The following is a 57,362-nucleotide window of genomic DNA, read 5'->3' on the forward strand; positions in this document are numbered from 1 at the left end:
CAGCATGCTGGAGGAGGCGTCGTCCGACACCTCGCCCTCGTCCAGCTCGTCCTGCTCCACGAGCTCGTACTCCAGGTGGGGGAAGCGCACTCGGTTCCTGGCGGCGCGCGCGCGCTCGTGCTGCTCCCGGGCCGCCTGGCTGCTGGCCTGGTTCATGGCCTCGAGGCTGCTGATGATGCTCTGCCGCGGCGGCCCCGGCCGCGTCGACACCATGGACAGGCGCGAGCGCGTCAGGGGGCTGTGCTGCGGCGGCGGCGGCGGCAGCGTGCGGGGGTGCGGGTAGCCGCCGAGGGTGTCGCGGCGCCGCCGGTTGGCGAAGTCGTCCCGCAGCGCCCTGGCGCGGCGCGCCACGCTGTCGTCGTCGCTGGCCTCGCTGGAGGAGCCCCGGGGCTGCCACTCGGCCGCCGCCGCGCTGCCCGCCTCGCCCAGGGCGCTCAGGTCCACGCCGCGGCGCGCCGCGATGCGCAGCAGGGAGGGGTCTTCGGCCGCCTGCGCCGCGATCTGGCCGCGCAGCACCGCGATGTTGTGCAGGATGTCGGCCGCCATCAGGAAGTCCGAGATGGCCATCGCGGCGCCCGCCCCCGCCGCGGCAGCCTTGGCGTTTTGCTACTTGTCCGGCGCGGTGACCCCCCCGCCGCCGCGGCTGCGGGCGTTGGCGGTGCCGTTGCCGTGCCCGTTGGCCTCCGTCATCACCACCAGGGGCACCTTCTGGTGGCGCGGCTCGGGCTTGCGGTGCTGGCAGTAGCAGAGGCCGCCCGCCATGAGCACCACGGTGGCGGCCGCCACGGCCATGGCGATCACCCACCAGCTGCGCACCTGCGCCCGGAGCTCCTCTTGCTGCGCGATGACGCAGCGGCCGTGCATCTCCAGGGCCGAGCGCGTCACCTGCGTCGCGTTGCAGGTCGGCAGGTAGGGGTCGTCTGCAAGCAGAGGGTCAGGACGCGGTTAGAGACGTGCTAGACAAGGACCAGCCCACCAGTGGCGGCTAAAAATCGGCCAAATTTAAGCGCTCGAGCCGTGGTCCTTACCCGCGCTGTTGGTCTCATTCTTGCAGGCCACCTTGCTGCCGCGGCCGAGGTCCAGCTCGCGCAGCTTGCTCCAGCGCACGAACGTGGGGCACTGGCAGGCCTCCTCCATGTCGAGGGCCTCGAACAGCGACGGCATGTTGCCCACGTCCAGCACCTGCAGGCGGCACATGCGCGACAGCTCGTGCAGCGGCAGCGTGCTGAGCGCGTTGCCGGACACGTTGAGGTGCAGCAGCTCCGGCATCGGCCCCAGCGGCAGGTCCGGCAGGCTGCACTCGGCCAGCTGCAGCAGCTGCAGCGTGGGGCTGGCGCTGGGGAAAAGGGGCATTACAGGTAGTCGCCAACACCAACACATCGCCAAATACTAAACATGTCAATTTTTGAATATTTTTTAAAATTATTTTTACAGATGTTGAACGCATACAATCATTTCTTTTAATTGTAATTTTGTTTGTTTTGTTTTGGCTCTGACTTGAACTTTTTTTCTTGCGTCCAATGACTTTTTCTGGAGAGCCCTCCCTGTAGCTTGGCTCCCTCTTCCCCGCTACCCACACGGCCAGCCCGACGACTTACAAGATGAAGGTGGGGTCCAGGTTCTGCAGCAGGTTGTCCGCGAAGTACAGCTTGCGCAGCCTGGGCAGCGCCATGAGCCCCGTGGGCACGGACGTGAGGCGGTTGCCGGACAGGTCCAGCACCTCCAGGTACTGCAGCATCACCAGGGCGCCGGCCTCCACCGACTTGATGCGGTTCTCGTTCAGGTACAGGTACCGCAGGTTGGGGATGGTGCTGAACGTGTTGTTGAGCACGATCAGCATTTTGTTCTCCGACATGTCCAGCGCCTGCGTCAAAGAACACGGCCTTAAGCTCTGCGAGCGCCTGCAACCGGCGGGGTAGGCAACCCAACGGGCACTGCCACCCGCCCGGCGGCCTCCGCCGCGGCGGCAGGGGCCACCGAGTGTGGAACTCGGGAAGGCTCCTTCCCAGAGCTCTGGCTCGCACACTGTACTCACCTCGACGCCCTGTCGCAGACGCGGGATGCCCGTCAGCTTCCTGTCGGAGCAGTCCGCCGAGAGGTAGCCGTACACGGGGGCGTACTTGCAGTGGGCCACCTTGGAGGGCGCGCCCAGCTGGAAGGACTCGGGGTTCATGGCGGCCATCAGCTCATCCCGGGCTCGGGGCGCGCGCCGCACCCTGCCCGCCTCGGCCTCGGCCACGGCGCGGACGTCCGGGCGGGGCACGGCCACGGCCACGGCCTCGGCGAGGGCCGCCAGCACCAGCACGGCGAGGCATGACAGGCAGGCCAACAATGGAGAGGGCGCCATCCCTGGAACAGACAGCAGCGCGTTAGAGAGGAGGCAACAAAGGCACGCAGGGCGGGGCGGGGCGGGGCAGACCTATTCGGAGCAACAGTGCCGAACCGAACGGCATCGGGGCGACGCGCCGCGATGGAGCATAGCGCGATGGGAGTACCCGGTACCCGGTACCGCAAGGCGCAAGGTGCAGACGAGAGGCAGTAAACGGCGCGCCGCATTGTCAGACGTTTCATGCGGTTTGATCGGTACGTCGCTACGCCGGGCTTACCAGGGCCGGCCTTATAGGGGCGGCGTGGCGTGGCGTGGCGGCGAGCACTGCAGCGCCAGCGAGCGGGGAATGGAGAGACGAGACGCCGCGCGGGATTCTGTCTCTATCGACGGCCTCCTGCTGCCAGGCGAAAATGTATGGAAATGTGCTTGCCTCCGGTGAAACCGGAACCAGTCACATTGTGGTCAGGACCGCTCGAATTTTGGTTTCATTCGAATTCCGCGGCGGCGGATTGCATGGACCGCGCATCTCAGTCGCCGTCGCCGTCCTGTCCGGCCGCCTCCCCCTGGCGTTGCATCCAGCAGAGCATGCCGCGACTCGCGAGACTCGCGAGAGCGAGAGAGACAGAGCGACGACGCCACTGTGGGGAATCGTGGAACCGCTCTGCTGGATCCGCCGAGTCACCTGCTGCGGTAACCACGGGTAACCAGCACAGGCTGATTCCGAACTGGGGTTTTGTCCTCGGATTCGTCGCTCTGTCTCTCTCGCACGCCGAGCGCGTCCCGTCGGGATGCGAGAGAGACAGCGGCGCAGCACACTGTTCGGAATCCAGCTCCAGCGACACAGTGACACGTCCATAGAAGGCGTTCCCTTGACGGCCCGGCAGCCCCGCCGGACTAGACGGACTACGCGCTCCTTGTCCAGGCCGCCAGCGTCCAGGCGCCGCCGGGCAAACAAACGGCTGTCTCTCTCGCACTCACTGGCCTTCCCGTCGGGGTGCGAGGGAGACAGAGTGAGGGGGTGGCCGCCAATGCCGCAAACCGGCAGCGCAAAGAGAGTCCGTCCCGCCCGTGGGACCTCGTGGGGCGCCACACGTGATGGGAACCGAGTGAATCGGACAGCCATTTCGGACGGAAGACGGAAGCGATGCCTGGCTACTTTTTATCGTCCGACAGGCCGTCCCGTCACGACACCGGGCAATTCACTTTTCCTGGCTTCCCACCGCGCGGCCGCTGCAGTGGCCGCGTTGCAGTGGGCGCCACAATAGCAGTGCACAGCGCACCTGTACTACGCGGCCCAGCGCCACAAAGCCGGCATCCCGAAGGCATCCCGAAGGCGTCCCGAAGGCGTCCCGAAGGCGTCCCGAAGGCGTCCCGAAGGCGTCCCGAAGGCGTCCCGAAGGCGTCCTTATCCGTCACAGCGCTCGTCGCCTTCGATTAGATAGGTAGGACGCGCGGCGCTGCACTGCAAAGGCCTTTAACGCCCGGCGGCGTCGTCCCGGGGAGAACACACAAATCCCCCCCAAAAAATGCGCTCGCCGCGTCCAAAACACAAAACAGACGTCATTTTTCAACGTAAAAACCGCGCGCTCCTTACGACCGGCAGCGTCCAGCCCAGCAAGCAGCGGCTCGAGGACGAGGAGGGTGTCCGTCGACGGGGGCCTCGGGGCGAGGGGCTTCACGCGCCGCCGCGCGCATGGCCAATCGGTAATGCGGCCCGCGAGGCCCACGATGACGCCCCCCTCCCCTCCCTCCGCGTAACTCGCAGTGGTCATAGAAGAGTCCGCCGGAGACTCCGGCCGGCGAGTGGCGGGCGCAAAAAAAGGCGGCATGACTGGCGCCGCTGCCGCCGCGGCTGCAGCCCGATACTGGCCACCAAGGGCACCACGGCGAAGGCAGGCCGGGGTTCGGTTCCCGCGGCCGCGACGACGCCGCGGATTGCTTCCTTCCCGCAAGGCAATCCGATCCAGCCGAGCTTGAGTTTCAGATTTAGCAGAAATAGATCAAATCGCTGCCTCGGCGCGCCTCGGCTCGGCGGGGTAAGTGGAGCAGCATCGCGGGGAAGTGCCAGTCATCTTCGGGGAAGCCGCAACCGTGCGGCCAGAGTTACAACACGACCAGAGCTTTTAATGTCGTTTCAAAGACGTCGAAAATGGATGGGGCTCTGGCTTCTCATTGAGATAACACCACGCGCCACGCGTTTTCCGAGCCACTTTGTCGCTCTTCTCCGCACGGAAAAAAATTACTTAGCTAACCTAGCTAATATTCACTAGCTAGACAGATTTAGCTGCACCGCTAAAAGTTTTATCGTTGCAGCTAATATTTAGCGGTCCCGCTAATTTTATTTAGCTGCTCTGCAAAGCATTTTAGCAAAGCAGTTTGCAGTTTAGCCGAGTAGACTTAGCCATCCTGCTAAATTTCGTTAGCTACCGAGGTGGCTAAGCGGCGAGGATAGTCTCAAGGTAGAAGACCCGACGTCGAGGAGATGGCGTGATGGCGTAGAGGTAACGTGCGCGCCTCTCAATCGGCAGACTCGGGTTCGAGTCCGGCAGATATCCATCGAACAATAACAACATTAGTCATAAGGCTTAGATGTCGGTTGATCGGGTCAGTTGACCCGAGCAGATAAATTTTGTGAATCTCTAGTGCTAACATGCCTTAGCTGCACAGCTAATTCGGTCCAGCTAATAAATTTAGCTGTACAGCGAAGGAATTACTTATCTCTCAGGAAGCGAATGTTTTTAGCTGTACAGCTAACTTTTACCTGTGCAGCTAATTATTTTTTTCCGTGCGGACGGTGTAGGGTACGCGCTCCTGCTTATCGTGGGGGTCGCGGAGCGGAGGCTGCCCGAAGTGCGTGGCGCGCGGACTTTACTCTGGTCGTCGGCCTGGCTCGACCCGCGGGTCAAGGAGGTCAAGGGCGTGGCGGGTGGGCGTGGCGGGGCTGCATTCGACGACCTAGGCGCGCTGCGCGTTCGAACGCCCCGAGATGCTCTCGTTTATCTCTCCCGAAACTAGTCGATACAAGAAACCCGGGGCGAGATAACCGGCGGCGCGAGCACGCGTGTGGTGGAAAAACTCGGCCGCAGTGTCCACAGCCCACTTGTCGGCCGGCATGTCCGGGTGGGCATGCGCGTGTAACGTGTAACGCAGAGAGAAACATGGGAAATGGTGCACTCTCCCGTGAAGCGGTGCAGCGAGGGAAGGCAAGACAAGGCAGCGGAGCCAAGCCGGCTTGAAATCGATGCCTGCGCGCGTTTCGGTCTCCCCGATCTGCCCGATCAAGGGCAGTCGTGCGGCGGCATAACGTGGCGGCCGAGTCCCTCCGTCGACGGCGAGGTGACGCGCCTGACGGCGGCCTCGACGCCGGCCCGCCGTAAATCCAGGGGGTCGTTCGCGCGCCCATCGCCGCGGGAATATATTCTAAAAACAAACAAACAAGCGCGATGCACGCCCGACGGCGAAGTACATCGTTTGTACGACCTCTTTTTGTACGACCTGCCCAATTCTGTCCCGACCTCGGCGGACGAAAATTTTTTGTACGACCTCGTTTTGTCCGACCTCATTTTTTGTCCGACCTCCGTTTTGTCCGACCTGTGTACACCGAGGCCGTGTCCACACACCCGAGTGCACCGTGTACACCCGTGTGCACCGACAACGTGTAAACGCGTGTGCACCGGCGCCGTGTACATCCGTGCGCGTGCGCACAGCAACAGTCTAAGGTCCTGCTGGGCCGGGGGAGGCGATTGCTATGCCAGGCCTAGGCTTTTCAAGCAGACTGCTGCCACGCGGCGGGTTGCCTACCTTACGGGCGCACAGCAAGGGTAGGCCTAGGCCAGGCATAGCAATCGCCTCCCCCGGCCCGCCAGCACCTAAGACCTTTGCTGTGTGCCCGGAAGGTAGGCAACCCGCCGCGTGGCAGCAGTCTGCTTGCCTAGCCTAGGCCTGGCATAGCAATCGCCTCCCCCGGCCCGCCAGCACCTAAGACCTTTGCTGTGCGCCCGTAAGGTAGGCAACCCGCCGCGTGGCAGCAGTCTGCTTGAAAAGCCTAGGCCTGGCATAGCAATCGCCTCCCCCGGCCCGGCAGGACCTTAGACTGTTGCTGTGCGCACGGATGTACACGGCGCCGGTGCACACGCGTTTACACGGTGTCGGTGCACACGGGTGTACACGGTGCACTCGGGTGTGTGGACACGGCCTCGGTGTACACAGGCCGGACAAAACGGAGGTCGGACAAAAAATGAGGTCGGACAAAACGAGGTCGTACAAAAAATTTTCGTCCGCCGAGGTCGGGTCAGAATCGGGCAGGTCGTACAAAAAGAGGTCGTACAAACGATATACACCCCTCGACGGCGCCCCGCCAGGACGGCCAGGCCCGCCGGCAGACCGCGGGGCGGTAGCACGGTGCAGGTGACGCCTAGCCGCGACGTCCGCGACAACGACAAGCACGGCGACCGCCATCGGCGTCACGTTCTGGCCGGGAAGTGCGGCGACGTCGCCGTGGGCGGCGGGGTTTACAGTGTGCCACGGTGCGCCACGGGGTGCGGCAACGACCACGACGGCGACACCGCCGTGACTGCACCATTACGCCCTCCCGAATGTTGTTGACTTTTCCCCGCACGCCTTTCCTTCTCCTTGTTGTTGTCGTTGGTTCCACGTGTTCCTCGCGCTTCGCGTGTACCTGCAATGAGCGGAAACCGGCGCGGCACTTCCATTCAGCGGGGCGGCGACCTTTCCGCGCGCACTGCCTCTCCTTCCATCTCTCGTACGCTCAAGGGGCGTGTCGGAGGGGTGCGAGAGAGACAGAGCGACGACGCAGCGTTCCTGCGCCCCGCGTGGCCAAGGTAGCTTTGCGCTTCGCGCTGCGTGCTATTTTCGCCAGGTTCCACAGGGGGAGGGGTCGCAAAATTTTAGTGTTTTGACAAGCGAGGCGAGCGAGGCGAGGGGAGAGCGCGGCGAGCGGGGCACAGCTCGGTGCACATTCAGGCCTGTCATTACCGCTGTCCCTCCCCGGCCGGTGGCCACCCTAACCTCGCCCGCCCCGTGGTCACCCTATGGTGGGGCCGAGGCAGGCCGCAGGCTGGGGCGTCTCACAGACCAATCATCGCGCCAGGCCCGTGCCAGCGCGACCGGCGCGGCGCACCCTCGCATAACCCTCCGTCACGCGTCATGAAAATTTGGCCGCGAGCGCGGGAGAGCCGCGAGCAGCGCGGGCCAGATCACCATCGCGGAGACCACACCAGCAGACACCTCGGGCCTCTCCCTCGCACACAGGGACACACTGTACTCTCACGCATTCCCCCGACACACACACCAACGCACACACGGCGTCGTCGTCCGTCGTATCGCTATTTAGAACGCGCGTGTCATGTTGTGTTCTCGCGCCTGTAAACCACGCTGGCACGCACACACTGTCACGGGGGCATCTTTTGTGTAAATCGTCTGGGGGACGGCGACGGCGTTGCCGGTGCACGACAACGCCGTACTCGCGGGGCCGCGACGGTCGCGACGGCGGGCGAGGCGCTCGGGCGGAACCGCCGGCAAACGCTCCGTCCCTGTCGCACTCGAGGGGCGCCCCGTCGAGGTGCGGGCGAGACGACGAAACGACGCCTAGAGGAGGCCCTCGCCGTCATCCGTCATCCGCGGGACGTGGACGCGAACCAGTGCAAGGTGCACCAGGACAGACAATCGCGGACTCTAAAAGCACTCGACGCAGCCTAGCCGACGGCCGCCTCTCGCTTCTCGGCCGCGCCACTCGGCCCCGCCGCCACTACTCCCATTTCGCTGCGGGATGACACCTGTCTGTCCGCCTGACATTCCCTGCCGTCTGTCGGCCCGCAGACAGACACCGCCAACCGAATCGAACCGCGGCACCGCGGCGGCCGCCCAGGTTTACGACTCGCCATGAAGACGGCCATCTCGACGGCGATGGTGATCAAGTGCTTCGCGTCGCTCGGCGCGCCGCGCCATTCAGGCAACGAGGCCGGGCCGGCCGGGCCGCGCGAACTCCGTTTACGTCCACTTGATGAACCGCATCATGCCGCTGTTAAAAATAGGGCGAGGTGCAACGCGGGAACACTGACCCGGGACAACACGTGCGTGCGCCTCTCTGGCGTGCGCGGCGTGAGTGGGTGCTGCTCAAGCACGCATGGAAAATGGCGCCACAGCCCCCCCCCCCCACACACACACACGCACACACACCGGCATCCATCATTGACGCTACTCTTTCCGCGACCGCTAATAAGTCAGCCCCGCGGCCCCACGACGTCCCCCCTCCCCTCCTTCCCCTTCGCCGCGGCGGCCCCGGCCGGGGCTCCTAAATAAACGCCTGAGGAACTAGATCAACAGCCTTGCCGGCGCCGCGCCGCCGCCGCTGTCTCTCTCCCTCCCCCGCGGGAGTGTGTGTCACTGGTGTCACCCGGTGCCACTCTGGGCAGATTTATCCCGGCCGATTAAACAGCGCGACACGGCGCGCTTGTCCGCGAGATTGCTCGGAAAATTATGGAGCATCCTTCTTCCATTCTTTCCTTCGACAAGGCCCATTCCCGGCGGCCGAAGTCGCCGCGCGCGTCACGCGGTGAGGCCCGCGACAAAAACAAGACACACGATCGCATCGCGTGCACCACCTCACATACACACACAAATAAAAAAGTGCATAATTCCTTTGTTTTCGCCGCCTCCCGGTGCACCTTGTGCTCCCTGTGCCGCTAGATGCCCGCCGCCTGCCCGACGACTCGCGAGGTACGTGCGGAATCTCCGGCCGACGACCGTGGCAGAAACACTCGGCAGCCAATTTACTCTCGGATGCCTCGCCGACGTGGCGCAACGGCAAGTCGCGTCGGCTTGCATCTTACATCCCTTCCGTATCATCTCCATACCCCACCGGCGGACCAATCAGGGATTCCGAAAATCCCGCGCAAAAACAAACTTATTCCCCGCACAGCCGGCGCGAGCGCGTCGACGGCAGCTCGCGGAGAGGCCGACGACGGCGTCCTCGAGAAGGTCGCCGCGGTCCTCGACGGCGCCAAGCAGCGCGCACTCGAAACCAGGGTCCCTGGGTCCATGAATGTCCCCGTTGTCACCGTCGCCAGGCCCGGGCTCGGGTTCGAATCCCGGCCGGGTCCTCTCAAAAGCACGCAGTATTTCGAGACGTGGCCATTATCGGGGGCGGTGCCTGGCGGTGCCGGTGGCAGGCCTGTCGGCCCGAGTGGCGCGCTGCTCCTATTTCCACGCTAAATTTCCCCGCGCCAACTGACTGATGCCGACGCGCGGCGCGGCGCAGAGCGGCGCTCAGCTGCCGCGGATGAGCAGAGGTCCCGACATATTTGTGGGGCGCTCGGCGGAGGCGGCGAGGGAATCCACACAAACCTCGGGAAAGCGCCGGTCGCTCGGGGACGGCCCCGGCGAGGTGGACGCGCCGCCGAGCTGCACTGCGCCCTGCAGTGCCAGCTGCACTATGGCTGCACCGCGGGGCTGCGGGCGAAAGAGCTGCCGTGTGCATGTCGACAGGGCGGGGCGGGGTGGGGCGGCTGCCGGCTGAGTGAGATCTGACACCGGGTCAAATCGGCGCCGCCGAGCGCGACGGCTGGCTGGCTGGCGGCCGGTGGGGCACAGCGGCACAGCCACGGCACGGCGAAGGGCTGGGCCGCAGGCCGCAGCGCCGGGGGTTTACCGGTTTACCCAGTGCCTTTGATACACTCGCCCCTTTCACGCAACGACGCAAGCCTGACCCATATCGCGGCGGTCTGAGGGCGGGGCGCCCTAGAGGGCGTCGCGTCGCACGGACCACCGTCGGGAACGAGATGAGAATCTCTCGAGACAAGAGCCTCCCTTCATTTCAGCGGAGAACAAATGTTTGCATGCCCCGCCCCGAGCGAGCCCCCTCGAGAACAAGCAAGGGGGCACCGGCCGGGGAGGGAACAAGAGGGCAGGGAGGGAAGCCCCCTTGAGTGACAAACTCGAGCCTCCGCAGAGCCTCCGCGTTGCGACATGCGACTGCGGCGCCTCGGCAGACGACACCACTCCGCCGCGGCACTGCGAAGCACTGCGAGGCACTGCAACTGCACTGCACCGCCGACCGGAAGCTCGTCCGGGAAGCCGACAAGCCGCCATCACGGCGACGGCGCCGCCGGTCCAACGCCCCAAAGTGGCTCCGGGCGGGAGCGCTAAAAGGCCGCCGTGACTGCCGTGACTGCCGTGACGGGGCGGAACGCGCGACGAGACGAAGACGTCGTGGCGGCGCGGCGGCGCGGCGGCGCATCACCGTCCCGGTGCCAATGATGAGCAGCAGCAGCGACGTCGACGTCCCTCCAGTCACGTCGCGACGCCAAAGTGCCCGGACGGCCAGCGTAATGAGCACCCACTCCGTGAGGCCGCCGTCAGCCCGCGCACCGCCACCCAGCCACTTGCACGACTCTAGGGGGCCGCGCCGCCCCGCGTACACAAGAACCAGCGACAACCCGAGAGCAAATACAATTCCCTTCAAAACAATTCCCTTCTTCTTTTCGAACACGCCCCCCGGGCTGCTGCGCGCTGCTGCGCCGCGTCTCCTCGGAGAGATGGTGCGGCCACGACGGCGTGCTAGGTCGCGGACACGGCGCGCGGCGGTGTAGGGATTAGCGGGGCCCTTCTAACGCCGGGGAGCGCGTTAGCGGCGCGGCGGGGAGCAGGGGCGTCCGGAAGGGGGAAGGGGAGGGGCAGCATTGGCGACTCACGGCGCGGCCGGCAGGCGGGCAGGCCGTCAGGCGGGCAGCAGGGCCGCTCAAACGCCGCCGTATTTTAGCCACGGTCCACGGTTCAATTACCGACGCCGTGCTTGGGGCCGGGCGACACGGGCAGTGGCAGCGGTACAGTCCGCACAAAAACCACACGAGCGGGATCGCGGACCGGCGGCCGCGGGGTGTCGCGCGGGCACGGCGGGCACGGCCAAGCCACTGCCAAGGCACGGCCAGAACACGGCCAATGGCCGAGGCGAGACCAAAGGGCGAACGGGACGACGGCACGGGCCTTTCATTTTCCCACGTTGCCTGCACTGCAGGGGGCGCTGGCGCTCGCAGTTTCAGCTTGAGCCGCAGCAGCCGCAGCCGCGACGTTTCGCCAAAGCGCCGCAAAAGCCGAGCAAAACGAAAAGGCGGGCAAATAAAACGTTCCTCGCTGGCGCTGCTGCGCTGCTCAAGGACGAGTACTACGAATTTCCCAACCCGTCCGAGCGCTCCCTTTCTTCGCCGGGCCGGGCGGCGTCGGCGGTCACCCGAGAGGCTGAGAGGCCCCGGCCGGCCCCGCCTCGCAAAAAGGGACGCCACCACTTTTGCCGTCACAGGGATACAGGAAACAAGAATGCCCCACCGGCGCGCTGAGAGCGCTCGCTCCATTAATTAGTTTCCGCCACGATTGCCGTCGCCCCGCCGGCTAGCAGAGAGCCATTCCGAACACCGCCTTCGTCGCTCTGTCTCTCTCCCTCGCTCTCATGGGGCGTTCCGCGAGGGCGCGAGAGAGACAGACTGTGCGGAATCAGTCTGCCGGCGCGGCCTCACAATGCGGCGATGCGGTGGAAAACAATAAAGCTATGTGCAGCGCGGTGCGGCGGCAATGCGGATTCGTTACCTCCCCGCCGCACAGCCGCCCGCTCGCCCTGCCGTGCAAAAAGAGCGCCGCCGCGGCGACACGGCATTCTTCAAGTTCATCAGGGAAGCGGCGCGGCGTCGCGACGCCGATGCAGTGCAGCAGCGGCAGGCAGATTCCGAACAGTGCTCTGTCTCTCTCGCACCCCAGCGGGGCGGTCCAATAAGAGCGAGAGAGACAGAGCAACGCGGCCGCATGCCGCCTCGGCCCGCGCTCGCGTAGCCTCGCGTAGCCTCGCGAAGCGTCGTCCAGTGTTCCTAGAATCGCTCCAGCACTACGCCGCTCCGCGCGCGCTCGCACCGCAACCCCTTGTTACGCCACTGGTTGCTCGCTGGAGTCCGTCTCCGTCGCCGCGTCGCCGTCAACCGAACCCGATACGCGGCCGGCCGGCCGGCCATCCGCGGCGGCCACTCCGGCCGGCATGAAAATTGATCCGGGTCGCCGCCGTCCGTCGCCGGCACCGCCGGTCTCCATCCACAGACGATAATGAAGGACGACGGTCATGTCCTCGGAGGAGACGCCGGCCGCGACCCGTTCGACGCGCACCTTCAAGACTCTTTTGGCGGCGCGACTCGCCCCTGCGTCCAGTCCACGACGGCGACTTGCTTGTCCTCGCTCCAGGATGACCCCCTCCCTCCGCGCTCCGCGGCGAGCCATGGGAAAGGCAGCCCTACATGTGCGACTCGCTGCCCGGCCGCCCTGCCGCCCTGCGCGGTCGTTTCCGGTCACCAAAGGCCGCGCAGTGCGCTGTAAGGCTGTAGTACGCAGGGCGCGGGGCGGCAAGGCGGCGGGGAGCGGAAGGGTTGGCGAATCGTCGGGGAGGGGGAGGGAGAGGGGGCGGATGAGGCAAGCGTGGCGTGGAAGGTGCGACGGCTGGACTTTTAGAGTCCCTCAAGCGTCGTCGGCGGCGCGGCCCTGCGGGCTGATTCCGAACAGTGCTCTGTCTCCGTCGCACCACTGCGAGAAAGAGAGAGGGAGACGGAGAGGGAAGGAAACAGTGTTCGGAACCAGCTTGCTGGCTTGCTGGCGGGGGCGGGGGAGTCACCGCGTCAGGTCGCCTCAGCCCTCTTTGTGCGAACGCGGAATGGACGCGGCGCGGCAGAGGAAAGGGGAAAGGGGGGGGGGGCTCCAAGGGGCCGTGAGAGGCTGTCGAGGGGGCGCAGGAAGGCGCAGGGCTCGAGGAGGAGAGGGGAGGGGAGGAAAGGGCCGAGCGAACGGTCTGCATGCCCAAGAGGTGAGACAAGCGTCCCCCTTCCCCTTCCCCCTTCCTTTCGCAGTGTGCACCACGAGCACCGTGCCGTTTCCAAGGTCAGCCCGCTGCGCGCTGCGCACCGCGCTCTCGCTGCTCTCCCCTTTCTCATTGACATACGAAAGGGCCGTCTGGTCGCCGTCCGGGCGGCCGTTAGGCCGGGCAGTAACAATGCGACGGGCCTGCCTCAGGCCTGCCTACTTGCCTACTTGTAGCGCAGTAGCGACTCTGTCGCCGCACGTGCGCTACGCGGTGCACACCTGTCCCTCTCCTGTGTCGTGTGCAAGCGCGCGTGTGTGTGTGCCGCGCGGGCGTCGCACTCAAACAACTCCGGCACAAGTTCACCTCGTCGACGCGAGCTGCCTTCCAGAAAGCAATCCATCTGACTCGACTTTTTCACCCGGTGGCCGCTGTGCCCCCGGCGCGGTGCCGTGTCGGGGACCGCTGCTGCGACGCACACTGCGCCGCGCTGCTCCTGGAATCAGCACCCTTCGCCCGCCCCGCGAACCCCGCGGGGCCCTTCCATTCCAGTAGCGGCCTTTCCAGGCGACGCCGCAAGGCGGGGGGGGCGGGGCGGGGCGGGGCGGCCAGACACAACAACGCTTAGCGAAGTGTTTGCGATACGAGCGCGGCGGCCGCCGACTGCCATGGGCGGGCTGAGGCTGAGGTAGCACCGCGGTGCCCATGGCGGTGCCCATGGCGGTGCCCGCGGCACGTCCATGCCCATACGCAGCGCGCTCCCATAAACAAGGCAGCAGGTTCGAATTATTGCCTACGCCGGACCTAATAGGCAACGCCGGCTAAAGCATCCCGTACGCGCTGCAGGCCAACAGCACCGTCTCTCTCACACTCGTGGGGCGTCCCGCCGGAGTGTAAGAGAGAGAGTGACGGTTCAGAATCAGCCTGATGCTGCTCCACTAGAGCGCGCCCTGCTGTCCTTTTGCGGACGAAAACGCGGCTCGATGTTCGATGCCTGGCTTCGCCATGTCGGGGAAGTGGCACGCACCTGCCGCGGCCGCGGGTTCGAACCGCCGCGGCGCCGGTCCCGTTTTTAGTGGGGCTAAGTGATGCAGCGCGACAATGGGCCGGTCCCTCGACGTGGCGCACTCGCCGAGGACGCCGACGAGGCCGAGCCGTGCTGCCTCACGTGGCGCGGACGCGTGTCATCTCCAAACACAAAACGGAGGAAACGCGGCCAAAACAGGCGGCCATTCATCCTGGCGCTGTCTCTGTCGCACACGCGAGGCCGTCCCCCAGGGGTGCGACAGAGACAGAGCGACGGAGTGGCACCTCTGCATCGCCCGGCCGGCCGGGTCCTTTGAAAACGTCTTTTCATGTCGTTTTTCCTTATTAGCGTTTCTCGATTCCGCGCTGCTCAGCGTGCACACAGCGTGGGAGCCCGGCCGCTCCATTCACAGCGGATTACCGACACGACGCCCTTTGTGTGCTCCATATCAATTGCATGCTGCACCGCCTTTCATGCGTCCTACCCCCTCCCCCTCGCAGCAACGGCGACGCGCGTGTAAAAATTCAAACGACGTTTATAAAACAGAAAAACGCGCTGAGGAAACTAGCTCGGTGGTTAAGCGCCACAAAAAAGGCGAAATGTGCAAAACATGTTCGGAGCGATCTTATTTCGGAAATCGGTAGATTTTAACCTCCTCTTTCAGATAAGCCTTGGAGCCAAACCCGGAAACCGCGGGAACCATCCGAAAAAGCGGGTTGCATATTTGCCAGGGGTACCGCCGCTTTTACAGTTAAAATCGGTTATAAATCAAAAACTAGGCGACGCATCATCGCGGTTGAAACGGCGGAGCGTCGGGAAGACTTGGAAGAGTAGATTGGCGTTGGTTTCATCTTCCTTGCATCAAAACTGCGACCTACAGAGTCTATAAACTGATTAGACACTGACGTTCAAAATCAGAAATTCACAATTTGCACGAAAATTTTTAGATCGATTGTATGAGTTATTGCGCACCAATAGATGCGCCCTTCTGTCAGCTATCACGTGAGCTCTTAAAAAATGGGGGTCGTCGCTGTGGATTTCGAACGGCAGCGCTTTGAACGCCGCCAGGCGGAGAGCGCGCGGGCCCGCCGGGCGGTACCGCGGGCTGCCTACCCGGCCTCTCCGTAAGGCGCCATGTTAATTTTGCACCTTTTTAACATTTTTCCCAAGGAACAAAAGAAATGCCTCTGCGGGTCAAAAGCTTTCTTTTGGCATCAACTAAAGGTGGGACGAGTGTCATTGCGTTCGAAGGATTTGCACATTCATTTCACTTACACTTGCTACCGGACCCAGCGGCAAGTGTAAGTGAAATGAGTGTGCAAATCCTTCGAACACAATGACACTCGTCCCACTTTTAGTTGATGCCAAAAGAAAGCTTTTGACCCGCAGAGGCATTTCTTTTGTTCCTTGGGAAAAAAGTTTAAAAGGTGCAAAATTAACATGGCGCCTTACGGAGAGGCCGGGTAGGCAGCCCGCGGTACCGCCCGGCGGGCCCGCGCGCTCTCCGCCTGGCGGCGTTCAAAGCGCTGCCGTTCGAAATCCACAGCGACGACCCCCATTTTTAAAGAGCTCACGTGATAGCTGACAGAAGGGCGCATCTATTGGTGCGCAATAACTCATACAATCGATCTGAAAAATTTCGTGCAAATTGCGAATTTCTGATTTTGAACGTCAATGTCCAATCAGATTATAGACTCTGTAGGTCGCAGTTTTGATGCCAGGAAGATGAAACCAACGCCAATCTACTCTTCCAAGTCTTCCCGACGCTCCGCCGTTTCAACCGCGATGATGCGTCGCCTAGTTTTTGATTTATAACCGATTTTAACTGTAAAAGCGGCGGTACCCCTGGCAAATATGCAACCCGCTTTTTCGGATGGTTCCCGCGGTTTCCGGGTTTGGCTCCAAGGCTTATCTGAGAGAGGAGGTTAAAATCTACCGATTTCCGAAATCAGATCGCTCCGAACATGTTTTGCACATTTTTGGTGCTTAACCACCGAGCTAAACCGGGCGCGCAGAAAAACGAGGCAAGTTTCACCTTACAAGACGCGGCCCGCGCCTCCCCTCCTCCGCGGGGCGTGGCGGGGCGCGGCGGGGGTGGGGGCAAAATCTGATCGGAAAATGAGGCCTGCGTCCCCTGCTTGGCGCTGCGCTGCTGGGAGCGTGCCACAAAGACAAGCACGCCGAGCGGGCGATGAACCGCATCGCCGAGGAGGGAAGGGTAGGGCTGAGTCGGCTGGAGAGGGCGGCGATGATGAGGGCGGAGAGGACCTACATCGAGGCAGGCACGGCCGTGGCGGGTACACTGTGCGCCGGCCGCCTGCAGCAGCGGACTCAGCAAATAAGGAACTAAGACGACGGCGTCGACGCACGGCGCCGTCGTCACTGTGGGAACCACGGTACGGGCAGCACTGCCGGGCCGAACAACAAACAGCAGTACGTCGGCGCCTCTGGCAACCGCCATACGACACGCGCACACCGTTCGGCCGTTGGCCTGGGCCGCAGTCGAGGCGGACCACCTGTGCAGAGCAAGCCGATATCCAGGCCGCAGGCAGGCCACCAGGCCACCCACAACCCTTCCCTCTCGCCGGCAGCGCGCGGTTGTCGGATGTACGCGTCCGCGCGCCACACCGGGTGTCGCGAGCATCTGCGCTCCGCACCGGAAACAACGCAAGGGAAAGACAACGAGGAAAATTGCCGCGAAAAATAAATCCGTTGTGACTGAGTGTCAATGGTGAAGGTCGCCATCAAAAATTGACAGTTTCCCATGAGGAATGTCCAGTCCACCGTTTCATTCCATAGTTGTCGCCCAGTCCGGCATCGCGGAAAGAAGACCGCGGGGTTGACGGCGGCTATCGCTGCAACGCATCGGCGACGTGGCACCGCTGCCCGCGAGGCCTCCACTCCACTCTCCGCTCACCGCGTCTTTGACCGGATTCGGCCCGCTGGCCTTGAGCCGCGACGGCGGGGCGGCGGGGCGGCGCGAGGGTGTCGGGGTGTCCGCGCTCCGGGGCGCCCATGGGGTGCTCGCGGGGCCCCGCGCGGGGCCGCGACGCCTCGCGCCCCCAAGACCCAGGCCCGCTGCTCCGCGCCGTGCCCGCCATAAGACCTGCCCCCACGGTGGTTAGCAGCAGCACCAGGGCCCCCGGGACGTTGGCGTAAACATCTTCGCGCAGCAGCAGCACCAGGCTCGTCCCGCACAGCGCCGTCTCTCTCGCACGTGCACGAAACGCCCCAAGAGAGCGACAGAGACAGAGCGAAGAGAAGCCTCTTCGGAACCGGCCGGCAGCACACTCACATTTATCTGCAGGCCGAGATTTGCCCCGCGCGGTCGGCGAGGGGCCGCGGGGCCGGGGGTGTTGTGCAGGTGTTGTGTACGTTACCAGGCCTAACTGCCCGCCACCGCCACGGGCCCCGATGGACTGCCGCGGCTCGGTAAAAATAAAGGTAAATCCCTCGTCCGCCCTCCGCGCCACAGCCTCGGCCACAGCGCACCGCAGCGCACGGCCCTCGGCCTTGGCTCAAGTTGGCAGTGCAGGCCCAAACGCCGAAGCACTCCGCGAGGAATGCCGCTGCTTTGCAGAGCTTTGCAGCGCTTTGCAGTCTCTGAGTGAGGGAGTGAGTCAATCGGTGGAAGTTTTGCAGCGGCGACGACGGCAGGCCGACGGCAAGCAGTGCGGGCCGTGCCACCGGGGCCCCACCCACCCACACTTTCTCCGCCACTGGGAGTAGTTCGGGACACGCTGACGCGCTCACACTGCTGGGTGGATGGGAAATCGGAAAACGGGAAAGCGGGACGGGGGTGCGACGCTGTTCCGTGATCGACGCGCGGCACCACGGCACGCCACGCGCGCGTGCTTATCGCGCACGCGGGGGGTTATTACATGCCGAGCCGAGCGATGCCGGGGAATCGCTCCGTCTCCCTCGCACCCTCCGGGACGCCGCGCGAGTGCGACAGAGAGGCAGAGCGACGAAACGACTCCCCGGAATAGGTCTGCAGGTGCGCCTCGCGGCCAGGTGTGTGTGTGCGTGGAGTGAGAGAGAAAGAGACGGGGTGGGGGTGATGCCCCGGCGAGGGTCCAAGAGACGCTTCATTTCCTTCCAATTCTCGAATCGGCGGCCCTTCCGGCCCTTCCGGCACCCCGAGGCACGCCGGTACACCCTCGTCACGGGGTGGGCGGTGACGTCAAGTGCAGGCACGGCCCGGCACGGCCCGCGTCTGTTTGGAGAGCGCCGACCTTCGCCTCGCGTGCTTTCCTAGACTCAGTCCGTCTACTTCATCACCGGCAGCTAGCGGCAGCGCGCCGAGTGCAGACCGGCGCGTGGGCGGGGAGGGGGAGGGGGAAGCCCGAGAGGGAAGCACGGCCGGGGGAAGTCCGGAAGCACACAGGGCGGTCGCTGAGAGCTGGAGCCTGCAAGCACACACACTGCTCGGGACTGACCAATGAACCGGTGAACCGCACGCGGCGCGTGGTGGCCACACATCTCCGAGCTCGTCTCCGAGGCCTCCAGGCTGCTGCACTGCTGCAATCCTTTCCACACCGGAAGCCCCGGAAACAACAGGACAGTGGAGGCGGTCGAGCGGGCAAGCAGGGCAGAGCGGCAGAGCCACCGGGGAGGAGGGGAGGGGTAGGGGAAGGGAAGTCGACGACCGAGAGAACCAATTACGAACACTACCGGCGCGGGAGTGGTCCGGCCGGCCGGAGCCGCGTCGCCTCAAATTAACGGACGGCAAGTGTACAAATCTGATCCATTATGCATTCAGGGCTGGCTGCGCCGCAGCGCCGCTGCGCCGGGCGGACAGACGGACGCGACGCCGGCACACAGTGCAGTTGCAGTGCCCGCGCCGCGGTGCAGCACTTGACGTGCCCGATTCCGCCACCAAGGCCTGCGCGCGTCCCTCACGCCCTCGACGGCGTCCTTCGTGACGTCCTCCGCGCGGCCTTATCGAACACCACCGACTCCGTCGCTCTGTCTCTCTCGCACTCACGGGCCGCCCGGCAGGGGTGCGAGAGAGACAGAGCCACACAGCGCTGACCCCGGCGTCCGACGACGCCCAGCCAAGAACAAGGGCCGGGCCGATTTCGGCGAGGCTCCGCGATAAACGAGGACCCCGTCAAGGTGACGGCGGAAGGCGTCTTTGCCTTATCTATTACGTCAACGAGGCGGACTTGGACTTTTAAACTTCCGGCGGTGACTGGCCGCTGGACCGCGCGCAAGGTGGCGTCACTCGCGGGGCAAATGGCGAAACGCGGAGCGCCAAACGGCGGAGATAGCGACGTGACGCGGGCATCTTGCATCGCGGCGTGGCGAGCACCGTGTCGCGCGGACTGTCGCGAGAGGAGTGTGGAGGCCCGTGAAGAAAGGGCCGCAATGGATCCAGCCAGCAGAGTGAGAACGACGCCAAGACCGTGCTCCTCGGTGCTCCTGCTGCACTGCTGCACACTGCTGCACACTGCAGGCCGCGGGACGCCACCGCGCTGCGCCACAGCGGCCACAGCGGCCGCAGCCGATACGTTATCGCAGTGGGTCGAGAGGCCACCACCGGAGGCCACTACCGGGCAGCGCGGCCGCACGGCAAAAGACTGAACGGCCGCGCGGCGACGCCAAGCGCCGAGATGCCAGCAGCATAGCATTCGCCACTCTCGCACTCGAGGGGCGTCCCGTAGAGGCGCGAGGGAGACAGCTACTATAAGGAGTGACTGTCTGCAGCTCAGAGGTCCCCGACGACGACGGGCACCCCTAGGCCGACGTGACGGCAATCCCAATGCAGCCACACGGCGGCGCCGAAAACACGCCAATGCCGTGCCGAATGCAACGAGAGCGCGCGCCGACACTGGATGCTCAGGGCGTAATATATATGAAAACGGCGGGAGTGAGTACATATCCCCAGAGGGGGAAACAGAACATAAGGGGAAGCGCCCATTATTTCGCGACTTATTTCTCCGACAAAAAGACAAGTCCGCTCCCCTCACGCACCGCGGCGAGGGGCGGCGGCCGTGGGCGGCGGGGCCGCCTGCCTTTCAATATGGGCCCCGGCGCCCCGCCCCGCCGCCCCGCCACGCCACGCCCCGCCCGCCCCGCCCCGCCCGCTCCGCCCCGCCCGCCACGCCCGGAGCAGCGCTGGGCCACCCTCCCCTTCCGGGGCCACGCTTGGGCTGCGTCCCTCCGTCCACCCGGCCAAGCCAGCCTCCAATCGCCGCGCTGCGCGGCCAGCGCCCTGCCAAGAAAGGCAAGGCGCCCCCGCTACCCCGCGCCACCCACGCCTCGCGCCAGCCGCCCCCAAGGGACCCCGCCGCACCCCACCGCCACCGCGACGCACAGCCTCGCAGCCACAACACACGCGGTGCACGCGGTGCCCACCGAGAAACAACACAAGGTAGTTATCTCGACTGTCTCCGTCCCGGTCGTTATCTCTCTGGATGTGACGACGCGGCACGCGGCAGGAGCAGCGCGGCTTAGGCCGCAGCTTTGCGGTACAGTGCGACTCGCAGTGAATCATCCAGCGGGGGTGCAGGCAGAGACGTCACGCCGGCCCCACCCCCGGCTCCTTGGTCTGTCACGAGTGCGAGAGAGATGTATCAGACGAAACCGCCTGTTCGGAATCAGCCAGCGGCCCCGCTCCCCTACCGAATAACGATACGGCATGATGCTCCCGGTGGACGACAAGTCGGCATATTGGGAAGGTAAAAGTCGTCCCGCGCCCTACAGCCTGGCTGCGTGGCTGCGTGCTCGCTCGGGCCGAGCAGGGCGAGCTGCTGCCGCCGTCGCCGCTCATGTCGTGGGAACGGCGATGGCAGCGGTGCACTGCGGTGCACTGCGGTGCACGCCGCTTCGTGGGGGTTGGATGACAAAGCGCTCGCAACAAAACGCTCCTTTCGACTTGACGTAACGTTCGAGTCGAGGCAGCCGGCACGGCCTGCACGGCCTGCACGCAGGCAACGGCCGCCGAAACCCCCAGCACGGGGACCTCGTCCACCTGACGACCAGCTCCGCCAAGCTCCGCCACTCATTGGCGCGGTAATGAATGGGAGGGGTGGCGCGCTAACGAGATGAAGGGGTGCATCACCTCCACGGGGACGAGACGGCCATGTCAACGACCTCCGCCGCCGTCCGTTACCGAGCAGGTTGGCATTCGGCGACACTCTCTCAGTTTATGGCGACGTCCCTCTCCCTCCCCCAGGACCGCGGACGCCGCGAACCGCGAGGGGAGGCCAGGCTTGTGCCGCGAACGGCGCTCGTCGCTCTGTCTCTCTCGCGCGGTCGCTGGGCGTCCCGTGGGCGCGACAGAGACACCGTGGTGTTCGAAATCGGACTGTCCTGTGAGGCATCCCGGGCCGGGAACGAAGCCCCAGTCCCGCGTGCGCCGAATCGCCGAGCCGCTGATTCATCCAGTTCCGAGTGGAGTGGTTCCGAGGGCCGGCCGCCGTGTCTGGACGGGGTGGCGCAGGGTGGCGGGGCGCAAGTCGCTCGCTGCGGGACTGCGGGATGGAAATGCAGGGGGTGGGGGGGGGGGAGACAATGCCGGCAGCCGGCCGGGTACGCAGGAAGCTACAAGTGTCGCCCTTGCAAGGGCGGGGGGGGGGGGCCTGTGCCGCGCCGCCAACCGTTCACCCGTTCACTGCCATTCACCTGGCCATTGGCCATTGTTGCGACGCATCGCCACGGAGACAGTTCGGCCACAGGCAACTCGATTTCCGAACACCCCTCGCGATGGCAACCACTGTAAGTGTCGCACCTCTATCATCGAGTCACAATCCTAGTCGCGAAGGGCACTTGACCCACTGACAACAGCAGAGGCAAGCTGAAGTAGCAGCAGAAGGCGCGCGCAGCAGACGACGCACAGCAGACGACACTTCGCTCTCGGACTCCAAACCGGCGCTGCCGACGCGCGGGAAGACGGCACCGACGATGACGCTGCTCACCTGTCGGTCCACCGGCGCCTCTGCCACCCCGACCTCGGAGTAGGGAGACGCGCAGATCGCGGTGCGGGGGGCGTGTATCCTTTATTCGCCGACAAACACTGTGTCGCTCAATGACGACTCGGCACCACAACACTCCAGTCACTTCGCTGTCACAAGGCACAGTCGTCACATTGCGGTCGTGGCGCGTCCGAACCGGCATAAGTCTGACTGAACGACGCGACACGCAGACGACGCGAGGGGCGGCACAGCGTGTGCACCGCGCAGCCGCGCGACGAACACTGAGCCGAGCGCCGAGCCAGCCAATGGCGGAGCGAAGGGAAGGGAAGGGGCAGCCGGCCGCCCCGGCACGCTACGCCCCGCCACGCCACGCCGGCGAGCGGAGAGCGGCCGAGGCGGGCGGCAGACAGCACCACCGCGCGGCGCGCTGCCATGCCGCGGCCGCCGGAGCTCGCAATCAACACAACGGGGTGGCCGCGGCCGCGGCACCGCGCGGCACCAACGGACACCAGAACCGCGACCTCGGTGGAGGGGATGCCGACGCGGGGAGACTTGGCGGCAGGGAGCTGCGAGGAGCGCACTTGCGAAATGGTCGAACGCTGGTCCAGCCCGTCGTCCAGCCGAGGCCGGCGTGGTCCGGTCTGACTGCGGGGTGAGGGGGTTGAAACTGTTGAAAGGCACCCCGCTTTGGATTAGGGATAGCCGGGGTAAGGCGGTCCCAAGGTGATCTCCAAAATCATCGCGTACCTTCCAGTGTGCGCTCTTCCTCACACTACGTGCTCTACTCCAGCTTCCGGTCCGCCTGAGCGAGGCACGCGTCGCGAGCCACCACTGCACTGCACCCTCGCGTTGCACCACCGCGACGGGGGAGTGGGGAGGGGGTGCGCGACGCACAGCGACGCACAGCGACGCACGCGTCGGCGCGGCGTGCGGATCGGGGAGGGAAGGGGAGGGAGGGACGGAGGGTGCTCGCCGGCGTGACTTCGCCGACGTGCCACATGGCGTGCGTGCATGGCGTCGAGACGGAGACGGCGGGCAATCAGCTTCCGACAGCGCGACGCGGAGCCGCGGACCGGCGTCCACCGCACCAGCAGCCTGCCCTGGCTGGCCATGACCTAGGCGAGGGAGGACACGCATATCGCCAGCGATTCGCCGCCCCGATGGACGGGACGGAACCAAAGGGCGACCCCTAAACTGGAGCAGTGCGACGCACCCACGCTGCTCCCCTCAGGCCACTGCACTCGGGGGTAGGGGACCTCAAATGGGGATGGGGTAGGAGATAACATATAAACCATCGCAAATTTCGTAAACAATGCCGAATTCCACCAGGCGCTGCCTTTGCCACGGAGCTGCGCGTCCCGGCGGCGGCGGCGGCGGCCCGGCCCACGGCAGGTGGCCGAGGGAACTCCGATCCTTTTGAAGTGCCGCGGCGTTTGGCCGTGCGGCCGCGCGCTGCTCAAAGGACCGCATGTTTACGCAGCGCGGCAGTGACCACACTCTGCACACCGCGTCGTCCTTCCTCTCTCGCACTCGTGGGGCGTGCCGCTGTGGCGCGAGAGAGACAGGACGAGACAGCGTCCGGAATCACGTCTTCAGAGTCTCGCACCGGAATGGCGCGCCAACGACGCGCCGACAGCCGTGTGGCGGTTTACGCCGTTTACGCCCTCTGAACACTTCCACGGTTTACCGCCGCGTTTTGACAAGGAGCAGACGATGATGCAGCCTCGGACAGCGGCAAAGAAAGGCCAGTGCTGCCAGTGCCGAATGGTGCCGAATCGCAAGGGGATTTCCGGGAGACCCACCCTCCCTCCTGGAGATGATTCGCCGCAACGCGTTACTCTGCGATGCGATTGGGATGCGAGGCTCCCGAAGGCCGGGAGCCGCGCCTCCCCAACTCCCCCACTGCTGTTTTTTGTCAGCTTTCCCCAACCCCTCTTCAACGACGAGCAAGTTAGTGCTCCTTGTTGGCGAAGGTATCGCGTAAATTTGCCCTTCCTCCCCCTCACTGTCCCTGCTTCCTCAAGGGCTCCGCCAACGGGCCCCGCCCCGCCCCGCCCCATTAGTCGAAATGTCCCTCCGCGTCGCTCATTTGCATCCGCAGTGGCATTAGGGCGATGAAGGTCGCGTTCTGATTGAAACCCCAGCGACGCCGCGGCGCCAGTGGGCCAGCAGACGAGCGAGGCAGATGACGTCACTTCTTGAGCTCCAGTGGCCTCAAATGTAACTATCAAAGATACGAACAAAGGGCCAAAGGAACCGATGGACAAATACATTGAGAACACTGAATGGGTTTAAGGGAGTGCATGTCAAGTGTCGCGGGCGGGGCGAGCGCGGCCGGCAGATAGGGCTCGCGGTGATAAGGCGAGGCTGAGACGTCCGGGGAAAAGGGAGGGGACCGGGGGAGGGGGAGGGGCGCTGGAGCGAAGGGCCGCCACCGCCAGCAGAGAGGCTGGGCCTGGGCCCTGGGCCTGGGCCCTGGGCCTTGGACCCCTACATGGCCGCTGCCAACGTCTCGCTCGCGTGCCTGGCCGGCAGCACCGCTACGCGCTACGCCCCCTCCCCGTGGCTGACAGAGACTAAGTTACGAAGACGAAGCGCAGTGCACTGCGTGCGGCATCTCTCGCGCCACCACCGCGAGGACTCTCCCGACACGGCGCGTGCTGTGCACTGGCTGTGTGGCCGCGGGCGCGAGAAGCAGGCCGACGGCCTCTAGAAGGCACCCTGTATGCCGTGGACACCAGAAGGGCGCATCGGGGCCACTCACCTGCCGAGGACGTGCTGCTGTGCTGCTGCAGCCTCCGGTCCGCGCGTCCGCTCTCGCACGCCGCGACGCCCGTCAGCCTCGTCAGCGCGACGACAGGAGGCTTTGGAGACACGACTCCGGATTTGTGGGGATCGCGCCGTGTCAACACAAGCGCCCCGCCCTCTCGGCAGCCGCCGTGCTCGCAAAGAAACGCACCTCGATGGCCACGGCCCGCCTAGCCCGGCCGGACGTTGGAGGACCGCGACACCGCCACGTCGCGGGGTTGCTGCGGCGCTGCGGCAGAGGTCGCCCTGTCGCCCACGCACCGCGTAGCACCGCGTCGCACCGCGTCACCGTCGCACGCACCCTTCCCGAACTGGACTGAGGGCGGCAGGGCGGCGGGCGGCACCACGGCGGCACGGAGGCCCGGCCGGGAACGCTCCCGAGGGTTGCCGAGGGTTGCCCGTGGGTGGGTGGGGTATTGACGCGGTCCTCCCCTCCGCCTGGGCGCTGCTATGCGCCGCCCGGCGCCACCCCCTAAGGCGTCTATACCACGTTTTGCCTAACCGTTCGCCGCCCCCAGGAGCCGCCACCCCCTTAGGCTGTCCACAGAACGATTCGCCTACCTCTCTCCCACCCCTGGTCCACGGCGGCACGCGGTCCACCCTCCGGCTGAGCGGCAAGTGCTGGAGGGTGTTGCTTTCCGCGCCCGAAGCGGCGGCCCATGCCCTCTCCAGACACCTCCTTTGATGCTCGACAATGATTATTTATATTAAAAGGTAATAATTATTCCTCATTGAGGGGCAGCCCATTAATTTTTCCACATTATAATTTTGTGGTGCAATCAGCCGGACCAATCTCATCTCGTTTAACCACCAAGGAATTTGAACATCTTCCCTCCGCACCGCAGAAATCCGAAAAAGCCGGAACAGCAGCGTGTCTCCGACAGAGCTGATGCGGGTAGGGAAGTGAGACCCTCCTACAGTCTCTCTCTACCGGGGTATCGCCGCTCGGGCTGCCCACCAGCGCATGCCGACCAACAGCCGCCGCGATTGGCTGACGCTGCCGAGAAGCCTCCCGGCCGGCCAATAGCAGCGCGCCTCACAACGTGCCTCGGCCGGTTTGTCGGCAGAGCGTGTTTGGGTCTTCCCTCCCATGCAACTTTTACGTCCAAAACATAATTATAGTTTCAACAAAATAATTATTAAGTGGTTCTGTCAGCGCACGGCAGGATGTAATTTTAAGGAGTTGCGCTCAGAAAAGCGCATTTTCTTTTCAAGAAAAGCGTGCAGGTCCCTCGCCAAAAAACTCTCGAAACTGCTTTTGGGGTTTGGCTAACCTGTGTCTCGATCTCGCTTTCGTTACGGATCCCTCCTCCCAGCTTTGCTCCGAGCTCATCATTTCCACCGGCTCAGTTCGGTTTTGTCTGTCATGTTCGTGACTTTTGACTGAGCCTCAACGTGATTTTTTAGTTTCTTGACGAAGACTGACATCTTTATCCGTACTGTTACCCTGTAATAACTGTGATAGTGCGTGTGCGAGTGCTTTTAGTGTGCGGGCCAAGCCATCCTAACCATGGCGGGCAGTTTTGATTTCTTTGTGACAAACATTGAAATGGATGGTAATTTCCTGAAATTGTGGGGCCACAAGGACAAGAATAGTGCCCAGAATGTGGAGAGGATCATTCAACAGAAGTTTCAAGACTTCGAGAAGGGGATCGGCGTGCCGGACCCCCACGCCCTTGTCCCCGACCTACTGTGTTGCGCCCGCTACAATGATGGTGGCTACTACCGAGCCCGCATCACGCATGTGGACTGGAGCGCCGGCATGGTGCTCTGCTTTTTCATTGACTACGGCAACAGGGAGCGCGTCGCCATTTGCGACCTGAGGACCGTTGATCCTTATGACGCGCTGCTCAAGCTGGCTCCTCAGGCTTCATGTTACCTCCTCTCGAGGGTGGTGGGCTCCTGGGACCCACCCGCCCTCAACTTCATCAAATCTGCCATCATGTACAGTGAACTGAAAGGTGTCCAGGTGCAGTCCGTCGGCCAGATCAACCTGTTGAATCTGTACGTGGAAGGTGGCCAGGATTTCGGGGAGTACCTGATGCGGTTAGGGCTGGCGTCCCTAGTGCCTGCCGAGAACTTTGAGGTGATGGTGTGGCGGTCGCTGGCAGTGGCAGTGCCTCAGGGCCTCGGCTGTCTTGGCCTCGGCGCCCTCCCTACCGCTACCGCGCCTGCCTACCCTTTTCCGTTGGGCCCGGTGGGTCCGGTGCTGCAGAGGCCTGTGTTACCTTTGCCATCAGTCATCCCTCCCCAGCCACCTGCCGTGTCGTCCATTCCGCATCGTCTCCCTGCTGTGGACATGAAGGAAAGCACAGCAAGCCGTTTCCCGACGTATCCGACGCTCCAACCGAACACTGAACACACAGCGTTTGTGTCTTATTGTGACAAGAGCTCGTCAACAATCTACTGCCAATTATCGAAAGACCAGCCACAACTGGAGGCCCTTTCAGCAGCATTGAATGACCCTGCTGTCACCAAATTGGTTCAATTAACCCCTCCATATATCCCTGGGCGGATTTGTGTTGCGAAGTACACTGAAGATGATCAACTTTATCGGGGAGTCATTACTGGTGTTACAGACAAAGTCAATGTCTACTTTGTGGACTATGGCAACAGTGACACTGTTCCGCCATCTGATGTGTTCGAAATACCCTCAGACTATTCCCATCATCAGGTATAGAGCTTTCCATAGACCTTTTCACAATGTTGCTGTTTTATCTGGTTTAACTGAGTTTAAATTTTGTGTTCAGGTGATGGCGTTGCCTTTTGCACTTGCTAGCTGGAACCAAGCTGATGTCTCTGATGAGATGTTTGAAATTCTCTCTGATCTTATTAATGAGCATAATGTTGTTCTTAAAGTCGCTGCCTCTCAGGATTTAAGTACAAAGCAGCTCTGTGACCTCTTCATTGATGAAACTAATGTTACTCAGCTTGTGAATACAGAGGTAAGTGAAATCCCTTTCTTCATTGCCAGTTACTTAGTTGATATGTTAAACCTGAGTAAATGTCCTCGGGTTGTTTTGTTTCCTATCAAGGCCCTTATCCAATTGTTTTCTTTTTCAGCTTTTAAGAAGGAAACCAAAGTTGACTTTCCGGAACATACATTTTCCAACTCCTGGTGGGAAAGTTGAAGTAGTTGTGGCATATGTGAAATCCTTGAACAACTTTTATGTACAACTTGCTGCACATCAGAAGGATCTTGAAGATAAAATGGCAGAGGTGGACAGCTACTGTAATGGTCCTGCAGCTCTTATGAAAGCCGAAGACATTGTACCAGGCGCACCCTGTTGTGCGTTGTTCCCCGCTGATGGGCAGTGGTACCGAGCGATGATACTCAATGCTAGCATTGAGGATCTAACTGTAAGTAATCTATCATATTAATTCCCTGCTTTGTCTTGTTTTCTTTTTTTCAAAGTGTACCATTTTCAACTTTGTGAAGGTCATGTATGTGGACTATGGCAATGAGGAGAAGGTGACAATAGCTGATTTACGGGCAGCAAATGAGTCAATTGTGAATCCTCTCCGTGCTCAAGCAATACCTTGTCGGCTGACTGGCTTTGATGTCAAAGCTGATCATCAGTTAGTTCAAAGGTACTCAACAATCACTACTGTAACCATCTGTTACAGATTTTGTTACTTAGCTCTCAGTTCACAAAATTAATGACTTTCTGTTTAATTTCTAGGTTTGAAGAACTCGTGCTTGAGAAAACCTTCACTTTACATGTACTTGATCTGAATGAGGATGTCCCATGTCTTTGGGTGAAGCTCTTGGATGAAAATGGCACTGATATAACTACTTCACTGAAGGCCCCAATGCACCAAATCAATGGGCATGCTATGTAAGTGTCTCCTGCGCCAAAGAGCAGAAATACTAATGTTATTTACTCATACACTGTTATTCTGTTAACTTACCTTTTCACCTTCATTTTCTCTATTTGCAGTGCCCCTCCAGCGTCTGTTAAGGTAGCAATATCAGGGCCAGGAGAAAGAGAGGTTGTTCTGTCAAAAGAGAGCTATCGTTCTAGGGAAACGACTGCCAAGCCTGTTAATCACTATCAAGATCGAGACAGAACTAGGAACGCTAGGCCTATTGATCAAGACCTCAGCACACAATGCCCTAAGAAGGACCCAGCGGCTTGGGGGATTGGGGAGAAACGTAGGGAGAAACATAGCGCAATCGGCCATTGTGACAGAGATAATGGAGCTTATGAAACTGAATCTCAGGTACAGGTTTTCTACAAACCCATTTCGTTCAGGAATTTATTTACTCAGACTTGTATCTTTAATTACTGTTTTTCCAGGCCTCAAGGAAGTGGAATGATGCTCCTCAGCATCCCTCCATCAAGTATTCAACCATTGCTACTGGTGATATCAAGCCTGTTGTCATTGTTTTCTCCAATGGTCCTACTGATTTTAATGTCCAGCTTCGTCCAACTGATTCCAAGTTTGAAATGTTGTCAGAACAAATTGAAAAGTTGTTTTCTACTGGTAAGACTTCATCTCTTCACTGACTCTTTGTTTTTGTTCAGTATTCTCAAAATATTATTTTATAGGAGGCAGTACATTGGGCCGCTCGCTTGTAGTTGTTGGCACAGCATGTGTGGCCAGGTATAAAGAGGATGAGAGCTTTTATAGGGCTGAAATTAAGGAAGTCCGCAAGGATGGTGCCCTTGTTCACTTTGTTGACTATGGGAACAATGAAGTGGTATGTACATTTAATGATCTTAAAGCTGTACAATTTGATAGTATTTCTAATCTTGAGTGTGTGCTCTGTTGCAGGTAAACTTTGAAGATCTGAAGGAAATTCCTGATGAATTCCTTGCCCTCCCAGCTCAAGCATTTCATTGTAGTTTGAAAGGTGTTTCTGAGTGCACGCAAGACAGCTTAATCAAAAAGTTCAATGATTTGTTAGACTATCAGAGCCTTGAGGCTGAAATTCTTGACTTCAGAGACCATCTTTATCATGTTATCTTGAGAGTAAGTATGCCTATGCACAATTCTTGTGAGTTAATCCTCTCTTTCAGACTATTTAATTTTTTACAAAATTTGTTACAGGACTCAAATGATTCCCTAACAATCAATGAGCAATATGGCGCAGCACTGACTGATTTGCTCTCACCCAGCAGTATTGTCTTTAGTCTTCCGCAGCTGAGCATTTCAGAAGGTGATTCGGCCGATGTCACTGTAAGTTCATAACACCTCACCCTTTGATTTACTTCATTGGTGTTTTTAAACTTCTTCTGATTTTGCTGTCATATTTTTAGGTCACATGGTTCAAATCGCCTGACAACTTTTACATCATGCAAAAATCTTTTGAAGCTGAATTTAAGAAGATGATGACAGCACTGCAGGAGGACTATAAGAGTAAAGAGCCTGTGGCTACTCCATCTATTGGTCATGTTGTTGTTGCCCGTTACACGGATGGTGCATTTTACAGAGCTGAAATTGTAGTCAAGAAAGATTCCAAGTTTGGTAAGTGTTTCACTTTAACCTGTATTGTTAATTAACAGCATAATTTAGCAGAAGCCTAGTATCATCAGCTGGAGTCTGTGTTAATGACAACATTAAAAGAGTTTTAATACTCTCCAGTTATAAGATCTGTGTTGTCTTTACAGGAGTACAGTTCCTGGATTATGGCAACAGGTGCCTAGTGGCTCCATCCTGTATTTTCGGTCTTGAGCTGCAGCATGCAGCTTTACCACCCCTTGCCATTCAATGCCAGCTCTTTGGGGTGAAGCCGATTGGAAACTCTTGGTCAAATTCTTCAGATATTCTCAATTTGTTTCATGGAAATTTGAAGTGCTCCTTCAAGGAGCGTTCCTCAAAAGGCTTCATAGTCAGTTGTAATAGCAATGGTCAGGATGTGGCAGACCAGTTAATTGTTGACAAACTAGCCAAATCTTCCCTTCAAGAGGTAAGTTTCTAGTAATAATGTTTTTATATCGTGAACTTGTACTTCTTTAAGAAACTCTTCAATCTTGGAGTTTTTGAGTTAATCTGAGTTATGTAATCTGAAAAAATTCATCTAATTTTCAGGACCATCAGACAATTCCTCACATCAAAGGAAAGAAGCGTGAGATGCCTGTAGGCTCTTCTCATCAGGCTATTTTTGCCTACCTTGAAGAGCCTGACAAATTCTTTGTTCATCTGGAGTCTGAATCTTCAGACCTTGAAAGTTTGCAGTCTGAACTTCAGGCAGCTGCTGAAATGATGCCACCACTAGAGGGCCCTGCAATCCCTGGAAGTTTGATTATGGCGATCTTTGAAGATGCCTGGTACAGAGGCCTTGTCACTGCAACCACCAAAGTTTTCTTCCTCGATTATGGAAACACAGAGGACTATCCATCAGATTCAGCAAGTGTCAGGAAATTGCCTAAGCATTTGGAGAGCTGGCCAGGATTTGCTATTCAATGTCGGTTTGACAGGCCGGCATCAAAGGTGTGGTCCCAAAATGCTTCCGAGGAATTGGTGAGGATCTTTGATCAGGAAGAGAAGCTGCAATTGAAGATTATCTCGAAGTCTTTGGATGAAGACTCGTTTGTTGTTAATCTTGATGGTATATCTGAGGGACTGCATGACCTTTGGAGTGATACAGTTGGTGTAGATGACACCAATCAAGATTCGGTGCCAATTCCAGTCCATGTTGAGAAGCGTGAGATGCCTGTAGGCTCTTCTCATCAGGCTATTTTTGCCTACCTTGAAGAGCCTGACAAATTCTTTGTTCATCTGGAGTCTGAATCTTCAGACCTTGAAAGTTTGCAGTCTGAACTTCAGGCAGCTGCTGAAATGATGCCACCACTAGAGGGCCCTGCAATCCCTGGAAGTTTGATTATGGCAATCTTTGAAGATGCCTGGTACAGAGGCCTTGTCACTGCAACCAACAAAGTTTTCTTCCTCGATTATGGAAACACAGAGGACTATCCATCAGATTCAGCAAGTGTCAGGAAATTGCCTAAGCATTTGGAGAGCTGGCCAGGATTTGCTATTCAATGTCGGTTTGACAGGCCGGCATCAAAGGTGTGGTCCCAAAATGCTTCCGAGGAATTGGTGAGGATCTTTGATCAGGAAGAGAAGCTGCAATTGAAGATTATCTCGAAGTCTTTGGATGAAGACTCGTTTGTTGTTAATCTTGATGGTATATCTGAGGGACTGCATGACCTTTGGAGTGATACAGTTGGTGTAGATGACACCAATCAAGATTCGGTGCCAATTCCAGTCCATGTTGAGAAGCGTGAGATGCCTGTAGGCTCTTCTCATCAGGCTATTTTTGCCTACCTTGAAGAGCCTGACAAATTCTTTGTTCATCTGGAGTCTGAATCTTCAGACCTTGAAAGTTTGCAGTCTGAACTTCAGGCAGCTGCTGAAATGATGCCACCACTAGAGGGCCCTGCAATCCCTGGAAGTTTGATTATGGCAATCTTTGAAGATGCCTGGTACAGAGGCCTTGTCACTGCAACCAACAAAGTTTTCTTCCTCGATTATGGAAACACAGAGGACTATCCATCAGATTCAGCAAGTGTCAGGAAATTGCCTAAGCATTTGGAGAGCTGGCCAGGATTTGCTATTCAATGTCGGTTTGACAGGCCGGCATCAAAGGTGTGGTCCCAAAATGCTTCCGAGGAATTGGTGAGGATCTTTGATCAGGAGGAGAAGCTGCAATTGAAGATTATCTCGAAGTCTTTAGATGAAGACGCATTGGTTATTTATCTTGATGGCATATCGGAGAGGCTGCCTGACCTGTGGAGTGATGCTGTTAGTGCAAATGACACCATTGAAGACTCAGTCCCAGTTCCTATTCATATGAAGAAGCGTGAGATGGCAGTTGGATCATCACATGAGGCCACTTTTGCCTTTTTCGATGAACCGGACGTATTTTATGTGAACCTTCAGTCCGAAGCTTCCGATCTCGAAAACGTGCAGAAACAGCTGCAATTGGCTTCTGGAAACATGCCACCTCTTGAGGGACCAGCAACTCCTGGAAGTTTGATAATGGCGATCTTTGAAGATGCTTGGTACAGAGCTCTTGTCACTGCAACCAACAAAGTTTTCTTCCTCGATTATGGAAACACAGAGGACTATCCATCAGATTCAGCAAGTGTCAGGAATCTGCCTAAGCATTTGGAGATCTTTCCTGGATTTGCTATTCGATGTCGGTTTGACAGGCCAGCGTCAAAGGCGTGGTCCCCAAATGCTTCCGAGGCATTGGTGAGGATCTTCGATCAGAAGGAGAAGCTGCAATTGACGATAATCTCAAAGTCTTTAGATGAAGACTCGTTTGTTGTTAATCTTGATGGTATATCTGAGAAACTGCCTCTCCTGTGGAGTGACATCCCAGTGGATGTTGATGTCATTGCCAAGGAAGAAGACTGTTTGATGGATGGTGTTGGGGTGGGATGCAATATTGTTTATTTGACCTCCCCTGATGAGTTTTATGTGCACCTTGACTCGGATGCTGAGAAATTGGAGCACATTGCACAGGAACTGCTCCAAGCGGATGGTTTTGACACCTCTCAAGATTGGTGCGAAGGAGATACATGTGCCGCCTTATTTGATGAAGATGGAGTTTGGTATAGAGCTATGGTTGTTAGTGCGACACCACCATCTTATAAAGTGCGCTTTGTTGACTATGGAAATGAGTCTGAATCTCATGCTTTAAGGAAGCTCCCTGAGAAATTGCTGGAGCTACCACCACTAGCCTACCACTGTGCTCTGCCCAAACCAAAAGATATCTCCTGGTCATGTGATACTGCCAAATCAAAATTGGAGACTTTGGTTGATAGCTGTGATTGCAAGTTTACCATTGAGCTCCTCACCAAAGAAGAGCCATACTTGGTTTCATTATATGGAAATGGAGTCAATTTGAATTTAGACATTGCTGTGTGCTGTGGGTATGATCCTGAAATAATTCGTGCTCACTTGTCTACTCTACAAGTGTCCAGAGGGTAATCACGTTTATTTTATATTATGAATTTATGTGTTTTTATATATGACTGGGTCAATAATTCATCAATAAATTTTGTTTGTCTACTGAGACATCTGACAATTGTATTTGGATTTGAAATCACTTTCCAAACCCCAAATTCTTTTACACGTTTCTGCACAAAGTTGAGACCAATTAACTGCTTCAGAATAATTGCAAATCTATTATTGGACCTGGTCATTAATATAACACAACTTTCAATCCAAACCAGGCCTATTCTAATACTCAATATTTTGTGATTTCAGCAAAACAATTAAACTGACAACTCATCTCGATGACATTGAAACCCAGGTTGATGAACATCAAGATTTGGACTTGAATGTGACCCCTCATCTTCATCCTAATGGAAGTGTAGTAAATGAATGCGTAGACTCGCAAGGAAAAGGGGAGCAGTCAGCTGCAGCTGATGTGGCACAGATAGTTGAGATTGGAATACCTGATGTAGTTCTTCTAAGGAGCCATTGTGATAATGAAGTCAAATCTGGAGAGTCATTGATGGCCTGTGAGTCCGGCAATGGATTAGGGTCAGTAAGTGATGCCTTCACTGAAGAAGCTGAAACACTGGAAAACCTGTCTGCTAACGATAAAATTATTGGAAATGCTGAAGAACTTGCACCTAGTGACTCAGCTGTCTCGTTAATTTTAAACTTGAGTGAGCACTTGGCAGAATCTGTTGAAATTGGATCGGAGGAATATCCGCCAAGAGACATTCGGGATGAGGAAGTGAAATTTGAAGAATCATTGACAGTGTGTGAGGTTGATGATGGGACAGGGGCCTTAAGTGGAGCCTACATCAAAGAAGCTGAAACACTTGACAAGCTGTCTATTAACAACGAATGTGCATCAAGTATACTTGTTGAATCATTAATGTCGGACTTCAGTGAGCGTTTAGAAGCATCTAAGGAGGCAGATGCAACTGAGTTCGGATTGGCTGAAGAGTGTCCGCAAAGTGACACTTGTGATAATGAGGCCAAATCTGAGGAGTTCTGTGAGGTTTTTGGTGTGATGAGGGCATCTAGTGAATCCTGCTCTGATCACGCTGGAACACTAGACAAGCTGCCTACAATCGATGAAGTTGTTGAAAAATCTGAACCTGCACCATCACTCTCAATATTGAGTGAGCATGTTGCAGTTTCTGAAGAGGCAGAGGCAGTTGAGATGAGATCATCTGAGGAATGTGTATCAAGGAACTTGAGTGGTAATGGAGCTGACAATCATTTTGTTAACGATGTAATCGATAAATCGGACTTATGTTTATTAGGAGACTCTGATGAAGTTAAGTCAGATGTGTCATCAACAGTAAATAATAGTGAAGAGCCATGCATTTCTGATGAAGTTGAAATTCTTTTTGAGGCTCTGAAAGTGTCATCCTTGGATGACTCCGTGGTGGAGATAACGGAGACTCAGATTCCTGTCATAACTATTGATGATTCTGATGTTGATGACAATAACTGTCTGCCCACCAATACCCCTGATGAGATGCCAGACTTGATCAATTCTGTGAACTCTTTGTCAGTTAGTAATTCTGGTGATCTGCAGTGTGATATTGAAGAAGACACGAGTACACCTTGTTTTGTTGCATCATTACATACTTACCCAAACGCTCACAATTGTGAGTTAGACATTGATGGTGTACACCATGGATTTTCCAAGGCAAGCCCCTCTGACTTCAACTTATTAGAAATGGCTGCAGGGGCAAAGTTTTATATCTTTGATGACTGTCAAGAACACAACAATCTAGTTGTGACTGTGAAATCATCTTAATTATTCTCATTTCTTACACATCTTTTTTTCCTCTGACTATTTCCTTATGTGTTATTTGAGTGTTTTAATGATATTGATAGCAATTCTTTTATCTTCAGTTTATTATTAGATAAAATTTGTAGGACTGAAGTTTTGTAAGTAAGAGCAGTCAATGAGAACAAATTGTATGTATATTTTGGTTGTTTTAGGTATGTTGCTCAAATAAAGAAAACTATGTAAATAAATAAAAGTATATTGTTCTTAAAAAAATTTGCATACATCTTGTAACAGAAATAAAAGTGAAGGTCATAGTCTCATAACATCTTTCTGAAGAAATGCTTGGGTGGAAATTTATGTACTTTGTAATGAACAGAATAGGGATTTTGAGAAACTTGTTGACCTAAAGGAATAACACCCCTGAAGAAATATTTTATTTTCCTTTGAATAGAATTTGAATCTAATCCATCAATGAGATGTTATTATTGGCTTCTGCCAGTGCTCAGAAAACTTATCCTTGACATGTGCGAATGGAAACTGAAGCTCATTTTATATGGCTTATTAAATGCAGAGTCTTAAGTGGACATCAAATTACATACTGTTACCAAATTTTCACAAATTGAACTGTTTTGGACGAATGTTCAAAAACGGATGAACTGCTTGTACAAAGTGTCTCTCTTATCTCACATACTAGAGTTAATAATGAGTTAAGTGAAGAAAAGGAAGATTAGTTGATGGTGACTTCAATTTCACAAATAATTTTGAGAAGTTTAAATTCATAAATCCATCAGATATAAATGATGAAATTAAGAGAAACAGGGGCTTTCCGTAAAGCAAACTTTGGGGATAGCACTACATGCCTGACTCCTGCCCCTACAAGACTACCTCCTTTCAGAGCCACTGCCAAATCGTTGCAAAAGTTTGAATATTCCTCACTGGCTGGCCTAACTGTAATTATTTTTACAAATATCTCCCTTAGAGCAGTCTGTCTTACCCTTCCTCAGTAGATGCTGCCCTCAGATGAATGTCACAATACCTACACTTCCATTTGAAGACTAAAAAGAAAGAAACCTGGTTGAACTTAAGAAATTCCAAAGACATGTTAAAATAGACTATATTTCCAAATTTGTCATAGAACTGAGGGACAAAAATCAGTCTTCAACAGACATTGTGGAGGTAGGTCAGCAATAAGGCATATTAGAAGTGGTTATCATGTGGATCCTTGCATTATTTGAATTCCAATAATGCGTTCATGCCCTGATGACCTACCTCCAAGTCATTATCTTCTATGTTCATAATTAGTACATGTGACAAAATGAAGACAAAAAAAAACTAACACCAACAAGATGAAAATAATTTAGACAAAATGTATTTGTCTGCAAGATATACAGAAGCTATCATACAAAGAGAGCAATTAGAACCATAGTTGTAGGTCTAGCTTAAAACAAAAAGCTGGTGCAGTCATCTCTCTCCTTGATAATTAAAGGAAGAAATACAAAGTGACAATTGTTAATCCTTCTTGCCAACAAACACCTTTTGAGGGCTTTTTTTCTGCAAAAAGAAATCAATGAAATATGTAATATAAGCCCAATTATCTAAATAAGGATGTTGTCTATGAGCAAAACGATTGTTCTATTCGAATTAGTTCACCTTCACTCATGGTCTTTTTCAAAGCAAAGCAAGTAGTTTGAGAACAACTAAATAAGGTGTACGAATTGATTGAGGGATCAAATTAAAAGTATCTTTAAAACAAATCAGAGTACTCAAGCCAAACACATAAAAAGGAAGCTCACTGCACACAATTGGGGGCACTACCAGTACAACAAACTTTTACATTTTCTGCTCATTGAAGTTTCATCACATGAAATAATTCATTTATTACATTTAATGTTCTGATTTAAGAGGTTTAGTTTCCTTACAAGTCTTACATAAGTACTGTCATATCACAATAACTGCATCAATGACTTCAACAATGACTCCAAACCATGATACCACTTTTAACTGCAAAATCTTGATAAAACATGATTGACTGCTGACAAACACATTAACAAATATAAAGGTAAATTCATAAGACACCCAACAGTAGAGTGAAACTTGACTCAAACAAGTAAATATGTAAATTTATATAAAACAACAACAGTGTCATGACTTCAAGAATCACAATACATTCTTAAAGCAAAAATCCCAAAATAGCTATTTACAAAAGACACGCGCACACACACACACACACGCACACATTCTCTCTTTCTCTCTGGTTTTTCCCTTCACTGATGTCGCACAGCACAAATTGACAACACAGTACGCGATTCTGTGAGTCGACATACAGGTACCAGAGTTGTCACTACGTTCGGAAATTCCTCTAATGCCTTTCGAACTTCTGTAGGTGGTGGAGCTTTGCTTCCAGAGACATGGAGAACTCTAACAGCACAAGTTGTACCTGGATCAACGCCTTTATGTAATTTGCTCAAGGTGTAACGGAATACCTCTCCAAGTTCAGGTGCACTTATTACTGGCAAAGATGCACAATGTCCAGACTCAGTTTCTTCAGTCTCTACAGTGTTGGCATTAATTGTAGTACTTTGGCTGCAATTGGATGAACCTGAAGCAAGAGCATAACTTAAATCTAGAATCCTTCTAAATTAATTTCAGGCTTTTAAGCAAAAATCTTGTAAAAATCTAAATTTTTAGAATTGAGTTGGAAGAAATCCTAAGTTGCAGTAAATCTCAAAGGATTTAATTGACTCACCTGTTGACACATAGCAGACCACAACAGATACAGTGTTTTCATAGTTCCATCGCCTTCGTAGGGACACTCTGTGTACTCCAATGCAACAACCTGTTTCTTCATCTGAAAGAAGACACAAAAACACATTTTATCAATTAGTATCTATTTTTTTAAATACCCAGTACAGAACACTGTGCAAGCATAATTATAACTCTGATTAAATATTTTCAAAAAGCTCAGGAAGACAAAAAAAAACCTGAACAAAAACAAAAAGAAACATTGTTGGAAGAACTTACATTCAAATCTACTGTTTCCAATGTGTGCCCAAACTTGCCATTCAAGCAATGCACCCCGTGGCAGTTGTGGCACAACCACATAGTCTACAATTGCATTATTGGTCCTTTTTTCCCATTCTCGGCGGGCCTCAGGAATGTAGGAGGGGTGAGTAACATAGCAAACTCCCTATAAAAACAGAGGGGAAGGGGAGGGAGGTTTTTGTTATAAATTGTAACCACTTTTTTAAAAAAAAGAACACGAGGTACACATAAGACCAATATAATATTCATTCAATATTGACCTGCACTACGTCTCTGAGCTGGGTATTGGGGTCCATAGCCCGAACAATACGGGCCACATGGCGAAGAGCCAGACGGCATTGTTTGCGCACTCCACCTTCTACCATCTGCATAGTGCCAGGCACAAGTGCAATTTGGCCAGCAACATAGACCAAGTCTCCAACCTGTAAATTACAATAATTAAAAAGGAAGAGAATTTACAAGAGGGGTCAAATGAGTACAGAATAAGAAACATACCCTCACTGCTTGGCTATAGGGTCCAATATTGGCAGGTGCCCAGTGAGAAACCCCTTGCACATGCATGGTATGGACTCTATTTACACGCATTTCTTCTGAGGAAGAATCTTGTGAACTATCAATAGATTGCGGCCTATAAAAGAAACATTTTAAGGAATAATGCAACCCTTCAAAGGCATTAAATAAAACATTGCTTTGAGGAAGTACATACTTGAAAGCAACAGCTTCCATCACAATTGGACATTGCTGAGCAAGTGGTGCTTGAACACAGACCCTGATTGGTGGATTAATGAAGTTAAAAACCTTCTTGTACTGTAGGTTTATCACAGCATAATTTTCCATGTCACGAATATATAGAGAAACAGCAACAACATTGTGCAAAGATAATGACTCACTAGCCAATAATTCTGAAATGTAAATTCAAAAAATAAAATCATGACATTTTGCTTGAAGAATCACGCAGAAAATGTTAGAAGCCATACCCTTTAACTTAACAAGTGCCTGATACGTTGCTTCCCCTTGTGCTTCATCTCCTTGGCCAACAATACTACCAAGCCAATACCATCCAGCATCATTGCAACGTGCTGCAGCTTTGTCAGTTGCTACAACTATCTCAGTTAAATCAGTCAGCAGAGAGTGCTCAAGAGTGGGGGTAACAGCACTTGAATGACCTGGTGTTGTGTTAGCATGAGCGTCACCCGAAGCTTTGTTGTTTACCATCTGCTGACAAATAATAAAATTCTTTACTCCAATCACTTACAATCAAATTATACAAGCAATTCCTAACAGTGGAAATATGAGCTCACCTCATGGGCACAATGGCCAACCTCAGTTCGAAGTAAAGCAGCAGCAGCTTCACAAGAGTCTGTTGTGGAGTTCTCAGGCTCCTCCTCGTCCTCCTCGCCTGCACCAACACTACGGTCTGGTTCTTGAAGATCTTGAAGAAGATCAAGCCAGGTCTTGACTGGGAACTGTGCAATTCGCTCTTGTTGACTCCATTTTTCTAGTATTGGCTGAAATTGAGTCATTGTGATGTAGTTACTGCATAATCCAAACTCGTGCAGGTACAAAAATTGAGAACTTACATCTTTGTTTTCCAAATGAAACTGCTTGAAGTTTAAGTAACCAACAGCAGCAACACTGTTTTCTGAAGGAAGCACCATTTCAAATTCATCACTGAATAAAACAAAGGGGTCAATTCACAAAACATGGTTAGCAATGTTTGACAGACAGGGAATGAAAACACTTACATTACAATCGATTTAGTAAATAAAGGGCAGTCGAGAGTGAAAGTCTCATATTCACCACCTTCGCCACAAATATTCAATCCATATTTCTCTTTCTGAAATAACCAACAAAGTCAAGGGTTTAACAACTGAAGCACTGTTGACATACCAACTCATAATGAAATGCGAAAAGCTGACCATTTTGACAAGGTGAGGTTTCATATCCTCAATTTTCATGCCTAAATGTTTGGCTGGTTCCAATCCCATAGCTGCTACCTTGATAATAATGGCATTAATATGGCAGTCAATCATTTCCTGGAGAAGTTCTCCTTGATCTCTTCTCCATAAATAGGCAAGTGAAACAAGTCCTAGGCGGACACACCTGAAAACAGTTGTCAATTTAATTGTTAACTTGACATTGCTGCGAAGATGCCATCAAGCAAAAATAATTTGGGACACAAATTTGGCTTACACATTTTCAACCCTTATTCTTTGATAGTCAGAGAAAATAGCACCAACTGCAACAGCCTCTATGTCAACTTCATTCTGTAAAGTACCACAACATATGTAAAAATGTATGTGAATTCAAACAAGACCTTCAAACATTTAGCACAATTCTACCTTCACTTTAACAAGTAATTTGTAAAGGTCTTCTACTTCATCCTCAGGAGTTGGACAGTAATCTCGATCTTGGATGATTGCACGCCCTTCAGTGGCTTGGCGGAAGAGCGGTAGGCCCATAGCTTCTGCATAAAGTTCAACTCCCATGTGACCTACAGTCTGATACATATAGCTATCCAGCTCATCTGAAATTCAAACAATGATGATATGAGGTGAAACAAATATGCTTTAACTGATTTACAATTTTCAAAACAATGGGATTAAAACCTTTAGATGTTGGATTCAAATTGGCAAGGGCTACAATGTCATGTCCAGCTGCTACACACTGCACCATGTTGTAACAGCTATCCTTGCCCCCACTAACTAAAGCTACCACCCGCATTTTGATGTTGAGCCAGTCTCTTGTGGACGGAAGAACAGAAGGCGGCTTAACTGTACTGCCGCCTTTACCTCACAATTTGTTTTATTCTCCACATTATCAAACCTGAAAATAAGAGACATATTTAGAACAAACCGCAGGAAAATTGTTCAAATAATGAAAAAAGACAAACACAAAATAAATTATTTACAAGGAGAGAAAATAACTGAAAAATTTGATTTAACTCTAAATAAATGCCATTTTACATTGACTACAAAATATCTTATAGCTGCATACAACTTGAGTATGAGGCAGATAGTGACTTAAATACAACATCATGAACTGGCTGCAATTTGACAAAACCAGAGTTTAAGAACAGATTTTGCTAGAATAGTTAATCAAATAGGTTATTATGGGCTATCATAACATCGGTCAAGTAAGAGCAGCACTGGAGTACAGTGACGAAGAAAAGCCACACAGGATGGAACATAGCAGACGTCATCTGCCAGTGCAATGTGACATAGTTCTGGTGGGATAATGTAGAAAATAAACAACTGGATCTTGTTTTCCTTTACATTGCCTGGCAAGGGCATGGGGTGTAATAGGAGATTTTCAAGCAAGCAAATACTGCTGATGATTGATTCCAACAAGTATTCTTATAGGTTGAAACGTGCTATTCGCTCTTTTTTGAATACCATCACCAAACTGGGGTTTATTGAAGTTCGGCATGGAGAACGAAAATGTAAATAATTTCGAACAGATTGGACGAACCTGATATCAACGCGCGAATACGGGCCTAACTTAAGCCTATGGTTTATATTTCAGCTCATACAATAAAGTATGTCAACCAGCGTAGAGAGTGCCATTATGCGGAGAAATAAAGCTAAGTCAAATTTCTTAAGCGTTTTCCTCTCTTTCATTGTATTCGGACATAAATTTGAATCAGAAAAGCACTTAGCATACAGGATCAACCCGTACCTAGAGTGGTGTGCACTCCTCGGCGTTTCGCGACAGACTGATTGCAACGCGCTCTCGTGGCGGTTTCTGTAATCTGTAGCCACGATAATTCAATCACATTCTTGCACCTTTCTCCTAATTTAAAGCGTGTAGGTCAAATTTCAAATAAAATTAATCATAATCATTTGATTAGAGAAGGGCACAATGCCCGCTGGCAGCACAGAAAATAAGTTACATTCAAGACCCCGGCCAAAGTGGTTGGGATGTTCGTAGCACCGTACATTTGAGTACGGCCAAAATCGTCAAATTTTAAAAGGCTTCTAAATGTTGTGTCTGTTAGTATAGGGCACTAAGTGCTGCTAGCTTTGAAAATGGACTTGGTCAAGTTTTTATCGCGCATGATTTTGTTTTTTTGCAGGCATTGAAAATTGCAGTGAATTTTTTTTTGCTGCGCGCTTGAGACACAGCTTTCTTGATCTTTCAGAACCACTTCCTAAATCGGGTGCGCCGCTTCTCCAAACTACGGTGCTACGAAGCTTTAATCTTAGTTTGGACTTCGGAAGCCAGGGTGTCTTATCGGCAGTACAATAACCGTTCTTTCTTTCCTGTTGAACAAAATAGACTCAAAAACTCCGTTTTCGATAGTTTGAAGTTTTAGATTGAAAATGGTTTTGGCTGAAAGGAACCCGGATAATGTTCGAAATGGAAAAAGATCTCGCGGCCCAAGTCCCAATGGTCATGCATCAGAGGGCTCCAGCATTGAAGAGGAAGCTGGTATGTATTATTCCTTTGTAAATTATGCGAGTAGGTCTGAGCGTCACTTCAATTGTCCATTTATCTTCCCCTGCAATTAACATATTGCTCAACGGATTCAAAATTACTGAATAAATGAAGCTTATAAGGTTATGATTGTTGTATCTGTCTGGGTTCAGTTACCAAATTGACTCACCATGGTTGCTTCATTAATTTTTTAACAGTATTTTCGTGTTAAATCTGGTAATTTTATATTTCACTTAAACATTTTATGAGAGTGTCTCTTGACTTGACGATTACTGTAATATTGTCATAAATGCAAGGGCTTCAATAATTAAAAATTTTTTTTTTTTTCCTTAAATTTGATTTATATTTCTATAATTTATTGTTATTACTTGTTTAAGTACTATTGAGCTATAGTAGGCCTTCAAGAAATTTGAATATGGAATGTGCCTTCACCTCGTCTTCACTGTGAGATTTATTGTCCACTGCAGATGAACGTATTAGAGTTGGACGAGATTACCAAGCTATTGTGCCAGATCTAGTTCCTATTCAAGGTGGGTTCAATGTGTGCTTTATGTTTTCTCTTCTACATGACAACTTTAACTTTGCTTTCTCTATTCCTCTAAATGTTTCTTGCACTTCTCTTTTGGATAGATCGGAAAGCAGAGTTGTCAGCTTTGCAAGATAGAGCCCTCCTTGTCTGGTCCCCCACACTAGACATACCCGATAGTAAATGTAAGTGCATTTTAAATATTTTTGTTAAATTTAACATGAAATATTTTTTTAATTTTCTACATGATTGGTATTTTTTAGTGGATGATTATATTTCTCTTACCAAAGAGAGATATGGTTATAATGGTGAGCAAGCTTTGGGCATGCTATTTTGGCACAAACATGATTTAGAACGTGCTATTCTCGACCTCTCAAACTTCACACCTTTCCCTGATGAATGGACTGTTGAGGATAAGGTTCTTTTTGAGCAAGCTTTTCAGTTCCATGGGAAAAGCTTTCACCGCATTCGACAGATGGTAATAAAGTTAACTGTTGAAAGTTTATGATCCTTATCTTGTTTACACCTCATACTATACTAATCTCAATTGTAATTTATAGCTGCCGGATAAATCAATTGCAAGTTTAGTTAAATACTATTACTCATGGAAGAAAACCCGCACTCGCATCAGTCTAATGGACCGTCAAGCTCGTAAAATGGCTTCTCACCGTGAGGATGGCAGTGAGGTTGGCTCTGAGGTTGGGTCCAACACTGATTCTGACTCTGAAGATAAGGTATGTATTCAGCCTTTACACATTTATTTACGTGTATCTATTTGAGCAGTGCTTTTTGGAAATGTTATTGTTTTTATATTGGTTTGACAAGTTTCGCAGTGGGTAATTTGTGCATTTTAACTTGGGAACTGGGTTGTAGTTAGCCTCATCTGCCTCAACACTTGTACCTCCTCTACTTGTAACTTAAGACGTAGTCATAAGTATTTATGTGTTTTTTGCATTTTCTAAGGTGTTAGTGGTTGTCAGTGAGGTAGTTCATGGTTTTTTTGTTTTTTTTTCCCTCGTTTTCTTTTGGACATGTAACTGCTGTGATTAGACAATTGACAGCATTGTCTTCGATAGAAGGTAATCAAATTTGCTATGTGTGTGTTATATGTTTATATGTTGGGTTGTTTTGCGCCCCAGAAATGGACAATCCATCGCGGCATTCGCCGTAAGAGTGGTTCACCGCCAAGAACAACCCAAACGGAAGAAGCTGGGAGCATGGTATGTTTGGTTACTGTCTGATTGCTTTCCATGTGGAGTCCTAATTTGGCAAAAGGGAATTAGGGCTTCAACTAATTAATTTTTAACATTTCTAGCTTTATGTATTTTTTATGATTGCTTCTCAGAGAGGTTTGCTTAAAATTAGCTGACAACACCATTGTAGAGCTGGTACACTTGTTCTTATGCTGCTTATGCTTTCTTACTTCCTTGATCAGACTATCTTATCCAAATTAAAGACTATCCACTGCTGTTTTCTCTCTGTAATTTGCTTGCAGTTCTTTTTATTCATATGTATATGTTCATAATTTTTTCAATGGAGATATCCTGTTTTGTGCTGAATTCGCCAATGTGTTCCTGATTTCTGAAATATGTATCCCTCTATTTCAGATTTTGCTCTATTAGAGATTCTTTTTCTAGGTTCTTGTGCCCAAGTTCAGAGTTGTGCCCCTTCTGTTTTTAAATGACAGCAAAATAATGTGAATGTTCTTCCACCCATCTAATTGAATTCCTTTGACACACACACACTAACTATTTCTTATTCCTGGACCCCAGCACTTGCATGCTGCTGCAGTAAAATTCTTGGAGCAAGCCAATCAATCTGTCTCACTGTTTTCTATAACTTAGCCATAAAGTAAGGATAGTAGAGAATGGTGAGTTCAAAGAGAGAGATGTACTTTCCATCTGCGGCAAAATACTTTGAGCCTACATGTTTAAAAAGTTCTTTTATTGGTCTGTGATAGTAATAATAATTATTATTGTGTAAATTTATTTTTTTATATTTGTAGTCTCTTTCAATACTCTCTCTTCACTTTTTGCGGCAGATATTTTTCATTGCTTTTCAGAATTATCTCAAACTTTCAATAATCTCTTATGTGCATGGTGCACTTATTTAACTTCAGCCTAAGTAAAGTAAATCTTGTCAAAATGTTAAAGGATACGCAGAATCCAGTTCTAATTTTATTTGATGCTCTTAATTTTGTTGTAGAAAAAGGACAGCGAATCTGGGGGAAAGGGATCCTGTTCTAATTGTAACGTCACCTGCTCCCAAACTCACAGTACCCCTAAAGGAGTCATGTGCGCCACATGTCACGCCCACTGGACGTAAGTTTCATACTAGTCCCTGCTCTAAAAAGGTGTGGGACGTGATTTTTAACTTCTTTGTTCTTTCTTACCCATTCAGGCGAACTGGAAGCGTCAGACCGACAATGGGTCCTGCAAAGCCCCGCGATAGACAGTTTCATGTCTTGCTTCGTCACAAACGTAAGCCACCTCGTGGCATGTTCATTAATCATGATGATCTCACGGCTATGGCTAGTGGACCTGCCGGACAGGGTGAGCAAATGCTGAGGACAATGGATAGGGAGATTGTTTCATTGAAAAGACAGGTTGGTAGACAAAGTTAGTATCAATGTGTTACATAGTTATGAAATGGTAACTGTTCAATTTTTGTGGTAGGTGCAAAATAACAAACAAGCAATAAGTGCAATGCGGGCTCGTACATCAAATGGTATTGATGATCTTCGTCCATCAGATTCTACAAATAGAATTAATGCTCGGTGGACCAATGATGAAATGCTGCTAGCTGTTCAAGGTACATTTGATAACTTTTCACCCTTCTTTGGTAATAAATATTTAAAAAAATAAAAATTTTAAAAAATGAATAAAAATTACTTTTTAGGAATGCGGAAGTATGGCAAAGATTTTCAGGCTATATCTGAAATGATTGGAACTAAAACAGAGGCCCATTTGCGGAATTTCTTCACGAATCATCGACGCCGATTCAATCTAGATGCTGTTATGAAGGAATTCGAATCTGAGAATGGGCCAATAATTGAAAGTGAAACCAAAGATGACAAGGTTAGAACTATTACTTGATTGATTTTGTTCCTTGCTCCAATGCTATGCCATATTGAAACTGTCTCCTCTTTTCCAGATGGATGTTGATGTTGTAGAGCCAAGCAGTCCAACAATGAACTCCTCTCCAGTTTCCATTCAAACAAGCATTAACAATGTCAAGACAATGCTAAAAACAGCTGTGTCTGCAACTAAATAACTAGATATTTTAATAGAATTTTTCCATTGTGCTATTCTGTGTTAGTCATTTTCCAAAATTTATGTAAATGGTTTTCTTGCTCACACTTGTTCCTTCTGCGTCTTGTGAATATTCACTCAAAGGCCATTGTGACTTCTAAGGCCTGTGTGTTGAGTGTCTGAAGTACTGCCGTCTCTGGACTTTTTAGTCTTGACTGCCTTTTCTGCTGCTTCTGCTAGTCTCTTTAACTGCTGCATAGATTGCCTTGGTTATGGAAATCATTTGGTAACCTTTATTCATAAATGATATTGGCTGCCCCACTGAACTGTCTCATATGTGTATGTCCAAATAATGTAGTAAAGATGTCTTTTTAAATTCCTCTGATAAAAATAAAAGCTATTCATGACCCTAGTTTTTTTTCTTCTTTGCTATGATTTCAAATATGTTCAAATATAGATGCTGAATTTCTTGTAATCTAAATTATTTTATAAGACTATTCTTAAAAGTATTGTGTAAATTATACTTAATTGCCTTGTTAGGAGTGAATGTGATTCAAAAGTGATAAGTGAGGTGTCAAATGTGTGTGTTTTACTAGCATATACTACTGGTGCTGCATTTTGAGTTACTGTCGTGTTGGATCGAAACAAAAACAAAGTTTGTGCAATAATTGACGGATTCAAAGCAGAGCACTGAGTTTTAGGTTCCCGGCCGGTCGCCCCTATTGCCTTGGGTTGGAGAGCCCAAAACTCAGTGCTCTGCTTTGATGGAATTGCTCAAATGGGGCAGGGCATTATTTTTATTTTTTAAAAGGAGTAAGGCCTCAAAATCTCTGAAAATATTATTTTAGGTTTGGTGGTAAATGTCTCCTGTAGTTCCTCAGTTGAGTGTTTTTGAAATAGGGCAAAAAGTCTGTCAAGCTGTTCTGTTTACTTTTATGACATTGCTGAAGTGTTTTGATTCAAATTGTTTGATTTATGATTGAAACTTATTCAAGTTATGTGTGACATTCAATAGTTTTCACAGGAACAATTTTTTTTTCTTCCGGGATGGAATAAGAGTGTTTTTTACTGATATGCTTTGGCTTGGTTTTGACTTTTTTCTGCAGTCCCTGATAATAATTTTTGATCATGTACAGTCTTGGTAATGATATTTCTTGAGTATGTGTTTATATAAAATCCCATCACATCGAACCTCCTATCAACGAAATCCTCATTACAATGTAAGGTTTTCATGTTCCAGGGCAATGTATTGTGTCCTGCTTATGACGTAAGGACCATTAAGGCCTGGAGGGGTTCGCTCCAACAATGTTGTACTTGTCTATTAATGAACTCCTTTACCCTCATCATATCCAATTAGAACTTAGTATCAAGAATCACTCAGAATCTTTAAAAAAGTGGTTTGATGTACTCGTCATGCTCACTAATTGAAAATGTTATCATTATTTAATCTTTCATGATGGCACAGTACTTGAGTCCAATGTGAATTATAAAGATTTTATGAATTGCTGTTTTTGTTGAGAAGTATGATTGGGCAGGCGAATAATTAGGATTGTCAGTGAAGCAATTGCATGCAATAAAGAGAAAAGCAGATGGAATTGGGTTGCATAATTTTCTGATTGCAAAGGTTACTGATTTTGGATGCTACTGCCAAATGCTAAGTTGTCTGTACTTAATAAATCCCTCAGAGAGATGAGTGTATTTTTATTGCCTCTTGGGGGATTATCAACTGTAAGAAACTGTAAGTTAGTGTTTATAATTTGTACATGTCTAGTGGAATTTCTATTTTATTTTATTACATCCTAAACCTATTGTTGATCTGTCTCTTGAATAAAGACAGAGTTTATCTTACAAGATGCGCTATTTTTTTATGCAATAATCTGCATTATTTGAGTAGCGGCTTCTCCCCTACCCCTTTGTGAGACCCAAAATACATAGATCAATTTATTCACTGGGGCTTGTTTATTATAGATGTCTCATACTTTTTTGCTTTTGTAGGTATTGGAATTATTTTGGGGGGTCACTCTGTCACAACCTGTTTCAATGTTCTAGGTTGATAAATATTGTGTATGTTGGTCTGTAGTTCCTACTTAGGATATGGCAGAAAGCTTTGTGATGTCTGTTTATTGTCTTGCAAGGTTTTATCTTTTAATTGTTTCTAACTTTTGAGTCAGTCCCTTGTTATTCATGCAAAGTGGGCTTGATAGCTTACTCTGTAATAGGGGTACTTTTAAAATTTGCATTCATGGTAAACCTGTACCAACAAGCATGTTTCATTCAACATATCTCTTACCATTCAAGCCCTATTTGTGTAAAGGTGAACTCAAAATTTCAATCTTAGTCAACCTTGTGTATTTTCAAATTTAGTGTAATCAATTTTAAGAAGCACTTATCAGCCAATTCTTGTAGATAAATATTAGATTTAATAGTGCTAGTTTAGTTCTGTGCCTCTTTCATTATTGTTAATAATGGTTTATCCTCATTTTCTAATCTATTTATCTGTAAATAATGATGCACTTTCTGAAGTGAACTGTTCTATTTAATTGCCCCCTTCACAGACTCACTCACATTCTAATTGCTTTTGAAAATGAAACCGTCCTCCGAAACAGTTGAGAATTAGCTGAGCGTGAGGAAGTTGACATTCAAAACCAAAACCCTGTTGGGTGAAAGCCTGTTGGAACCCGAAGTGCAGGACGACTGCCCCACCAAAGCGCCGTCGGTTTGAGTCTCACACGATTTACGGAAATGGGTGGAGTTTTCTCTGGTACGCACATCAGGTGTAAAACCCTGCGGCCCTGTTTGCCGGTGCGATCGAGGGCAGGAATGCATGTCAACACTCGCGGGAGGCCTCCGAGTGGTCGTCGGGAACTTCCCTGGGTTGTTTTTTTTTCCCCTTTTTTTTGCAGTGCTTTGCTGGCGAGTTTTCCAAGGCCGGGGAGGTCCCGGGGCAAGGCAGGTCGGCAGGGCTGGGGCACAGCCGTGCCACCAAAGATGAAAAATGAGCTAAAATCGCGCCGTGGCCGAGGCCCGGGGGCGGGTCGGGGGCCGGCAGGCGGAAGGGGCGAGAGGGAAGGGGGTCGATGGAATCAATGACAGTGAATCGCGGAAGGCCCTGGCCGCCCTGGCGAGGCGAGGCCGGGCTACGGCGCTACGGCCAGCGAGTCGGGGTGCGGCAGCGCGGCAGCCGAGTTAGAACAGCACAGCGCGCTCGGTTGGCCCGCCTGGCTCTGTGGGAGCCGAGCCAACAGCCAACCGAGCCCAGGGCGGCGTGGGTGTGAGTTGGGGAGGGGGCGGGCGGCGTCGCTCGGCGCTCCACCAGCACCAGCTCGCCACCAGCTATCTGACCAGCCAGATCTGGGCTCGCGTCGCTACGCGTCGCTACGCGGCGCGAGGGGTGCCGGGCAGTGCCTGCAGCGCCAGGGTGGCTAGGCCCCTTTGGCCTCCCAGCGAGCCGGAGGGTGACCCCTCGGGGTCGCAGGCCCCAGGGGAGCAGTCACTAACTAACCGCCGAGGAGTCATGTCCGCCTTTCCATCAATGAAAAGCCAACAGCGTAGGGCGCACAAAGGGCGACACACAGGCAGGCTGTGGACGGCCAAACAAATCTCGCAAAATTATTGAACTCATAGTCGCGAGAAAAATTTGACACTCGCTGACTCGCCGCTGGGCACTCATCCTAGAGAGAGAGTTCCAGACGCGAGCACCGCTGGTCGCAGATTTTGGTCGGGCGTGTGGGCCGGGCTGCAAGTTGTCCTGCTATTCCGCTCTCCCCTCTCTGCGACTCTCCAGCGGGCTGAATCCGGAAGTCGGCAAGCTTGCCAAAGTTTCGGGCGGAGGTTAAAATGAAGCAGACAGATGAAGAGTTGGCGCTGTCGCGCTGCCCGTCCACCCCTCCCCACTCTCTCTCTCTCTTTCCTCTCTCGTCTCTGTCGCGGCCACTCCACCCACCCCAATATTTTACGCTTTGCGCCCCCACCCCGGCAGGATTGGCGCGACAGCGCCAAGAATGGGAAAGAGAGACAGAGAGAGGGGGAGGGGGCAAGACGCAGGGCGAGGACGAGCATCTCTGCTGGAGCATCGCAAAACACAAATGGCCCCCTTATCGTGTCGAGGAGGGCCGCTTAATTCAGGCTGGAGTGGCTCTCCGCTCCGGCACGCCTAGGCACGCCGCGTGCACGCGGGGACAGCGGGGACAGGGAAGGAGAGGACGACGACGCCGGGCCGCGCGGGCCGCGCCTCCGCGCCACTCGACAAGACGCCTGTCGAGCGAAGCGTAGGCAACCCGGCGCGCTCGGCTGCGTGACAGGTCGGCCCACCCCGCAGGCTGTACACGCTACACGCCGCCACACGCTACACGCCACGCGGGGATGTACTGTACTGCACGAGGACCAGAACGAGGAGTACACGACGCGCTTGGCTCGCGCTCGCGGCGTGGTTGGCTTGGCGGCAACACTGCCTCGGCTTTCGGCGCGAGCGGAGGATGGAGGACGGCGTCGCTCTCTCGCACCCCTGTGGTACGCCCCTTGAGAGAGACGGCAAGGACTGTGCCGAATGGCAAGGGGAACAAGGCAACAACTCATGACAAAGGGTCTCTAAAAAGAAGGATCTCCCTGTATTGAAGCAGGAAAATGTTCCGTTTGCAGAGAAGGTCCGTGTGGGCCTTGTTTTTTGGCCTTCCTCCCCGACTCGATGGGCTGCTAAAGTGTGTTTGCCCTGTACATGAAGAGGGGGTGTAAGGGCGCGTGTGTGCGTGTGTGTGTGGCCGCTGTGCCGGCCGGCTCGCATGACAACCAACAATTGTGTAAGAAGAGTGCTGTTTGTGCTCCACTGCGGCGCCACATGGGACGTAGGGACGTGCCAAGTGGTGGCGGGAGAGAGGGGGGGGGGGCAGCGGGTAAGGAACTGGCCGCGGATGCTGCTGCTGCTGCTCAAGCCCAGGTTCGCCGTCAACGCGTACGCGCATGGCCGGCACCAGGCTGGACAAGGCTGGCAAGCGGCGACTTGACTGCCGCCGTTTCGGAATCCGAAGTTCGGCGCCACTTCCGTCGCCGCTGCGGTGCGGCTGTGGCATTCATTGCGGTCAAGAGTCGCGCCTGGAGTGACGGCGAGGCGATGACGTCCACGTCCAGGGTGCGGTGCTGGGTCCGGTCTTTTGGCCGCCCCACGCGCCCCGAAGTGCGCGAGGTTCGCGGCCCGGCGCGGCGAGCGCGGCGAGCACGGCGTGCTGGAGAGGTGAAAGGTGTGTGAAGGGAAGCACAAGGGAAGCGCACGGGGTGGGGGTGGGGGTGATTCACAAGGGGGTGGGGCGTGCCGGGCCATGACGAGCCCGGAGAGGGGGAGGGGAGGGGAGGGGAGGGGGAGCCCGCTGGGCAGCTCGCGGATCGTCGGTGCGGCGCGGCGGCGCGGCGGCGCTGCGGCGCGGTGGGGCCTAGAGTGGGACTGGGACCTTGCCTCAGTGTGGCGGTAGCCCCCGATCGTGACGTCACGCGGCCAGAGTTCGCTGAGTCGCTGCCGTGCCGTGTCGAGCCGAGTCGCCCCGCGTGGGGAACCAGGGGAACCTCTGGTGCCCAGGACTACCGGACCGACGTGCAGCCTCCCAGGTACCCGGGGGAGGGGGTGGGAGGGGGGATGGTGAAGGGGAGGGGGCGTGTTCCGGTTTCGGTTCGGTGAACACGATGGAGTTGGTCCAGCCCGACGGCGTGCCACCGAGCACCAAGGCCTTGACGGCAAGCACGGCAAGCACGCCACGGACAACACGCGCGCCCCGAACACCCAACACGAAACAGGAACGGCGCCCGCAGCGCGCGCAGGCGGGCATGCGGGGCTGTCTGCCACTGTCTGCGCGCTCGGCGCCGCGCCAGCCGAACGACTCCAAAGAGTCGTACGCGTCGTCGCTCTGAGTCTCTCTCTCACCCTGCTGGACGCCGCACTAGTGCGACAGGGGCAGAGAGCGCAACGGAAAGACTTCGGAATCACTCGGCTGTGCTGCGAGGCGGGTTGGCGGCAGCCTTCGGGCAGCCTTCGGGCAGCCTTCGGGCAGCCTTCGGGCAGCCTTCGGGCAGCCTTCGGGCAGCCTTCGGGCAGCCTTCGGGCAGCCTTCGGGCAGCCTTCGGGCAGCCTTCGGGCAGCCTTCGGGCAGCCTTCGGGCAGCCTCGGCAGCCTTCGGGCAGCCTTCGGGCAGCCTTCGGGCAGCCTTCGGGCAGCCTTCGGGCAGCCTTCGGGCAGCCTTCGGGCAGCCTTCGGGCAGCCTTCGGGCAGCCTTCGGGCAGCCTTCGGGCAGCCTTCGGGCAGCCTTCGGGACAGCTCGGACGCGTCGCTGGCCGCGGCCTCCCCAAACTGCAAGCTGGCAGTGCGGGCAGTGCTGGCGGTCGCCACACGAGACACAGGCCTCGGCCACCACAGTCGCGCAACTCTAGGATTCGGCAAAGGCGTGCATTCTCGCTCCGGTGTCACCCTGCTAAACTCACACCAACAATAACTGTATTTTATTCTGAGCCAGCGGTTGTCTCAATGAAGAGGGTGGCGGTTGGCGCGGTTTCGCCGTGGAACGGACGCATGAAGGGCCAGCCCCTTTTGCAAAATGTATTTTGCGGCCCGACGCTGCAACGACCTCTGACAGTTGTGGCCCGTTCCTCGCCTTCCTGGCAGTCGTGGACTCTCCGCCCTCTCGCCCCCAGAACGGAGACTTACCTAGGCCGTCTTGTCTTCCCATGCATTTGAGATGAGAGATCGTGATCCCTGACGCGCCGCTCCTTCACTCAAGTCAAGTCGGTCTCATGTCTTATGGACAGCCCTTCTGGGGCAATGAGTGCGAACGGGACGGGCACACTGGCAGGTCGATTCGAACAGTGGCGTCGTCGCCCTCGTCGCTCTGTGCGAGAGAGACAGAGCGGCCATGCCCGGCCCGCTCGGCAGCCCGTGTCAAGCACGACACGCACCCCACCGCACGCCCCGCAGCAGGCATGTCGTCGTCGTCGTCACAAGCCACGCATCACGCGCGTGCGTTCCGTGCCGTGGCGTGCCATGCCGCGCGTTGATTCACCTCCAATTTGGCCGTCACCGCGTCGCGCCGCGTCGCTACTCCCACGCACGACATCATTGCTCACTTTATTCCACGCCCCCTTTTTCCCGCCTCCACCCGCGCGGCGCGCGCCAATAACAGGTAGAGCGTCCGGGGTGGCGGCCTGCGGCCTTGCAGGCCCCATTCCGAGAGCCCTCTCCGTCGCGCTGTCTCTCTCGCACCCATGGAACGCCCCATGGCAGCGACGAAAACGACTCTCGGAACCAGTCCGCAGGCTTTGCTGGCGGATCGACCTTGAGACTCCGTCGCCTCCGTCTTCTGCTTTTATCGCGAGGCTGCCGCCGAGCGATTCCGAAGAAGGCGTCCCGTCGTCCTGCCTCTCTCGCACCCCTACGGCCGCCTACGGCCCTACGGGGCGCCCCGTGAGTGCGACAGGGAGGGAGCCATGTCTCGGAGTCGGTCTGCCCGGGGCTGCCTGGGGCTGCCTGGGGCTGCCACGCTGGCGGAGGCGGCGGAGGCGAAGATGTGAGGGCGCGAGGTGAGCGAGGTGAGCCTCTCTTCCGGAGGGTGGAAAGGGAAGTCCGCAGTTGCCGTCCGTCCTTCTTGCCTCTCGTGCTTCTCGCCTCCCAGGGTCGCCCCGCGCGGCGCGCACTTCCCCCGAATTCCTACGGTTGTCGCGCCGACGCTTTGCCTGGCTGCGCACCGCATCGCCTCCTGCGGCCTCTGAAAAACAATCACATTTTCAAGAACACAGTCACGCTTTCGCCAAAGTGAAGTTTATTGGTAAGAAAACCATTGTTGATTCCCGCGTGATTCGGTCACTAAGACACTCAGCAGGCCATGTAAAAAAAAAGAAAAAGAACAAAGGTGTTGAAACCTTCCCCCGAAACGCCGCCTCTATGAAGCCGTCTGCCGGAGGGATAAAGCAATTTACATTATAAACAAAAAATGGAAATACAAAAACAAAGGAAAAACGAAGTTGGCGCGTAGTGTCTGGGTTTCACGGATCGCGGCGTAGCGCGGCATGGCGGCATCGCGGTGCGCGAAATTTGAATGGCAATGTGTTGACTGTTTAGGGGGAGAGGGGGAAGGGGGGGGGGAGACAAAGGGGAAAATGGGGCGGCCAGAGAGCGGCGCTTTCTTCCTGCAAACATTCAGACAATCGCGCCGCACGCGCAAGCGGCGCAAGCGGCACACAAACAACAGTCTCTCTCTGTCTCCCTGTCTGTCCGTCTGTCTGTCTGTCTGTCTGTCTGTCTGTCTGTCTGTCTGTCTGTCTGTCTGTCTGTCGGTCTGTCTGTCTGTCTGTCTGTCTGCCTCTCTCTCGTTCTCGGGGCTGCCGCCGCTGCTTTGCGCGCACGCTGGCGCATGCGGGGAACCTGTCAAAACGGCTTGCCGCCGATTCGATAAAGTACTTCCGGTTCTTCCTGTGGGCCCTCCCTCCCCTTCTGCCTCTTGCTTCTATACTTCCCTGTGGCTGCCGCCTAATTCCGAAGGAGATCGTATCGGTGCTCTGTCTCTCTCTGCATGCCGCCATACGGGACCCCGCCGTACGGGACCCCGCCAGTGCGAGAGGGACCGAGCTACGAAACGACCCTCCGGAATTCAGGCGACTGGAGTAAAGTGACTCCCCCTCCCTCTGTTCGGCCTGACATCAGCGTTTTGCCCCACCGCGCTAATCATCCGGGCGACGCTATAGCTTCATTTAGCCGCGCCATGTCCCGTAAGCGTTTTCCCCGAGGCAGGGGCGGGGAGGGGGGAGGGGCAGAGATTGCGGGGAGGAAGGGGGAAGAACAGGGAAAAGAAAAAGGCACGAAACACGCGGCGAGAGGAAAGGGTGGGAAGAAGCCGAGACCGAGTGGAGTAGCGGTGCTGCGCGGTGCTGCGGCAGCGGCACTCTTAGCGGTGGCGCGGCTCCTGTCGACTGGTTCCGAGAGTCGCTTTCATCGCTCTGTCTCTATCGCACTCATGGGGCCTCCCGTACAGTGAGAGAGACACAGCGATGTAAGCGGCTCTCGAAATCAGCCCGCTGCGTGGGTTCAGGTTCAACCTTGCCGCTCTTCGCGCTGCCCGTGAAATTCTGACTCGCGTCACGTCGCGGGACCTCATTCGCGGTTCTCGTTTCTCGGGCCTCAGCGGGGTGGCCTGGAGGCGGCCTGGAGGCGGCCTGGAGGCGGCCTGGAGGCGGCCTGGAGGCGGCCTGGAGGCGGTCTGGAGGCGGCCTGGAGGCGGCCTGGAGGCGGCCTGGAGGCGGCCTGGAGGCGGCCTGGAGGCGGCCTGGAGGCGGCCTGGAGGCGGCCTGGAGGCGCGTCCAGACAGGGAAGGGATCGAGCGCGGTCGGTTCGAGTCTCGGGGGGCGGTTTGCGAAATACGGTCCACCGGCGGCACAGCGAGGAGCAGAGCGGTCGGCGGGGCTTCGTTAGGTCGGGGATGGCCGTGCGGCAGTGGCGGCGGCAGCCCACGGCTGGCTGCTCTCGGTGGGCCGGGGGGGTGGGGCGGGGTGGGGCGGGGTGGGGCGGGGTGGGGCGGGTGGGGCGGCTTTCCAAGGCATTTTAGCGAGATTAAGGAGCAGCCCGACGGGGCCGCACGAGAGGGTGGCGTGGCGGCGGCGTGGCGGCGGCGTGTGTGGCGGTGAAAGGGCACGGCGGCGCGAGTTGACGTCATCGACAAGCACCACCTCATCATCGTCGACAAAGAAAACAACTCGAAAACAAAAAACAGCAAACCAAAAAAGGTGAATCTGTTGTCCGGCGCGGTGGCGTCACGTCACGCGTGAGGACGATAATCCCTGCCGACTACTTTCTTTAACGGAGGATGGGTCGATATGAGGGCGGAAGGGGCCCCGTGCCGCCCCGTGCCGCGCCCTGGCGCGCCCTGCCGTGCCCCATCCCGTCCAGCAGCCACTCCGCCTCCCGCCTCCCCCCGGCAAACCTTGGCAAGCCTTGGCAAGCCTTGCACATTTCCTGCGCCCAAGCCAAGTCGGTCCGAAGTCGAGCCGCCGAGCGAGCCGCCGAGCGAGCCGCCCTCCGGGCCGTCGTAAACGCCGTGCACATATACATGCACGTCCTTCGCCCCGCCTGGCGTCCGGGAGTCCGGGTGGTCCGGGTACCCGAGACGAGGGCGGGCCGTGACGGCTGGCCGGCCGGGCGGCCGGCGTGGTGTGGCGTGGCGGGACGTGGCGAGACGTGGGTGTCCTCGACAGCTGTTGGTTGAAACTTGGCGCGAGGCGCGCATTCTATGAGGAGGCCGCCTGGGGGTGTGCCGAGGTGAGGCGAGGCGGGGAGGCGGAGACGAGCACCCCGTGTGCAAACGCGCCACCGGGCCAGAAGACCGGTGGAGGCGGCCAAAGCTTGAGACGCGTTTTGAGCTCAGTCGCTAAACAGGCCTCGAATCGAACGTGTGGCCCCAACAATGGATTCCTCGTTCGGAGAGCAGTCAATT

General features: G+C 54.4%; 4 protein-coding genes across 8 annotated transcripts; 2 read left to right on the top strand and 2 right to left on the bottom strand.

The window, feature by feature from the left end:
• Window positions 1-480: 480 nt before the first annotated feature.
• On the bottom strand, window positions 481-22,411 carry LOC117641830 (leucine-rich repeat-containing protein 24). Its single transcript, XM_034379498.1, has 5 exons — window positions 22,125-22,411; window positions 2,036-2,349; window positions 1,599-1,864; window positions 1,029-1,336; window positions 481-920 (listed from the first exon to the last, which is right to left on the bottom strand). Exons 1-5 carry the CDS (start codon window positions 22,321-22,323, stop codon window positions 607-609), a joined length of 1,401 nt encoding a protein of 466 aa, XP_034235389.1. The 5' UTR covers window positions 22,324-22,411; the 3' UTR covers window positions 481-606.
• Window positions 22,412-26,222: 3,811 nt separating this feature from the next.
• On the top strand, window positions 26,223-36,243 carry LOC117642051 (maternal protein tudor-like). 2 transcript variants are annotated; one of them, XM_034379867.1, is made up of 15 exons: window positions 26,223-27,603; window positions 27,680-27,874; window positions 27,993-28,289; window positions 28,369-28,520; window positions 28,613-28,768; window positions 28,871-29,153; window positions 29,231-29,417; window positions 29,483-29,634; window positions 29,709-29,906; window positions 29,985-30,113; window positions 30,194-30,401; window positions 30,545-30,843; window positions 30,966-31,007; window positions 31,587-33,871; window positions 34,155-36,243. In XM_034379867.1, exons 1-15 carry the CDS (start codon window positions 26,440-26,442, stop codon window positions 35,671-35,673), a joined length of 7,266 nt encoding a protein of 2,421 aa, XP_034235758.1. In that variant the 5' UTR covers window positions 26,223-26,439; the 3' UTR covers window positions 35,674-36,243. The 2 variants fall into 2 exon arrangements, with proteins under 2 accessions (XP_034235758.1, XP_034235754.1); XM_034379863.1 differs by having other exon boundaries at window positions 26,224-27,603; window positions 30,966-33,871.
• Window positions 36,244-36,992: 749 nt separating this feature from the next.
• Window positions 36,993-42,525, bottom strand: LOC117642067 (diphthine--ammonia ligase). Of its 3 annotated transcripts, none has more exons than XM_034379890.1 (15): window positions 42,370-42,525; window positions 41,301-41,517; window positions 41,034-41,218; window positions 40,885-40,958; window positions 40,611-40,794; window positions 40,437-40,528; window positions 40,272-40,362; window positions 39,993-40,199; window positions 39,669-39,906; window positions 39,398-39,593; window positions 39,187-39,319; window positions 38,952-39,113; window positions 38,671-38,836; window positions 38,396-38,497; window positions 36,993-38,248 (listed from the first exon to the last, which is right to left on the bottom strand). In XM_034379890.1, exons 2-15 carry the CDS (start codon window positions 41,413-41,415, stop codon window positions 37,914-37,916), a joined length of 2,280 nt encoding a protein of 759 aa, XP_034235781.1. In that variant the 5' UTR covers window positions 41,416-41,517; window positions 42,370-42,525; the 3' UTR covers window positions 36,993-37,913. The 3 variants fall into 3 exon arrangements, with proteins under 3 accessions (XP_034235781.1, XP_034235766.1, XP_034235772.1); XM_034379875.1 differs by having other exon boundaries at window positions 39,669-39,909; XM_034379881.1 differs by lacking the exon at window positions 42,370-42,525 and adding an exon at window positions 42,163-42,363 and having other exon boundaries at window positions 39,669-39,909.
• A 330-nt stretch (window positions 42,526-42,855) lies between these two features.
• LOC117642082 (REST corepressor 3-like) lies at window positions 42,856-49,427 on the top strand. 2 transcript variants are annotated; one of them, XM_034379903.1, is made up of 11 exons: window positions 43,014-43,122; window positions 43,596-43,658; window positions 43,759-43,839; window positions 43,918-44,132; window positions 44,215-44,388; window positions 44,794-44,874; window positions 45,860-45,975; window positions 46,055-46,259; window positions 46,330-46,465; window positions 46,553-46,731; window positions 46,808-49,427. In XM_034379903.1, exons 1-11 carry the CDS (start codon window positions 43,014-43,016, stop codon window positions 46,925-46,927), a joined length of 1,479 nt encoding a protein of 492 aa, XP_034235794.1. In that variant the 3' UTR covers window positions 46,928-49,427. The 2 variants fall into 2 exon arrangements, with proteins under 2 accessions (XP_034235804.1, XP_034235794.1); XM_034379913.1 differs by lacking the exon at window positions 44,794-44,874 and having other exon boundaries at window positions 42,856-43,122.
• The last annotated feature ends 7,935 nt before the right edge of the window (window positions 49,428-57,362 follow it).

The sequence above is a fragment of the Thrips palmi genome, unplaced genomic scaffold, assembly GCF_012932325.1.
Source record: "Thrips palmi isolate BJ-2018 unplaced genomic scaffold, TpBJ-2018v1 HiC_scaffold_1, whole genome shotgun sequence".
In the NCBI taxonomy this organism is placed as follows: Eukaryota; Metazoa; Arthropoda; class Insecta; order Thysanoptera; family Thripidae; genus Thrips; species Thrips palmi.

Bases quoted from the DNA above. Each gene is read 5' to 3' on its own strand.
- LOC117642067 (XM_034379875.1), bottom strand. From the start codon at position 41,415: ATGCGGGTGGTAGCTTTAGTTAGTGGGGGCAAGGATAGCTGTTACAAC. The intron at 39,114-39,186 runs GTATGTTTCTTA...TGTAATTTACAG, and splicing joins CCTATAGCCAAGCAGTGAGG to GTTGGAGACTTGGTCTATGT. The intron at 38,498-38,670 runs GTAAGTTCTTCC...GTCTTCTTTCAG, and splicing joins TGGAAACAGTAGATTTGAAT to ATGAAGAAACAGGTTGTTGC.
- LOC117641830 (XM_034379498.1), bottom strand. From the start codon at position 22,323: ATGCCGGTTCGGACGCGCCACGACCGCAATGTGACGACTGTGCCTTGT. The intron at 2,350-22,124 runs GTGAGCAGCGTC...TGTCTGTTCCAG, and splicing joins AGGCGCCGGTGGACCGACAG to GGATGGCGCCCTCTCCATTG. The intron at 921-1,028 runs GTAAGGACCACG...CTCTGCTTGCAG, and splicing joins GAATGAGACCAACAGCGCGG to ACGACCCCTACCTGCCGACC.
- LOC117642082 (XM_034379903.1), top strand. From the start codon at position 43,014: ATGGTTTTGGCTGAAAGGAACCCGGATAATGTTCGAAATGGAAAAAGA. The intron at 44,389-44,793 runs GTATGTATTCAG...TTTGCGCCCCAG, and splicing joins ATTCTGACTCTGAAGATAAG to AAATGGACAATCCATCGCGG. The intron at 46,466-46,552 runs GTACATTTGATA...ATTACTTTTTAG, and splicing joins AATGCTGCTAGCTGTTCAAG to GAATGCGGAAGTATGGCAAA.
- LOC117642051 (XM_034379863.1), top strand. From the start codon at position 26,440: ATGGCGGGCAGTTTTGATTTCTTTGTGACAAACATTGAAATGGATGGT. The intron at 27,875-27,992 runs GTAAGTGAAATC...TTTCTTTTTCAG, and splicing joins CTCAGCTTGTGAATACAGAG to CTTTTAAGAAGGAAACCAAA. The intron at 29,154-29,230 runs GTACAGGTTTTC...CTGTTTTTCCAG, and splicing joins CTTATGAAACTGAATCTCAG to GCCTCAAGGAAGTGGAATGA.